Source organism: Rhamphochromis sp. 'chilingali' (genome assembly GCF_963969265.1).
Source record: "Rhamphochromis sp. 'chilingali' genome assembly, chromosome: 21".
Taxonomy (NCBI): Eukaryota; Metazoa; Chordata; class Actinopteri; order Cichliformes; family Cichlidae; genus Rhamphochromis; species Rhamphochromis sp. 'chilingali'.
This window is the reverse complement of record NC_137949.1, coordinates 31330419-31402507: the sequence shown is the minus strand read 5'-3', so window position 1 is coordinate 31402507 and position 72089 is coordinate 31330419. Positions and strand designations below refer to the sequence as shown.

Below are 72089 nucleotides of genomic sequence, written 5' to 3'. Positions count from 1 at the left end.
AGTATTTTTTTGTGTTTGGGCAAACCTGAATATTAGAATCAGAGCTGCTAAAATTCTTCCTTTCCGCAGTAACTTTTGGTAAAATCAATGGGAAGAGATGCTGCCATATTTCTCAATATGTCTTTCATGGAAGGTTAACTGAGGACATGTGTGTGTGGCTGACTGCAGACAGCCTTTCCACTGTGGGGTGTAGTGAGGCTACCAGAGTTGTTTTGTAAGACTTTTCTAAAAGGTGAGCAATATATCCTCCCTCTCACTTTTATACACTCTGAGGACAAGGAGGGGATTGCTTCGCTCCTCTCATTCTCCTTCTCTGCTCCTTCGCTTTATTACTTCCGTCAGCCCTAATTTGGGTTGATGGGGTGGCTGTTGCATGACAAGACACATGTCTGGGCCCCTGCGTGAGAAGGCTGGCTGGCTCTTGCTGAGCTTGTTTTCTTTGCGTGACCATGTCCCTCCCTCTGTCACTCCTGGAACCTCCCAGCAAGGCCCCCCCTGACCCTGTTCATGCCCTCGTTAGCTGGCATGTGGCTGGTTTATTTGCTTTGGCCAGCTGCCCGTGTGAAAGGCAAATTTTGACTATGCTCCGGGAGGGGCTATCTTTAGAGCGGAGCAATGGTAGAGGTGTTTGGTGGAGGTGGTGTGTGTATGTGTGTGCAGATAATGCAGGTGGGGTGTCAGGATGAGCAGCAGGAAGAACTCAGCGCTTTGTTTGTGCATAGCAATGTGCAGTTGGTATATTTTAATGTGTGACCTGCGTGCCTGGTCAAAGAGAAATTTGCCCCACTGTAACTGCTTTTGAAGAATGACATGCAAAGACAGGTCACCCAGAGTTTACCGTCCCAGTTGCAGTCCACAGAGGGTGCTGGAGAAAAAAGGAGCACGAGGATCAGGGCAGTGTATGCAAAGTTCACTTGTTCCCACTGATGTAATGTATCGAAATGCTCACGCTAACATGCATGTTTCTGCATATACTCTCTCCTGCCAAACTTCCCCTATAGTTTTCTAACTGGGTGTACAGATTTACATATTGAGCCAGAGAGACAGAAGGATGCAATGAAACCCTTTCAAAGGGTTTCCAAAGCACCGTGTGATCATACAGCTGGGAGTAAAACTTGTGTGAACACTAAAAACAACTTTAACTTTGAGGTCACTTCATCACACTGCAAACACCTGCAAAAGTGGGTCATTTTGGGTATGCTGCTATGAGCAGAACAGCAGCTTTACTTTGAACATCAGCCAGATACAAAACTTTTGTTTTAGAAAGTCTTGTATCATGCAGTCTTTTTGTTGTTTCCTTCTTCCACTTTCAACACGAGGGTAGTGAAATTAATCAAACAAAGCTGAATAATTTGAAATAGTTGGTGTCTGATCTATTTGGAAGTGAGAGAAAAATGACACTGAACCAAACAGTTTTTTGGCTTCTACTAATCTATCTTATTGTGGATTAATTAAATTAGGTTAATTTTATCTTTAGTCATATAGTGCCAAATTACAACAACAGTTGTGTCAAAACACTTGTAGGGTAAAAACCCCTATAAGAATACAGAGGAAACCCCAACAAAGCAAAGTAAAAGTACATCAAAAATTTGACTTCAACCACTTGTTACGCTACCAAAACCCACCCAGCCTCCAAATGCAAGCTTCCACACCTCCGAATTTAAGCAGTTAAGCTACAGTAGCCAAAGAATGACTAGTGTGTACCTTTGTGACCTTTGAATTTTGCACTATCTATAGATAAAGATAAGATCCTCGCTGCCTGAATGCATTTCCACTGGTTGTGTTGATTGTACCATTTGTCTATTATAATTTGACAGAGGTTACAGGTTAAAGCACATGTACCCCTATGCAGCTGACATCACTTCCTCCTAATCCTGTAATTCAGTGAAGTGATAGAGTGAACAGCAGCAAGATGACGGACCGTAAATCAGAATACAATGTCAGAAAAGCAGGATAGTACAACCCCACAGAGTCACAAGTATGTTCCAGATTAACCTCTGCCGCCCCGTCACTCAATACCTCTGCTGGGATGGAATCACTTGAAGCCGTCTAGGTCTGCACGCTGGAAGTTATGCTTTGGCTGTAAACACAATACAATAGGAAGGAGACATCACAGCTCCCTATAACTTGCAGAGAGTTGTGAAATTTTCATTTGAAGATTTTTAAACATGTTATTAGTAATTACTGCATCAAATATATTTAATAGACAAAATCAAAGTGGTGTGGGAAGAAAATTTATTTGCTCCAAATGAACGTTCATCAAGCCTACATTTTGTGGTTTGTCCAATACCATTTTGTGCAAGAGCTGGACCACATACTGGGGCAATACACAAATTACTTTGAAGACCCACATCCTTATGTTCTGAGACTCATAAATGACAAACAAGACACATTAAGAATGCGCCATGGAGAAAATGAAGAAAAAAAAGCTTCCACTGCTGTTCCAGGAAACAAACTTTTCTGGTGGTCCTTCACATTAAACTGCCACTAACCCAAATGCAAACACACAGATACAAACAACATTTGATTAGGACTGGCACAAAAGTGGATGCTTTCCGAATTTGTCTCCTCATGTGATCTTAGCTCATTTATTTACACAGAAGAATATATACTTACTCTTGGATGTCTTGTGGGTAAGATGATTAGGAGCTCCCTACGGAATTAGACACAGGAAGTAGAATTTATAATGCTAAAGCAAGAATGTGGCTAAGCTAAAATCAGATCCACATTTACCAAGATACATATGTACATATTGATAGCAAAAGTATTTACTGCATGCTGTGTAATACTAGAGGGCAGTACATAGGAAGTACATGCAAATCTGTGAACTTTGAAAGAAGGTAGAATTTCCAGCTTTAAGATTGATTTAGAGTTCTTTGGGAAAGCTGTCTTAAGTTATGATGTAATCTTTAACTCTATGCCGTAACTTTCCACTTAACCTGATGTGTACTAAGGTTGGGCGATTTGTAAACATTTTCCAACCAACAATCATCAGTACAATAACCGATGATGGCGATATATTTGCACATGTGCAGACTTTTTGATGGGCGGAGCAATGTAATCATGCACGGATTGATTTGCGCGTTTACAACACAGAAGTCCGAACATGGATGAACTAGTTGCCAAAAAAATATAAAGTCGCCAATTTGGGATTTCTTTGGCTTTAAACCGGATGAAAAAGGTAAACCTAAGGATGTAACCAAAGCAGTGTGCCGCTTGTGCAGATGTAGAAGTGCGAGCAAAAGACTCAAACATGACTAACTTGCATGAGCATCCAAATGTCTTTTCCTGAACATAAGCTACTGGCTTTCTTTCTTTCTTTCTTTCTTTCTTTCTGTCATGAGTTTGAGTAAATGAATCGCTGCATTTGGGCACACACTGAGGAGGTGCATTTGTTCACAGATGAAAGAGGGTGTTGTTAAAACTGCTAAGACTGCTTCTATTCGCTGCATCATTATTAACAAACTTACTCATAGGCTGAGCCTGTTGTCTATTCGCCCAACCCTAATGTGTACTACATGTCAGGTCAACACAGCCTGGAACAGTTGCGTTGAGTCCACTTGGAGGATGTGTCCACACTTGGTGCATTGCATTGTACAGGGAGTGCAGAATTATTAGGCAAATGAGTATTTTGTCCACATCATCCTCTTCATGCATGTTGTCTTACTCCAAGCTGTATAGGCTCGAAAGCCTACTACCAATTAAGCATATTAGGTGATGTGCATCTCTGTAATGAGAAGGGGTGTGGTCTAATGACATCAACACCCTATATCAGGTGTGCATAATTATTAGGCAACGTCCTTTCCTTTGGCAAAATGGGTCAAAAGAAGGACTTGACAGGCTCAGAAAAGTCAAAAATAGTGAGATATCTTGCAGAGGGATGCAGCAGTCTCAAAATTGCAAAGCTTCTGAAGCGTGATCATCGAACAATCAAGCGTTTCATTCAAAATAGTCAACAGGGTCGCAAGAAGCGTGTGGAAAAACCAAGGCGCCAAATAACTGCCCATGAACTGAGAAAAGTCAAGCGTACATCTGCCAAGATGCCACTTGCCACCAGTTTGGCCATATTTCAGAGCTGCAACATCACTGGAGTGCCCAAAAGCACAAGGTGTGCAATACTCAGAGACATGGCCAAGGTAAGAAAGGCTGAAAGACGACCACCACTGAACAAGACACACAAGCTGAAACGTCAAGACTGGGCCAAGAAATATCTCAAGACTGGTTTTTCTAAGGTTTTATGGACTGATGAAATGAGAGTGAGTCTTGATGGGCCAGATGGATGGGCCCGTGGCTGGATTGGTAAAGGGCAGAGAGCTCCAGTCCCACTCTGACGCCAGCAAGGTGGAGGTGGAGTACTGGTTTGGGCTGGTATCATCAAAGATGAGCTTGTGGGGCCTTTTCGGGTTGAGGATGGAGTCAAGCTCAACTCCCAGTCCTACTGCCAGTTTCTGGAAGACACCTTCTTCAAGCAGTGGTACAGGAAGAAGTCTGCATCCTTCAAGAAAAACATGATTTTCATGCAGGACAATGCTCCATCACACGCGTCCAAGTACTCCACAGCGTGGCTGGCAAGAAAGGGTATAAAAGAAGAAAAACTAATGACATGGCCTCCTTGTTCACCTGATCTGAACCCCATTGAGAACCTGTGGTCCATCATCAAATGTGAGATTTACAAGGAGGGAAAACAGTACACCTCTCTGAACAGTGTCTGGGAGGCTGTGGTTGCTGCTGCACGCAATGTTGATGGTGAACAGATCAAAACACTGACAGAACCCATGGATGGCAGGCTTTTGAGTGTCCTTGCAAAGAAAGGTGGCTATATTGGTCGCTGATTTGTTTTTGTTTTGTTTTTGAATGTCAGAAATGTATATTTGTTGTGTATTTTGGGTTACAACAGGATCCGTAGTGGGCATGCCCCGATGCATTATGGGAAATGATGCTTTTCGGCTGTTGCTCGGGCTAGCTCCATGTTAAGTTGCTCCGTTATAATAAATACCGCAAGTTACGTTGTGGTCCGAGTATCATTGTTATACTAGTAACCCGGAGTGAAGATATAACAAAAGTGGCGACGAGGACGTCTGGACCGACGCTGCAGTCCGCTTTGGAGTTTTACATTTTTTTTTCCTGCTGATGCCTCGCGCTAACCTGGTGTTAGACAGCGCCGGAGGTAGGACGACGCTACCGGTGTGCGAAGGTGGATGCCGTTTTTTTTTTCTCAGCGAAACGGGGAGGAATGTACAGCGGACAGGACGACGAAGGCAGACTCCGTAAGTGACGTTAACCAAAACATAAACGGATAAAAGAGACGTTACGAAAAGGAACAGTTGTGAGGGGAAGAGTGCCATTCAACCAGGAGCCGAGTAATGGCTGGAGTTACTGGCCCTATCGGTCCCTTCGACGAAAGCACGGAGCAATGGAGCTCATATACGGAGCGTTTTGGATATTTCGTTGCGGCTAACGACATACAGGATGCTAAACTGGTGCCCATTTTTTTGAGTGTGATAGGCCCAAAGACTTTTACCCTGCTAAGGAGCCTGCTACAGCCAGCAAAGCCAGGCAGTAAAAGTTTCACAGAGATCGTGGACACACTGACCAAACACTTCTCGCCCAAGCCCCTCGTGATCGCTGAACGGTTCAAGTTTCACAAGCGAAACCAAGAAGAGGGTGAGTCTGTCACAATGTTCGTTGCATCGTTACGCAAATTAGCTGAACACTGTGAGTTTAAAGATGTTTTAAATGACACATTAAGAGACAGACTCGTGTGTGGTTTAAGAAATGAAGCTGCACAGAAGAAATTGCTCACGGAAAGTGATTTGACTCTTGAGAAGGCAATTAATATCAGTGTGACCATGGAAATGGCATCAAAAGAAGTCCATGCGCTACATGCTACAGACAGAGTACACAAACTAGACAATGGTAAAGCAAATGCACAGGGACCATGCTTCCGCTGTGGCAAGTTAGGACACCTTGCTAGTGATTGCTGGTGCAAAGAAATGGATTGCAACAACTGTGGAAAAAAAGGTCATGTAGCACGGGCATGCAGGAACAAAAGGTGCAAGGATAAGGGCTCAAAGCCTGGGAATAAAAGAGGCACTGCAAGATTCAAAAAAGAAAGACATGTTCACACAGTTAAGCTTCATGAGGATAGAGCAAATGACTCCTCAGATGAAGAAGTGTTGTCTGCAATAAATACTGTGCGAATACTGAAGGTGGACGAAACCTCAGACGGCTTTTGGGTCACGCCCAAACTGGAGGGACATGTTGTAAAAATGCAGATTGACACTGGGTCAAAAGCATCACTAGTGTCATATAATGTCTATAGGACATGTCTGAAGCACCTTCCACTCAAACCCTCCGACACAGTATTTAAAGGATATACTGGACATCGAGTGCCTATGAAAGGAATGGCAGAGGTGACTGTTCAATACAATGGCCAAACTGCTAAGCTGCCTGTGTATGTTACGCAGAAGAACTGCCCTGCTATAATGGGACGTGTGTGGCTCAAAACAATCAGACTCAACTGACAAGAGGTGAGAAAGCTGTCGCATGGTTCCTCTCAGCTACAGGCCATACTGGGAAAACACCAGGAGGTTTTTCGTGAGGAACTGGGCAGCATGAAAAAAATTACAGTGAAGCTGCATCTCAAGCCTGACTCCAAGCCAGTCTTTATGAAGGCTAGACCTGTGCCGTACGCCATTCGGCCCAAGGTGGAGTCTAATTTAGACGCATTGGTCAAGAATGGTGTTCTGGAGCCGGTTACGACCAGCGAGTGGGCCACGCCCATCGTTCCAGTTCCCAAAAAGGACGGCGGAATCCGGATCTGCGGAGACTTCAAGGTATCCGTGAATCCTGTATTAACAGCAGAGCAGTATCCCCTTCCACTGATTGATGACTTATTTGCTGGTCTGAGTGGAGGACAAAAGTTCAGCAAAATAGATCTCAACCAAGCTTACCTGCAAATGCACGTTGAAGAGCAGTCACGTGACATGTTGACTATTAACACACATAAGGGACTTTTCAGATTTTGCAGGTTGCCTTTTGGCATCACATCAGCTCCAGCATTGTTTCAACGAGCGATTGATCAAATCCTGAGCGGATTACCTGGTGTGCAATGCTATCTGGATGATATCCTGTGTACAGGAGCAGATGATGAAGAGCATCTGCGCAACTTGGATGCGACCCTTCAGAGGCTGAAGGAATACGGATTGAGAGTCCGTAAGGAGAAATGTGACTTTTTCCAGTCATCTGTGGAATATCTAGGGCACGTGATTGATGCAAATGGACTTCACACTGCACCTTCGAAGATCACAGCAATCGTGGATGCACCCCCACCACGAAATGTCAGTTAGTTAAAGTCTTTCTTAGGGCTGTTGAACTACTACGGACGGTTCATACCCAACTTGGCATCACTCCTGAAACCACTGCACAACCTGCTACGCAAGGAAGAAGCATGGGAGTGGACAGCAAGCTGCCAAGACGCCTTTCAAAAGGCAAAGGATTCACTGACTGCATCTGAGGTGCTAACCCACTTCAATCCCAAGTTCCCAATTCAGCTTGCTTGTGATGCTTCTCCCTATGGGGTGGGGGCAGTGATTTCCCACATTCTCCCAAATGGCGAAGAAAGGCCAATTGCATTCGCATCAAGGACATTAAACACAGCAGAGTCCAACCATGCTCAGCTGGAACGAGAGGCGCTGAGCATTGTATTCGGTGTTCGGAAATTCCACCAGTACCTGTACGGTAGGAAGTTTACACTGTTTACTGACCATAGGCCTCTCACAACCATCCTGGGACCCTATACAGGGATTCCATCTCTTGCTGCTTCACGTCTCCAGAGGTGGGCGTTGATATTGTCAGGACATTCTTATGACATCAAGTATCGCAAATCGGAGTCTCATTGCAATGCAGATGGGTTGTCCAGGTTACCCCTTCCTGTTAAAAAACCCCGTCTCTGACACAGTTGAGATCCTCTACTTCAGGGAGGTAGAGACAGCACCTGTTTCGGCTGTGCAGGTGAAAAAGGCGTCCAGAAATGACCCTGTGTTGGCAGCAGTGCTGGACTGGATCATTAAGGGTCTGCCTGCAAGTAAGGGTGTAGACCTGAAGGCTTTCCTGGGAAAGCGGGTGGAGCTTTCTGTTCAGGCGGGATGTTTGCTGTGGGGGAGGAGAGTCATCATTCCCATGTCACTGCGACCAAAACTGTTGAAGCAACTGCATGCAGGACATAGTGGAATAGTGAGAATGAAGGAAATAGCGAGAAGCTATTTTTGGTGGCCAAATATGGACAAACAGATCGAGGAGATTGCTAAGAACTGCTCTTCGTGTCAGATGGTCCGGAACAACCCACCACTTGCTCCTCTTCATCCCTGGGAGTTCCCACAGGAGCCATGGCATCGGGTACACATTGACTTTGCAGGTCCATACGAGGACAAAATGTTTCTTGTAGCTGTTGATGCACACAGTAAATGGCCTGAAGTGACCATCATGAAATCAGCCACCACTGAAAAGACCATAGAAGCTCTAGGAGAAATGTGCAGTAGGTTTGGATCTCCTACTCAGATAGTCTCTGACAATGGACCTCAACTGGTTTCACAGGAAATGGAGGCTTTCCTACAGGCTAATGGAGTGCAGCACATTACGTCAGCTCCATACCATCCTGCAACGAATGGTCTTGCAGAAAGGTTTGTTCAGACAATGAAACATGCACTGAAAACATCACAAGGCCAAGGAACACTGCATCAGAGACTGCACAAGTTTCTGCTTAACTACCGGAATAGTCCACATGCGACCACAAGGACATCTCCTGCCAACGCAATGTTCAAAAGAGATCTGCGCACTACCTTTGATCTTTTGAAACCCTCAACTGTGAAGGACACTGTACAAAAACAACAAGAGAAACAAATCATGTACAGGGGTCAAAAGGTCAAGGGCAGAGTCTTCAGCACCGGCGAGTCAGTGCAGGCCAGGAACTACCGAGGAGTACACAAGTGGGTTCCTGCAACTGTCATTGCTCAAACTGGTCCAGTTTCATATACAGTTCAGGTGGCCGATGGAGTCTGGAGAAGACACGTGGATCAGCTACTCCGGTCCGCACCAGTGTCTGCAGAAGGGTCTTGCGGAGATCTTGAAAATGCACTCATCGACTCGTCAGCCCCTTCACACACACAAGTAGAGAACTCCACCACATCAGGAACAGTGGTTCCACCTGTAAAGGAGACTGTAAGAGAGACTGAGACATCTTCGGTGTCAGGAACAAAGGCTCCACAAGAGAGCACACAGACTGACGTTACCACAGACCGCCGATACCCCAATAGAGAGCGGCGGCCTCCTGTTCGTCTGAGTTATTAGATGGCACCTGACCCAAATGAACGGGGCAGAATAATCCCCATGGGTCATGGGGGAGGTTGAGGTAGTCCACCCTCACTCCCCAAGATAGCAATTAAAAGAGTTGGTGTTGTAACCTTACAGTTAATAAGAGGTGAAATGTTTGTGAGGCTATTACTGTCATGTGCCAGTGAAGACTGAAGTTTGTGAGTAGATCACCTGTTTATTTCATAGTACATCCTTTGTAAGAGGGGAGGAGATGTTGTGTATTTTGGGTTATAACAGGATCCGTAGTGGGCATGCCCCGATGCATTATGGGAAATGATGCTTTTCGGCTGTTGCTCGGGCTAGCTCCATGTTAAGTTGCTCCGTTATAATAAATACCGCAAGTTACGTCGTGGTCCGAGTATCATTGTTATACTAGTAACCCGGAGTGAAGATATAACAATATTTGTGAATGTGGAGATGTTATATTGGTTTCACTGGTAAAAATAAATAATTGAAATGGGTATATATTTGTTTTTTGTTAAGTTGCCTAATAATTATGCACAGTAATAGTCACCTGCACACACAGATATCCCCCTAAAATAGCTAAAACTACAAACAAACTAAAAACTACTTCCAAAAACATTCAGCTTTGATATTAATGAGTTTTTTGGGTTCATTGAGAACATGGTTGTTGTTCAATAATAACATTATTCCTCAAAAATACAACTTGCCTAATAATTCTGCACTCCCTGTATGTCTTTTTGGTGAATAAGAAGAAAGGCTGCTCAGTACTTAACACTGTGTGGTAAGGTTTTACTCCACTAGCCCCATTGAGCTCAAGCCTTTCTTCTTCTTTATGAAAAAATAAATAAAATCTTGTCCCTCCCAAGTTGAAGGAAGTTGTTTTTTGTAAAAAGAAGTGGTGTCATCTGCATAGACGTTTATAACTAAGTTTGCATGAACTTGTGCAAATAAGCTGAAACCAAAACATTTTTACCCCCAACTTTGCAAAACATCACTCATTTGCATTCACAGCATTATCATGGGGTCATTTTTCTGTGTTCATCTGGCAGCAGGGTTTTTTTGTTTGTTTGTGGGTACAGTAAGTGTGTACATAATATGCTATAAAGCTTAGTGATGCAGGGAAATACTTGTTTGGTGAGAATCCTATGCAAATTCTTTTCTATTTGTAATACAAGCATACTGGGGAACTCAGCTAAAAAGTAATTTCTTATCTGCAGCTGCAATAGTCTGCAATAGTGTCCTTAAAAACGTAGAACCTGTTTAGCAACTAAAGTCTGCCTTTTATAAAGGTTTTTAAGTGTGCAGCATTAAACCAGGAAGTTAGTCCCTGTAGTAAAGGATTTGTGTGAAGCAAAATACCACAACTTCAACAAGTGTGAATTTTAAAGGCCCAAGCAGCAGCCAAGTCAATAGCAAGCAAACCAGGCATGAGCGAACCCAGAAGACTTTAGAGTCTTAACCATAGTTTTTTATGTTGGTAAAATGTGGTACCCAACTGGTGCTTATGAGGTCTGTTAAAACCCTGGTTTAATGAGGGAATTCTTCAGAGTGAGATGCTGGAAGCTGCTTTTAATGAAGGATGGTAAGGGTCAAAAAGTGGAAATCTAATGCAAGAATTATTATGGAATTATTATTGATTAATCGCATTTTCTATGCTGTTCCCCGTTATTTAACCTGCTTTAAAGTTTCTACAAGAACTGAAACACAACTTTTACAGCTGCCACTTTAACTTCCTTTGCTTGGAGTTTCACTCAAACATTCTATGTACGGTAGTAAGAAACAATACATTTCCACCTGTTTTCAGTTATTATTTGTCTGCTTTCATAGCTCACAAAAACATATCACAAAATTCCTTTTGCACTTTTTCATGCAAAATGTGCACAAAAAAACCTCAGACTTCAAGTGTCAACTGAATGATTGAGTAATTTTGATGAAGAGTGACATTTGATAGACAGATCAGAACATTCGAGGGTTTTTCAGTTCTCCAACTTTTCAGGCCTTGTGCATCACTAAGCTGTGAGTGATTGAAGAGACTGATGAGGAGTTGCTAAGGTCGTGGGGGGATAGGGGGAACCACGTTACGTGACATTAAAGGCAATGAACCTTCCTGGTGTTGCACATAACGTGAGAAGAGTGGACAGGAAAATATAGGGAGGAGAACCTTCAAATTTAGAGGTCAAGCATTCAATCTGAATGTTTCAAAAGGTTGCGCCCCTTAGACACCCCTCCCTTTTTTCTTCTCCTCTTTCATGACCCCTCCACTTTCTCCATTCTCCCCGCAGCTGATGAAAGACGCTGATGAACAGCAAAGACAGCACTTAAACTGATTTCCAGGACTCGGGAAAGGCAGTTCATCTCAGTCAAATCCTCTGTGTGTGCGTGCGTCTGAAGCCATCTGGCCACCCCACCTGAATTATGGAAGGCAGTGTTCTATTTGGAAAGTTTTCCAAGTCATTGTCAGTAACCTGAAAGCACCTTTAATATTCCCCCTGCTCTCTCCCTGTTTTCCTGTAGGAAGAGGCCTCATTTTGTGCTCCCTGCAAAAAGTAACACAAATTCTCTGACACACCCATAATAAATCTGTACACTTAACTATGGGCATAAGTGCTTAGAGTCACACAGAAGTGGGGGTGCTCACAGGTGCCCCTCCACTAAGACTTATGGCTAGTCCTCCCCCACTCTGCAGTCACGCAAGCGCTGCCCTGCTCCTGGACCTCAGCCTGATTTTACTGCAGCCTGCGGAGAAACCAGACACTACAAAGGCCCTGGGTCCACATCAATTTCATGAGCAAAGTTACCAGGAAATAAATCATTTTCAGGATTCTTTTAAAAAGCAAGGAAAGGAGAAAGGGTCCTAGCTAGCGCGCTACCCAGACCCATTGAAAACAACATAGCAGGGTATGGGGCGCCGTTTGTAAAGTGAAACATGCTGAAATTAACGGCAACATTTTTCCACATTTAGCTCAAAACCTTACAAAAACATGTTTTTTCGAGTAATTTTTTACAACATTTAGTAAAATATTTGTAACTTTTCATCAAATGTTAAATATTAAATCTAAATGTTAAATCTAAATGTTAAATATTAAATCTAAATGTTAAATGTTAAATATTAAACCAAAATAAAAGCTTCCCGAAAACCTCCGGTGCAAAATTGTGTCTGTTCTCCTCACTTCTCCCCGCCATGTGCTGCTTCACTTCTTGCCTACGAGCGTGCTGCAGCGATTGTGAAGTGGAGACTGCAGCTGCTAAGAGTGCACTACTGCTGAACCTTTGGATGGCCGACAAAACGGATCTTCCGATGTTTTCAGCTAAATCTCCTAAAACAGTCAGTGATCACTGTTGACCTCCCTCGGCTTTTATTACCGCTAATCATTTATTTAAGCTCAGTTTTTAAAACCTTAGGATGTAACTACAGCCCAGCCCATGCAGCAGTATATGAATGACTAACCTCGTATTGTGGATGGATTATCTCAGTTGTTCTCTGGCTGAAGTTTGGTCCGTTTACAGCATCCTGCCATGCGATTACATTTGTTCCTGACCACCGAGAACACTCACGTTAACTTTTATCGAGTGGAAAAAAAGTTAGCTTGTTTATATTATGCTAACATAGCTGTGTCGCTAGCTGTCACGTAGCACATCATTATATACCAGCTAGCCCAACTTCAGTAACCCTACAAACGTCACTGCTGTTTAGTTTTCTGTCTTCATTTATGCTGGAAGTGATAACAGAGCTGTACGTTTGAATTTGTTTCCAAAACCCCGCAGTCAGGACATGCTATATTGTATTTAGATAGAAGCTAGCGAGCTAACTCCCTGCTAACTTCTAACTCCGTTAAATGTCATAAATTCCGTTTTCATGGATGCCTGGATGTTAAACTCAATTGTTACACCTGGTAGAGCAGAACGCTGATCATTTTATTAAAGATGAAAGACTTTAGAAAGTTTTTCAACTCTCAGTAATGCCATAGTGATCGTTTGATATATGGACTTGCAGCGGCGTTTAGGCCCAGACACGGCTAGTGACGTCAGACTGAACAATCGGATAGACGTTCCAGCCCTAAACCTAACCTTATCCCTAACTATAACCTTATTCTTAACCTTTACTAGCAGTTAAATGACGTAAAACAGTGTTTTCCAAAGTAGAAAATGAACGAACATGTGTAGATTGAGTCCAAACGGTTCTCATGTGCTCTCCTTTTCCCGATGCCGTCATTTATTTATTTATTTTGTGCCTGTCCCGTTTGGCTCTTTTGCATCAGAATTGTTGTCTAAAGGCAAAGAAAGATGCCCAACGGATTTACTTTACCAAATTGACCATCCCAGCCTTGCCGTAATGGTCCATTTGATTCACCTTTTATTGTTTATTTTATTTTCACTTACTGAATACGGGACAGACTTGACTGGGGGAAAGAAGGGGAGAAAGAAAGAGGGAAAGAGAAACAGCTGAGAAGAGGGACGGGGGAGAAGGGCAAAAGACAAAAACCAATAGAACGGGCAGAGAAAAAAAAACATCTATCGATCACCTTGATCACCTGTTGAGAAAGAAAAAAGAAAACAAGCAGAAGAGAACAAGAGTAATAGAATAAACAACATCACAATGATATATGGGAATATAACAGTAAATACTAAATATTAAACATTATTGTGCAGCACATAAGATCAACAGAATACAGTGTGCTTTGAGGTAGGAGCCAAAAAGGGTGTAGTTTGTGGGTGCGATCACCCGTGTGTACACCTGTGAGCATGGACGCGCTTGTTTTTAAAAGGTTCCTTCATGTAATGATCTGCTAGAGGGTGTGGGGGGGCCACAGCCCCGTCCTCCAGGGCATGAAGCAGGTATGGAGGAGATCAAAACTCCAGACATCCAGAGGCCCCCAGAACACAAGAGACCAAGGAAGACCAACAGAGGGGCAGCTGCGCCACTGTCCCAGAAAGAGCTGAGGAGAGTCCCAGATGAGGGCTCACTCAGCAGCCGCGGAGCAGAAGCCAGGGGGAGTTGCAGTGACGCGCCCGTGAGCTCCGCCGGCAGCCAGCCGTGCCTGAGTGACCGAGCCCCAGGCCGAGAGGCCGGGGGCACCCCACCTCCGAAGTGGCCCGAGCGAGCCCCAGGCTCCAGGCCCCGATAAGCGGCCGCCAAGGAGTGAGCCGGTGTGTACCTGGACGCCCATCCCCGGACACAAAGAACCACCAACGCACCGATGTCTGAGGGAGTCCGCCACCGGTAGGGGAAGTGGTGGTGCCGTTATTTAGGAACGTGTTGGGTACCCAAAAGCATAAAATGTTGACAATTTGTCACCTAGTGAAAATTATTACGCTTAGGGAGTGAGAACGTGTCTGACCACTACCGGCACACTTTTGCACCGGAGGTTTTCGGAAAGCTTTTATTTTGGTATTTCCGCTGATCCGTGCAATAAATTTGCATGTTAGCCTAAACATTTAGATTTAACATTTAGATTTAACATTTAGATTTAAATATAATATTTAGATTTAACATTTAGATTTAAATATAATATTTAGATTTAACATTTAGATTTAACATTTAGATTTAAATATAATATTTAGATTTAACATTTAAAATTCTGTTTTAAATATCAAAAGTTACAAATATTTTACTAAATGTTGTAAAAAATGACTTGTTTTGAGCTAAATGTGGAAAAATGTTGCCGTTAATTTCAGCACGTTTCACTTTACAAACGGCGCCCCATAGCAGGGGAGCAGAAAATGAAGTCGACCGTACGTTTCTAAGAGTCAACTTTGCTTTGTCACACATTTGCTAGCAAATAGAATTGATGTTGTGTCATCTCAAATTTGATAAAAGCCAGTGTTAACCAGTAACCGGGCAAATAAAAGATAATAATTTTTCCCTCTTTACACGCAAGTCTCCGGGAACAAGACCTCGGGTTTTATAGGTCATTTGAGATTGAAAATTTTGCTTTTACAGGCCAGGATTCAGTCTAGACTCCCTATAATAAAATGCATAAAAGCTCCTGCACACAGATTGTGGTAATAATGCATCCAGTCAGTCTGGTGATTGGAAACTTTAACTATTCTTATTCCACAGAAACTGAGGTTAGGACGACCTTTCTGGAGCAGATTTTGTATTTTATGCACTTTTTTCTGCCTATATTTCGATATAGAACCAAAATGTTTTCCAACTTTAACGTGCATGTTGATGCTAATGTCTTTCTCTGAGCCACTACTGTACATGTGGTATGACACTGAGAGCAATTAAAAAGCACTTTCTTAGTTCCCATCTACTAAGTGAAACACATTAACACGTGTTAAAATTTTATTTGGTTTTTCACTCTGGTAAGGGTTTTGTTGAATAGCGTGAAAATGTAACATTCCCTGTCATTTTCATTATGAAATCATCTAGACTGACGCACAAAACAACAATCTTCCCAGAACATTTCTCAGAGATGCCTTGATTTATGTTTTTAGGAAAGCAGTAAAACTCTGTTCCAAATCTGTGCGGGGACTTTTACATACTTTTGATTTAGTAAGTTAATGAATCAAAAGCAGTTGTTTTTTTCACCCTCACATTCTGGCCTATCAAATCTTTTGCTATTGAGATTAATGTTCACAACTGCTTACCACAGAGCTATGAGTTGTGATCCTGCATCTTAGCCTCTGCTTTTTAATTTTGCATGTTCTAACATAAGGACACACACAGGTATACCACAGAAGCCTGCTGTGCTTTGCGTAAAAGCCCTTCTTTTGGAGCAACACAAATCAGACATGCATGGCAGTAATTACCCCAGTTTTTGTCTGGCACGCTGTGGTCATTTAGGAGATTAATCAGTCGTAGATAAATAAACAGTCCTTCCTTTCTCAATGTCACTCATCGAGGCTCAAGTTCTGAATAAGGAAAAACTTTATTATTCATTTAAACAGCTCAGACTTTTATTTCAAGACTATGTTGTGTACATACAACAGTTTCTTTCACAAGACAATTTGCTTCTATGTATGAAAATCATATTTTGTCCTGATAAAATACAAAAAAAGTTATTACGACATTTTAGTCAAATCATTTATTTTGTCAAATAAAAGCTTGACAAACTTCATATGATATAGAGTACATGCAAAGATTTGACTTTAAGGCTACTTTAATAAAACTGAGAAAAGCAAATCAGGTTCCCTCTAAATGAAAAAATAATATGATATTTTTTAAGGTAGTATAATAAAAATAAGTACTAACGAAATCCACAATTCCCAAAAACCACTAAACAAACAAAACAGTTTGCCAAGATACACTGCACTTATATATATGCTAGTGAAATACAGTAAACTTTAGAGAATAGTTTCAACATTCAAATACCCTCAGGGAGCTTATCACTATAGGTAGTCATGAGCTCATTTCTTGTTTGCCAGTTAAGCTTCCCGCACAGTGGATACTGGTCTCTCTGGACTCAGAGTAATTATCTGAAGGCACGCAACACACTAACTGGCGAGTTCAGCCCCGACACTGTGTAGGATATGTGAGACAAGCCTTCCTTTCACCTTGATTCTGCTATTTTTAATCACATTGAGAAGCACATCAGTCAAAAAAAATAAATGTTTAATTTCTTAAACGTTTAAACTCTGCATTCCACTCTATGACTGATTCAAGAGGTCTGTAATACAACCTTAGTCAATGATTTACAAAACCCATATTTTATTTACAATAGACCACAGAAAACATTTTTAAGTTTACTGGTAAACGTGAAAAATCTGCTTTTTAGCAACAAACTAAACAAATGACAGATTTGTCATAGAACCATTTAATGTGACAGTTACAGTGTCAGGATTGTTTTTGCTATGGGAGAAGCATGAAGCAAATTTCAATGGATAATATATACATATTTTTAAATGTTTAAATTCAGACTTTCTACTGTTTCATGAAAAATAACACTCGTTTTGAATTTGATGGCAGCAACATTGCTCAAAAGAAGTTGGAGGCAAGAAAAGGCTAGAGAAGTAAGTAGTACTGAAAAGAAACAGCTGGGGGAACATTTTTTAAATAGTTAGGTTAACTAGCAACAGTTCAATAACGGGACTGGATATTAAAGATAGGCAGAGGTTCACCAATCTGTCATTGTGTTCACACAGTTCACAGTGCCATCCAAAAATGGAGGTTAATGCTTTATCATGCAAAGAAGAAGCCATATGTGAGAATTATCTAGAAAAGTTGCTGTCTTCTATGGACCAAAGCCCATTTAAAATGAACACAGCCAAAGGGGAAACTGTTATTTGGTCAGACAATTCAAAATTTTAAGATTCTGCTTGGAAAAAATGGATGAGGATGGAAGAGAAGGAAAATCCAGCTTACCAAAATTCAATGACTATACATCTCTGATGGTATTGGGCTGTGGAATTGGAAGCCTGGGCATCTGGAAAGGCACCATCATTGCTCAGAGGTATATGCAGGTTTTGGATCAACATATTTTCCCATGCAGATAAAGTCTTGTTCAAGGAGTTGCTTGGATTTTTCAACAAGAGAATGCTGAACTGCACAGTGCATTCATTACAGCAGCTTGGCTTAATAGTGGAAGAGTCAGGTGCTGAAATGGCCAACCATATCACCAAATAAAAACGTTTGATGCATCATGATAATAACTCAGAAGACAACCCAGCTAGGATCCTATATCCAACAAGATGGAATGTTCTTCTACCAAACGTCCAGCAGCTCATCCCAGCAGATGTTTATGGATTTCTGTTTAAAGGAAGACAGGTGCTACACAGTTGTCAACATGTCCCTGTCCCAACTTTATGAGAGGTGTTACTGCCATCAAATTGAAAATGTCCTTATGTCTTTGACATGTTTCACTTTCCCACTTTAACATTTTACACCTTAACATCCTGACATGTTTACAATTGTGGTTGCGTATTCTGACTGAATCACAGCCTTCTATGAATTATTTGGCGTGAGTAAGACAAGTTTGTCTGTTAAAATATAAAAGCATGGGAACAAACATAGAGTCGTGCTCTGAAATGACTTCCAGAGTACTGACTCGAGCTCTAGTCCACATGAGTATTTGCGTCAAAGAAGGTAATCTGGGTTAGTGCTTTCATGTCAGAAAAGCCATTCAGCGGAGAGCACATGGGAAGAATGACCAAGTTGTTTCTACACAGAGCAACCTGCTGGAACTATATGAAATAAAATGCTGCCCTCTTGTGTCAAAATATGGTAAAACAGCAAGCCTTATGCATAAGGAGACGTTACAGCTGTGTTTGATGTAGCTGTGCTGCTACTTTGTGTGTGGATTTTGCCGTCTCCAATAATCTTGCTGGATTTATAATAGTAGATGAACAGGAAGAAACCTATACAAATAAAGAAGAAGGTTAAGGACTTTTAATCCAATAAAGAATGAAGTCAGCTCACTGTGACAGTTTTAGATTTACCTTGAAAGGAGTTGAGGATGGTAAAGATGTAGTAGGAAGCGATGAGCAAAGGTCCGTAGCTGAAGAAAGCAAAAGCCCAGGTGATGCCAAGAAGGAGGAACAGGCTCAGAATGGTGGAAGTGTTGCTCTTAATGGAACTATTGTCTTGGGCCTTTCCTGCTTTTGGCATTAGAACGATTTGCCTTACAGTTAGAATGAATACACTCAGAGTGAAGACGAACACTACAGCATAATAACCAATGTTGACCCCCTGGTGGATACCAGCATCAGAGATCCAGCACCTGAAAAAGGGAGTACAACGTGATCCTCTGATGAAGATGTTTGTGTTTTATCCAAGAAATCTATTATCAGATTTACAGACTTACATTGTTGCTGCTTTCCCCTCATTTGTATTAATATTAATAGAATTATATTTCTGGGAGGCAAGAAGAGCGATCACCACCACAGCCGGTATGACTAAAGAGAAGATTAGGAATATAAATTCTCCTGTGATTATTATTCATAATATGAGAGCATAAGTATCATTTTTGGCTCAGGTCTCTTACCCCATCCTGTGATGCAAATCTTCAGCATGTAATGTTTCACTTCAGTGCAGATTCGACGTAGACTGAGGTACAAGTGTAAAGCCTGCATGAAGAACCAGGTAAAAGTGGCCAACATCCCGTAGTGCAGAACTGCTGCTATTGCCACACATGCACCTTTGATACCCAGATTTGAAATGCTCTCATTGGTCAAGAAGGACAAGTTCAGGATCAACATGGCGACAAAGAGGTTCATCAGAATCTTTGTTGCTTCGCTTGCTTTCCTCTTTCTGTGGAGCAAATTAGTGTGCGTAAGAAAAAGGACTTTACTGAGGTAAAAATCCAAACTGCCTCGGATCTCTTACCTGACGAGAACGTGCATGAAGAGACCGACGATCAAGAAAAACAGCGACAGTCCACAACCGATTGAAGTGATGTAGGTCAGAGTATTAACATCAGAAGTGCTAATGTTTGCAGGTGTAGGTGACTAGGTTCAAATAGTTATGTGTCAGTATGTGCTGTAAAAAAAATAATTTCTTATTTCCTATACAGCTGTCTTACCATGAGTATGGCAAAAAAGGTTAGATGTGTGCACTGGCAGGTGATGCTGTTATTGGTCTCCACTGTTTGACAGCCATCTGTGATCCAGAGTGATTTCCCTGTTGGACAGCAGTAATACAAAGAAGTAACTGTTAAAGACAGACTTTATCACAGTAATCAGCGTGTGTGCAAAATGTGAGTGAACACTTCAAAGGTCTTTAATTCCTGTGGTTTTCATATTAAAATTAGATATATATATAGAGAGATCTATTTGGGGTTTTTACCGTTTGCATCTGTGCTGTTTCCATCCCAAGACATGCAAGAAGCATTCGCTCCTTTCTTTATCAAAATAGAAAATGAAAATCAGAATAAGTTTTCCTCTGAACTTAAATTGATCATTATTTCTGTTATGACATCACACTTACCTTGTCCACATTACTGTACTGAATCTCGATGGGTTGTGAAAGGTTTTGTATTTTTGCCCCCATTTCTATTCCCACTATCTCACTGTTTAAATAGTATTTACTGCTGTCATCCTGTTAAGATTAAAAGATTGTTAATAGATCAGGTTTGGTCAATATGTTTATACATATGAAAAGTAAGTTTTTAGTTGAGCTGTACTATTACCACATGCTGCTGTGGAAACAACAGAATTCCAAGAAATGATCCATTTCCCTCCACCGCCATTTTACTGGCCTCTTTAGGAATTTTCATTAAACGAAATGGGCCTGTAAAATTGCTGTTTTCTCCTTTAACAATCTTTCAAAATGAGAAATGTTTATCAGCAAAAACAATTATAAAATAATGATGTCATGCATATGTATTATACAAATTAAAACTAATATATGCAAATGAGCATTAAAGTATCTTTTGTATTTCATCAGAATGTTCAATAACCAGAGTAATTTTCACTGAACTCAGAAATATGATTTTTCTGGCAATTATTCCATGCCTCAGACATTAGAGAGTGAGTAATCCACAGTCTTAAAATTGTGTCACGCTCTTTTATCAAACACCTTACCTTCACGCCAGCGTTTTCTGTGAAGGCAAAGTTCATGTTGGCTTGATTTTTCTGGGAGAGTTTGGCAATCACTCCTGTGATGTTGCCCATCTTGATTGTTGCTGTGCCAAAATTACCCATCATTTCAAGGACAAAGGATAGATTTTTCATGACGTCTCTGTAACACGGAGACACAGTTAGTTTCTTAAAGTAGATTTCAAAAGTGCACAATATTGCAAAAATATTTCTATGAAAACTGAGATATCTACACTGGGTTAGGAATGGTATGGTTGATGGAAATGTCAATAGTGTCATTGTCATTGCTGGTGGTTGTTGTGGAAGATTCGCTGGAAGAATTGATGCTGGTGGTTGTTGTGGATGGGTTGCATGACACAGTCCATGTGTCATTATCACTCACGACATATTCTGTTTTATGTAAATGTACACAAAGTATGCAAACACACACACACAAACACAAGCGGGCTGTTGTTACACTTGCTAACATTAAATATTTGTTTTTAACTGATTTGATAAACAAATAATTATACCTGTGAGGTTTTCACGAAAGCTCCCTTTGCTCAGTTTCATATTCATACTCATATTCTTCATACCTTGAACACATAAAAGTATGAAATTAGAACTTGTGCACTGTCACTGCTGTCACATTGTTTCATGTAGAAATTAAGAGGAAAAGGTTTGTGAATTTACTTTCACTCAAGCAGCGGTTGATGTTACAAAAAAAACCTGCAACAAGATGGAAAGTGCATCAGATCATTGGTTGGAAACCTTTTCAAACTGATCAAATAAACTGAAAATTTGACCACTGTGCACTAACTCACTTCTTAGAGGCTTACCAGGGCTGCTTTTGTTGTAGAGCTGGGATGGCATACATGAATAATTATGCTCTGGATCCTTCATCACCACAATATCTTGCTTGGATAAAATCTCTTCAGTTAAATTTAGCCTGTATTTACCTTGACTATCTATTTTTACTTCAATATTGCAGTTGAAATCCGTGTCGTTACAACACTCTAAGAAAAATTTAAAGCACAAACACATTTAGCAAATAACCAAGACAAATGTTTTTCCCCAACAGCTTGAAAGCAAAAAAAAAAAAAAGAAAAGCTAAAAATTAGATAACTGTACCTGCACGTGTATTATTTGGTTGGATGTTGAAACAGAGTTTAGTTCCATTGTCCTCTTGGTAGATAGTTTCTAAATTAAAATATAAAACCCCAGATTACTAAGTTTGTCCTTTAACCTAATGATGATTTTTTCCTGTATTGTTTTTAACTTACTTGATGGAAAATATGAATCAGCTAGTGTTTTGGGACTGATAAAGAGGGTATTATTGGGTTTACTGTCTCCATTTGTGCCTAAAAAATTTCAACGTAAAAATATGAGAAAAATATTTTGAGAAATACTGGTTTCTTTTAAGCTAGATTTTGTTACTTACCTGTGCTGTAATGGTAAATGGTAAATGGCCTGTATTTATATAGCGCTTTTACTAGTCCCTAAGGACCCCAAAGCGCTTTACATATCCAGTCATCCACCCATTCACGCACACATTCACACACTGGTGATGGCAGGCTACATAGTAGCCACAGCCACCCTGGGGCGCACTGACAGAGGCGAGGCTGCCGGACACTGGCGCCACCGGGCCCTCTGACCACCACCAGAGTGGAGCTAATGCTTCTGTACAACAGAAGCATTAGCTCCACGGCAAACATCAGGCAATGGTTTACAGCCAATGGTAACATTATCCTAAGGAGAAAAGGGAGCCTGCAAATGAAAATGGAGCAAGCTTACTTATCACAACCTAAAACTTAATAAGTTCCAGCTTCTATTTCCCAAATGAGAATATGTTCTGCGTTGTTGAGTTTCACAGCAACTTGAACTTACAGTCATTATTTTTGCTGACAAATATACCTTTGATATCTTCCTCTTTACTTTGACTTGCAAATAAACTGGTCCCTCTTTTTAAATTATATGTTTCCTCAGAAAAAACACTGCCAGAATGCTACTCCCCCCCCCATGGGCTGGACTGTAGGTCTGAACATAAATGCTCCAGTAATACTTTATCCCTTGTACTGATATGAAATCTAAAGAATGTGCAGTTTTTAAAATGTATCTGTGCTCATTTCAGGTTGGATGGAAAACAGGAAGTCATCACTCTGATTGTGCTAAAACCTTCTAGGTATCCGCAGGTTTCTAAAGATGTGCAGTGTATAGGATTATTTACAGTTGTAGTCAGATGTTTACATACGTTCATCATGGGCTTGAATGTTTATGCAACAGACATCTTACTTTAAAATATAAGATTTGAGTGCACAAATTATGATTTTATTTTGGATTTTTTTCTAATCCACAAAATGTCAAAAGTATACATACATTCTAATATATGTACGTACGCCCAGTAATATTTGGTTTAATGTGACGTGGCAAGTTGCACCTCAGTGGCATGCTTTTGGTACCCATTAACCAACATTCTTCTTGGCAGTGTTGGCAGAGTTAGTTTAAATCTGTTGGTTCCCTGGCATGGGCCTGGCTTTTAAGCGTACAATGGTGTGAAAAAGTGTTTGCACTTTCCTGATTTCTTAGTTTTTCACATATTTGTCACACTTACATGTTTCAGATAATGAAACACATTTTAATATTAGACAAAGGTAAATAAATACAAAATGCATTTTTAAAATGATGATTTCATTGATTAAGGGAGAAAAGTTATACAAACCCATCCATCCATCCATCTTCATCCGTTTTATCCGAGGCCGGGTCGCGGGGGCAGCAGCCTAAGCAAAGAGGCCCAGACCTCCCTCTCCCCAGCCACCTCCTCCAGCTTATCCGGGGGAATACCAAGGCGTTCCCAGGCCAGCCGAGAGATATAATCTCTCCAGCGTGTCCTGGGTCTGCCCCAGGGCCTCCTCCCGGTGGGACATGCCTGGAACACCTCACCCAGGAGGCGCCCAGGGGGCATCCTTGTCAGGGGTCGCCACTTCAGCACGCAGTCAAGTTCTATACTCTTGCTAATGACCTACTAATTGTATTCAGGTGTGTTGCACCAGGGACACATGGAAAAGTTTCATGACACTGGCCCTTGAGGACTGGAGTTTGAGACCCCTGTCATATGGAATTTGACAGGTGTGGTTGAACTGCATGAAGACTCTGAAGTTTCTCTTCTCTTCTGGCAGGACAGGAATGTGGCCTTGTCCTGTGAGCTACAGTAAGGATGTACTTAGAGTAGAACTGGACTGTCACCGGCCTCAGGCTCTTCACCCTTTTCAAAGACAAAGCAGTCATTTAGATAAAATATTAGATATTGTTTACCTGTAAATGCACAAAGAGAATTTAGAAATGTTATTATTGTCAAGAGTGAACAAGCACTGATAGTGTAATCTACAGCTGTGGCCAAACGTTTAGAGAATGAGAAGTGTTGTTTGCTTATTTACAAAGTTTGCTGTTTCAGTGATAGTTGTATATCATATTATATCACTTCAAACAGAGGTGATCCAGTAATGCTGCACAAATGAATTAGACTAACTATTCACTTTAGCTAAAGTTATTAAGTTAGCTAAAGAGTTGGGATGCTGTGTAAGATATAAATAAAGCTAAAATACAAAGGTTTGGACAGTTTTGCATGTTTCCCTACTGTAGGGGTCTCTGCAAGCATACAGAGGGGCACTCTGAGAGGGTCCAAGATGACAACTTTGGAATTCTACTAGAAACAGTCGATCATATTTGTTGTCAAAGCTGAATTCAGGGCAAACTACGCTAAATTAGCGTTTTAGCTAACAGCTACAATAAGCATAAAAGTTACTTCCCGTCAGTAACACTTTCGGTCCGCTAGTAAAACGTAGTTCTATTAATCTGCACTTGAACCGGAACTGGATGTAAGTTCCAAAAAACTGAATTTTGGAACTGAAATTGAATTGTAGAACTGAAACTGAATGGTGAGAAGTGAAACTGAAATTATTCGAGAGCTAAATTTTTAAAGGATAAAATGCAGTTTCAAAGCAAATCAATTCATTTTCAAAATATAAAATTCAATTTCAATTTAGTTATGATCATTTTCAAACCAATAAATTGAATTTCAAATTAGACTAATTCAAATTCAGTTTTTAAAAGCATTTATTCAAGTTACAATTCAGATTCAAGCCTAGCAATTCAAATTCAAATTTAACTTATTCAAATTCAGTTTCAGATGGCACAGATTTCTGCCCATAAATGTCACCGAGCAGTGACTCAGTTTGTGGTCAAAGGCTTGCACCCATTTACCACAGCAGATGCCCCCAATTTTCGGTAAGTGAATGTGTTTAATTGTAGGCAGGGACATTACTGGATATTCTTGTGTAATTGCTACAGAATAGTTTATGTTCCATCCATCCATTCGCTTCCGCTTATCCTTCTCAGGGTCGCGGGGGGCGCTGGAGCCTATCCCAGCTGTCATAGGGCGAGAGGCGGGGTACACCCTGGACAGGTCGCCAGTCTGTCGCAGGGCCAACACACAGGGACAGACAACCATTCGCACTCACTTTCATTCACACCTAGTGACAATTTGGATTATTCAATTAACCTATCCCCACAAGCTGCATGTCTTTGGACGGTGGGAGGAAGCCGGAGTACCCGGAGGGAACCCACGCAAACACGGGGAGAACATGCAAACTCCACACAGAAAGACCCCGGCCTGATGGTGGAATTGAACTCAGGACCTTCTTGCTGTGCGGCAACAGTGCTAACCACCGTGCCACCGTGCTGCCTATAGTAGTTTATGTTATACTTTGTTATTGCTACAGAAGAATATTTATTTAATTATTATACATTTACAATTTTTTTTCCTGGGGTCCCTGTGACACCCCATTGAAGAGCCGTAGGCTGGATCTCTTAAGATCTCACTGTTGGGTTTGTAAGGCCATGTTACTCCTAAATTTCTATCTTGTTCAAAGAGAAGATATAAAACAAAGTTCTAACAAACAAAGTTAGTGTTCTCCTTTTTAAAAAGAATCGATAAGAGAATCGATAAAGAATTGAATCGTTAAACAGAATCGAAAATGGAATCGGAATCGTGAAAATCTTATCAATACCCATCCCTACATGCATCTATTTGAAAGAGTGAGCGTAAACACAAAAACCTATTTTATTTTATGTGCTGGAATGTGCAGAAAATAGGTTTAAAAGTAAATTAATTCTTCCAGTCAGAGAATGTTGCATATAATAAATTTTTTGCTTGATGCATAAAGTTAAAAGCTTAAAACTAATAAAACAAGTTTTAAAAAGAGACTTTTCCATCTGATTACATTTTGTATGATGGATTATGCAGAAAAAGTAGAATTGGGCTGAAAGATCTATCGCTTTATCACCTATTCAGGTTGTAAATCGTGTTTTTAAAAAGTAACTAAGTAATTAATTACTTTTGAAAATAAGTAATCAGTAAAGTAACGGGATTACTTTTGGGGGGAAGTAATCAGTAATTAGTTACTGATTACTTTTTTCAAGTAACTTGACCAACACTGATTATGACTGAGTTACAGCAACTGCTTGATTGCAGTTGTTGCTGCTAAGAGAGGCCCAACCATTTATTAGGTTTAGGGGCAATCACTTTTTCACGCAAGGCCATGTAGGTTTGGATTTTTTCCCCCTTAATAATAAACACCTTCATTTAGAAACTGCATTTTGTGTTTACTTGTGTTGTCTTTGTCTAATATTTGAATTTGTCTGATGATCTGAAACATTTAAGTGTGACAAACATTAAAAATAACTTTTTCCCACCACCAACTATATGTCGAATAGTGTTGAGGTCAGGGCTTTAGAAAGGCTGTTCCAGAAGCTCAATGTTAGCCTGCTTTATTTATTCCAAAACCAGATTTGATGTGTTTGAGATCATTGTCCGGTTTGAACACCCAGTTGTGTTTAAGTTTTATGCTGCTGAGTTGAGGTGAAGTTGAAGACTTTAGAGGTAGTCCTCCTTCATTATTCTATCCACTTTGCGCAGTCTAACAGTGTTCTGAAGGCAGGACTGTGATGCAGCTTTCTGCCTCGCCACTAGAGGGCGCGGCCGTTTTGTGAGTAATGTTTGACTGGGATGGAAAATGGTGTTCATGAAGGCAGTGTGAATCACAAGTTATGCTCGGGAGCAGTTTATGTGGGTTCAGTGAGAGTGTGCGTCCATAAGACTGGTGAGTTACAGGATATTTCTTGTGTAAGAAGGATAGCCTGTATGTTTTCTTGCTCTGGACGTCCTCTGTTTGTACATTTTCTATAAGCTAAATTATCGCTAAGCTAAGCGGGCTAAGCTAAGCTAAGTTCGCCTAGGCCAAACTGAGTTCAGTTTGAGTTGGTGATTTGTTATGTGTATTTGCCTTCTTTAGTTGGCATCATAAGTGAGTGGGGCACAAGAGTTAAGTGATGGGAAGATGTTTATTATTTAGGTGTGCTGAGAGAAAATGGAAAAAGGACAAGCTGCACATTTCTTTTAATATCCTCAGAGACTCTCTTTTAACCTATCAGAAAGCCGTTAAAGAGGCCAAGTCCTCCTACATATCAAACCTGGTTAGCAGTAGTGTCCATAAACCTCAGACTCTGTTTCGTGTTTTAAATTCCATTGTTAATCCTTGCATATCCACCAGCCTCACACCTTCTGCCACCCTCTGTAATGACTTTCTAAAGTTCTTTGTAAACAAGATTTCCTCCCTGCAGTCTGTCATTCCATCTCCACCTTCCAATCCCTGTGTTTTTTCTTTGTGCCATTCTGCCTTTAATCAGTTCGAACCAATCTCTCTCTCTCAGCTGCATGAAATAGTCTGCAAGGTTAAGACTACCAACTGTTCCACCGATGCTATCCCCTGTCGGCTTCTGAAGCAGGTTCTGGACTCAGTCGGACCTTTCCTTCTGGTCCTGATCAATGCCTGCCTCAGTTCTGGTTGCTTTCCAACACCCTTCAAGCACGCTGTTGTTCAACCTCTCCTTAAAAAGCCTAATCTAGATCCATCCCTACTCTCTAACTATAGGCCCATTTCCAACCTCCCTTTTCTGTCCAAAGTACTGGAACGAGCCGCCCTCACGCAGCTCCAGCTATTTCTTGACAACAACAATCTCTATGAGAAGTTCCAGTCTGGTTTTAGAGCTCGGCATAGCACAGAAACCGCCCTACTGAGAGTTTTTAATGATTTGCTTTTAACTGTTGACTCTGGTTGTGCTGCTGTCTTAGTAACCTTGGACCTGACAGCAGCCTTCGACACTGTAGATCACAACATACTGCTAGCCCGCCTTCAACATTGTGTCGGTTTAAAGGGCACTGTCTTAAAGTTTTTCCAGTCCTATTTGAATAATAGGAGTTTTTCTGTTCACCTTGGTGAACTGTCATCTCCCAGAGCTCCTTTAACCTGTGGCGTACCTCAGGGGTCCATACTAGGCCCCCTGTTGTTTATTCTGTACTTGCTCCCTCTGGGCGATGTGCTCCGTAAACATAATGTGTCCTTCCACATCTTTGCCGATGATATTCAGATCTACCTCCCTCTGAGGTTGAACTGCAATGTTTCTTTGCAGCCGCTACTCTCCTGCTTGTCTGACATTAAGACTTGGATGACTCTTAACTTCTTACACCTTAATGAAAGCAAAACTGAAGTCATTGTGTTTGGGCTTCCTAAAGATCCCAACTTCTCTCTTGACTTTTTGGGACCCCTAACCTCCGATTGCACTTCTTCCATTAAGAGTCTTGGAGTTATTTTTGACAATGCTTTTAAACTTGATAAACAAATCAGCTCTGTAGTTAAGGGATCTTTTTATCATTTACGGATTTTAGCCAAAGTCAAGTCTTACCTTTGCAGGAACGATCTAGAAAGAGTGGTCCATGCTTTTATTACTTCACAGCTGGACTACTGTAATTCCCTCTATGCTGGCCTAGATCGTTCCTGTCTACATCGCCTTCAACTGGTGCAGAACGCTGCCGCTCGCCTGTTGACCGGTTCAAAAAAAAGAGACCACATCACTCCGGTTCTCTGCTCTCTCCACTGGCTCCCAGTTGCTTTTAGGATTGATTTTAAAATCTTACTGCTGGCTTTTAAGGTTTTAAATGGCACTGCACCTTCTTACCTGTCAGAACTCCTTAGTACTTATCGCCCCAGGAGATCTTTGAGGTCAGCCGACCTGATGCTTTTAGATGTTCCCAGGTATAAATTAAAGACAAAGGGAGAGAGGGCGTTTGCTGTGGCTGCACCCAGACTGTGGAACAGTTTACCTCCTCACGTCAGATTCTCCAAAAGCCTAGAAACTTTTAAAACTGCTCTTAAAACTCACCTCTTTTCATTGGCTTTTAGAAAGGTTTAATTTATTTGTTTATTTATTTTTTATTTGATCAACGAGGTGTTTTACGAAATTGTGTTCTATTGTATTTTTATCTGTATTTACTGTACAGCACTTTGGTCAGCCTTGGTTGTTTTTAAATGTGCTCTATAAATAAACTTGACTTGACTTGACTTATTTTCTTTGTTGCCAAATATGGTTCAGACTATAAGTAAAAGCCGCCAGCTTAGTATTAGGGCCTATAAGACAAGTATGTGGCTGTAATATGTTATATGGTGATTATTGTTGTCTATAATTTGATTGTAATTTGTGTTCTATTTTCCATTCTGTTTGTAGAACCACACACATACCCACACCCACGCTAAATCTGCCATTAAAGAGCTGAACGGTCATCCCCTGTCCTCGTTATTGTCTGGAGGGTCATAGTGGCACTTGACCTGTGCACACCCTGCGATCATCACCGTAGAACTGAACCTCATATCAGAAATCATCATAACAAACAGCACTGTGCCAGAGAATGATGCTCATCCTACAGGATGCATCATCGTGTTTGACAGCTGGTACTCCCCTATACTCCTCTAAATGTGCTTCTCTTCATTGTGACCAAATAGCTCAGTATTTGTCTAGTCTGACCATAAAACCCTTCTCCAGAATGCATTTGGCTTGTCCATGTGCACTGCTGCAACTTTCAGTTATTTTATAAAATCACTCTAGATATGTGCGGTACAATCATTACACACTGTAAAAAGAGTAGTTTGAAGAAATCATTAATAACCAAAATTTAAAGAAAAGCATAATCTTTTATTTTAAGACTTTATTGTGTATACACATCATTTTTTCCCACAATACTTTACTTATATGTATGAAATATTGTGTCCTGATCAAATAGAAAAAAAGTTATTACAACATTTCCATTTACTACTACAATAAAACCACAAAAATGAGAACTAAAAAAGCCAATCAGAAGATTTCTGAATGAAAAATATATTAACATAGTAAAAAGTCATTGAACAAATCAGACCTTAATTTACCTAAATATGGTAAATTTTAAAGAATTGCTATAATTTTTATTTCAAAAAAGCTATTTTATAAATAAATACTAATGATTAACTTGACAAAAAAATCTACCACAAGCAAAGGAGTTTGTCAAAATACACACACTCTTTATTGTCATTGCACAGTTGTACTTTGTATATATGGGTACAACAAAATTGTCCCACTGTGATACTAAAATAAGGCAGGCAAAACACAATAAATAAGTAACATATATACAAAATAAAATATGTAGTGCAGAGAAAGAAAAAGGGAGATAATCCTATCCATATGCTCATAAAATGTGGTACATTTTAAAGAATAGTTTCAACATCCGAATAACTTCAGGGATCTTATCACTATAGGTAGTGTTGAGCTCATGTCTTGTTTGCCAGTTGAGCTTTCCCCACCGTGGATGCTGTTGTCTTCAAATTGTGGGACAATTTCAGAATAGTGAATAAAGAATAATGATCCTCACCATAAATTTAATGCCTAGCTTTTACATCTGAAAAGGCACCATCAATCCTGAGAGGTACTGTATGTAAAGGTTTTATATCAACATGTTCTCCCATGCAGACATCTTTTTCGAGGAATTGCTTGGATATTTCAACAAGAGAATGCTAAGATTATTAAATAGCATTTTTCTACTCTCCCGGGGTACTCAAAGCACTCAATGCAACATGCACCATTCACACAAGCACTATCTTCTATGCTTTAATCTCTGCAGGAGTTTGCTTCATTCTTTATGGCCACTGTTTACATTCTGCCAGATGCAGATTTGCATGCAGCTCAGTGTGCCCTCGACGAGCAGGTACTGCACATGGATCAGGCATACCCGGACACTGTCATTATGGCTCTTGGGGACTTTAACAAAGCCAATCTAAGCCAGGAACTTCCCAAATATAAACCGTATATTAAATGCCCGACCAGAGAGGAGAGGACACTGGACCAGTGTTACCCTGCACTGCACTCGAACTTTCTGACCACGTCATGATCCATCTGATCCCTACGTACAGACAGAGGCTGAAGCTCTCCAAACCTGTCATGAGGACTAAAAAACTGTGGAGCAATGAGGCTGTGGAGGAGCTTCGCACGTGTTTGGAGTCTACAGACTGGGACACAATGAAGGCTGTTTCTAACAGCTTGGATGAGTTTATGGACACTGTCACCTCCTATATCCACTTCTGCAAGGACAGCATTGTGCCATCACGCACCAGGGTGAGTTATAACAATGACAAACCCTGTTTTACTCCTAAACCCAAAAAGCTGTGGCTGGAAAAGAGAAAGGCGTTCAGAAGCGGAGACAGGGACTGCTACAGAGAGGCCAAGTACAGGTTCACTAAAGAAGTGGACATTGCTAAACATCAGCACTCTGAGAAGATGCAGCAGCAGATCTCAGAGAATGACTCGGCCCCTGAGTGGAAAAGTTTTAGGAATATCACTTGTAGTGATGGGTCGGCCGCGAACGAAATGGCTCTTAGAGCCGTATCTTTGAAGTGAACAATGCGAGCCGGCTCCTTATTGGGAGCCGTGGGGGTTTTTTTTCTTTCTCTTGCCCTCTCTTTCACTTTATGCTGCAAGTCACCCTTGTGTTTGCGCTGAGCAGAGACGGCAAACAAAGCCTTGTGTTTGCGCCCCTCCCTGAGCTGAGGGGGCGGGGGCGGTAGTTACACTCGCAACAGCAGTAGCACCAGTGTTGCCAACTTAGTGACTTTGTCGCTATATTTAGCGAGTTTTCAGACCCCCTTAGCGACTCTTTTTCTAAAAAGCAACTAGCGACAAATCTGGCGACTTTTTCTGGTGTTATTGGAGACTTATTTATGACGACTTTTTGACTTGAAAGCGGGTTGTCAACATGTCCCTGTCCCAACTTTTTGAGAGGTGTTACTGCCATCAAATTGAAAATGTCCTTATGTCTTTGACATGTTTCACTTTCCCACTTTAACATTTTACACCTTAACATCCTGACATGTTTACAATTGTGGTTGCGTATTCTGACTGAATCACAGCCTTCTATGAATTATTTGGCGTGAGTAAGACAAGTTTGTCTGTTAAAATATAAAAGCATGGGAACAAACATAGAGTCGTGCTCTGAAATGACTTCCAGAGTACTGACTCGAGCTCTAGTCCACATGAGTATTTGCGTCAAAGAAGGTAATCTGGGTTAGTGCTTTCATGTCAGAAAAGCCATTCAGCGGAGAGCACATGGGAAGAATGACCAAGTTGTTTCTACACAGAGCAACCTGCTGGAACTATATGAAATAAAATGCTGCCCTCTTGTGTCAAAATATGGTAAAACAGCAAGCCTTATGCATAAGGAGACGTTACAGCTGTGTTTGATGTAGCTGTGCTGCTACTTTGTGTGTGGATTTTGCCGTCTCCAATAATCTTGCTGGATTTATAATAGTAGATGAACAGGAAGAAACCTATACAAATAAAGAAGAAGGTTAAGGACTTTTAATCCAATAAAGAATGAAGTCAGCTCACTGTGACAGTTTTAGATTTACCTTGAAAGGAGTTGAGGATGGTAAAGATGTAGTAGGAAGCGATGAGCAAAGGTCCGTAGCTGAAGAAAGCAAAAGCCCAGGTGATGCCAAGAAGGAGGAACAGGCTCAGAATGGTGGAAGTGTTGCTCTTAATGGAACTATTGTCTTGGGCCTTTCCTGCTTTTGGCATTAGAACGATTTGCCTTACAGTTAGAATGAATACACTCAGAGTGAAGACGAACACTACAGCATAATAACCAATGTTGACCCCCTGGTGGATACCAGCATCAGAGATCCAGCACCTGAAAAAGGGAGTACAACGTGATCCTCTGATGAAGATGTTTGTGTTTTATCCAAGAAATCTATTATCAGATTTACAGACTTACATTGTTGCTGCTTTCCCCTCATTTGTATTAATATTAATAGAATTATATTTCTGGGAGGCAAGAAGAGCGATCACCACCACAGCCGGTATGACTAAAGAGAAGATTAGGAATATAAATTCTCCTGTGATTATTATTCATAATATGAGAGCATAAGTATCATTTTTGGCTCAGGTCTCTTACCCCATCCTGTGATGCAAATCTTCAGCATGTAATGTTTCACTTCAGTGCAGATTCGACGTAGACTGAGGTACAAGTGTAAAGCCTGCATGAAGAACCAGGTAAAAGTGGCCAACATCCCGTAGTGCAGAACTGCTGCTATTGCCACACATGCACCTTTGATACCCAGATTTGAAATGCTCTCATTGGTCAAGAAGGACAAGTTCAGGATCAACATGGCGACAAAGAGGTTCATCAGAATCTTTGTTGCTTCGCTTGCTTTCCTCTTTCTGTGGAGCAAATTAGTGTGCGTAAGAAAAAGGACTTTACTGAGGTAAAAATCCAAACTGCCTCGGATCTCTTACCTGACGAGAATGTGCATGAAGAGACCGACGATCAAGAAAAACAGCGACAGTCCACAACCGATTGAAGTGATGTAGGTCAGAGTATTAACATCAGAAGTGCTAATGTTTGCAGGTGTAGGTGACTAGGTTCAAATAGTTATGTGTCAGTATGTGCTGTAAAAAAAATAATTTCTTATTTCCTATACAGCTGTCTTACCATGAGTATGGCAAAAAAGGTTAGATGTGTGCACTGGCAGGTGATGCTGTTATTGGTCTCCACTGTTTGACAGCCATCTGTGATCCAGAGTGATTTCCCTGTTGGACAGCAGTAATACAAAGAAGTAACTGTTAAAGACAGACTTTATCACAGTAATCAGCGTGTGTGCAAAATGTGAGTGAACACTTCAAAGGTCTTTAATTCCTGTGGTTTTCATATTAAAATTAGATATATATATAGAGAGATCTATTTGGGGGTTTTTACCGTTTGCATCTGTGCTGTTTCCATCCCAAGACATGCAAGAAGCATTCGCTCCTTTCTTTATCAAAATAGAAAATGAAAATCAGAATAAGTTTTCCTCTGAACTTAAATTGATCATTATTTCTGTTATGACATCACACTTACCTTGTCCACATTACTGTACTGAATCTCGATGGGTTGTGAAAGGTTTTGTATTTTTGCCCCCATTTCTATTCCCACTATCTCACTGTTTAAATAGTATTTACTGCTGTCATCCTGTTAAGATTAAAAGATTGTTAATAGATCAGGTTTGGTCAATATGTTTATACATTTTATAAAGATCATGAGTAATTAGTTCAGCTGTACTATTACCGCATGCATTTCTGGAAAGAGCAGAATCCCAAGAAATGATCCATTTCTCTCCACCGCCATTTTACTGGCCTTTTTAGGAATTTTCATTAAACGAAATGGGCCCGTCAAAGAATTGCTGTTTTCTTCTTCAACAGACTTTTAAAAATATTAGTAAAACAAAAAAAATAACAAAAGAAGAACAAAATAATATTATTAATTGAAGGTCATAAAATTGTGTTGCACAAACACCTTACATTTACTCCAGAGTTTTTTGTGAAGACAAAGTTCATGTTGGTTTGGTTTTCCTGGGGCAGTTTGGCAATCAGTCCTGTAATGTTGCCCATTTTCACTGCTGCTGTGCTGGCGTTACCCAGCTCTTTAAACAAGCATGATAGAACATTCATGGCATCTCTGTAAGACACACCGTTAATGTTTTAGAGCAGATTTCAAAAGCGTGTATTTATTTTTATTTGCTGTTATTGTTCTGTAGAAAACTGAGATATTTACTTTGCTTTGTCTGGGCTGGTAGGAATTTTCTCCAGGGTATAATTAATCTCTTTGTCTAGACTTTTCAAGACTGGTTTCTTACATAACACACATGTTTTATTGTCAAAGATAACGTAGTGTGTTTCTGTTACATCTGCATAGCACAGGCACATACAAACATTCATGGAAAAAAGCAGGAATTAAATTTTCAACCCCGTGCTCTCTTATTATCACAGTACTTACTAAAATGTTGTTTTTTTAATGATCCTGTTAAATAAACAACATAATACCTTTGCAAGCCACTCTGGTATTGCTTTCATTATCTAAACAACTGTCAGCATTCACTCTAATGCTTTTGGAACCTTCAACACATAAAAGTATGAAATTAGAACTTGTGCACTGTCACTGCTGTCACGTTGTTTCATGTAGAAATTAAGAGGAAAAGGTTTGTGAATTTACTTTCATTCAAGCAGCGGTTGATGTTATAAAGAAAACCTGCAACAAAGTAAGAAGTGCGTCAGATCACTGGTTGGAAACCTTTTCAAATAAACTGAAAATTATGACCATTGTGTGCAAAGTCTCATGTCTTAGAGGCTTACCAGGGCTGCTTTTGCTGTAGACCTGTGATGGCATACACGAATAATCATACTGTGGCTTCTTCATCACCACAATATCTTGCTTAGATAAAATCTCTTCAGTTGCATTTAGGATGTATTTGCCTGGTCCGTCTCCTTTTACTTTAAGGCTACAGGTGAAATTGTTTTCGCTACAACAATCTAAGACAAATACAGAAACAATCAAACACTTTTAGCAAATACCCAAGACGACTTTTTTCACCAACAGTCCGAAATATAAAAAACAAAAATTAGATAACTGTACCTGCAAGGCTATTGTTTGGCTGGATGTTGAAACAGAGTTTAGGTCCGTTGACCTCTCGGTAGATAGTTTCTAAAATATAACAATTATTTATTATATGTATTCTTATTTATTTAATAATCATTTCTAAAAACACAGGGTACTATTGTTTTCTTTGAACCTTTCAAAGACTATTATTTTTTCCTTCATTATTTTTGAACTTACGTGATGGAAAATATTGTTGAGTTAGTGTTTCATTACTGATAAAGAGGGTATTCTTGGGTGTGCAGTCTCCATTTGGACCTGTGAAAACTGACAACATGAAAAATCTGATTATGAGTTGATATTGAGAAATCTTTTAAGCTACATTTTGTTGAACTTACCACCCTCACTTATGTGGTTGCTGAGGAATATCCCATAAAACAGAAGCTTCGCAGCAAGCGTCCGGCGATGATTTACATCCATTGGTAACATTTTCCTAAAGAGAAATGGGAATCTTCAAATGAATCTTAGCTTATCACAGCCTGAGAGTTTAAGTACCTTCCGGCTTCTATTTCCCAAATGAGAATACGTTCTGCATTGTCGAATTTCACAGCAACTCACGTCCAGCTTACAGACATCACATGTTACTGACAAATATACCTTTCATATCTGCTTCCCTGCTTTGACTTGCAAATAAACTGGGCCCACGTCTCAAAGTTTATGTTTCCACAGCTGGCAGAATGGCACCTATTGTCATGGGCTGGAACAAAATGTACACTGTAGGCGTGAACACAGATGCTCCTGTAATGTTATCCTGTATTTTGTCCCCAGTAACTCGTGTATTCATATATTTTAAAAAAGGAATAAAGTGTGTGTGTGTGTGTGTGTGTGTGTGTGTGTGTGTGTGTGTGTGTGTGTGTGTGTGTGTGTGTGTGTGTGTGTGTGTGTGTGTGTGAGTGTGACTATATGCATTGAATTGAGGTTGAATGAGAAATAGATGGTTGTAATTGTGATAGTGCCTCAGGGATGCATATTAAAACCTTTACTTTATATCCGCTCCTCATGGGCTTGACATGGTAATTTGTGGTTTATAATAATTTCGTCAATACATACATCTTTAATGACTACGAAACAAGAATTGGGTGCTCAAGTTTGAATATTTTTTGTATTTTCTACAGTGTTCTTAAGTTCAAAAGCCTCACCTTTACTCCTCCACAAGGCTACATCTACACTAGCCCAGATAAATTTAAAAACTGCACCTTTCTTGGCTGCTACTTCAAAGCACATTGTGCGCTGTCGGTCCTGCGTGCTGCACAACAACATTGAATATTTAGTATTTACTGCTGTTTACACTTAGCTCGATTAATGCGATGGTTTTGTGTTTAGTATGGTTTTTTTTGCTTGTTTCTCTTCTTTTTCTCTCAACAGGTGATCCAGGAGATATTTTTCTCTTCTTTCTCTTTTTAAGTGCCCTTTCTCAATAAAATAAGATATAAAATAAAATAAAATAAATAATAACAACAAAGGTCAATCAAATGGACCAGTACGGCAATGCCACAATGATCCATTTGGCAAAGTAAATCCATTGGGTATCCTTGTTGGTTTTCAGACAACAATTCTGATGGCTAATGAACCAAATGGGACAGGCAAAAAAAAGAAAATTAAAGAAAGTCATGTATGCTGTACCATCATTCCATTTTAGAAAAAGAACAGTTCAAAGAAACCATTAATATCCCACAATTACCATGACATCCATGCCCATTCTGACCACAAATGCAGTTTGTGTCAAAGATGGGGCTGTAAGTGGGCACCGATTTAGCTTAGAGGCGACCAGGCGACAGGCCACGTGCTGTGTGGGCAGAAAGCAGCGGCAGTAGCCCCCTGCTGTGTTTCTTCCTGTCTATCTTCACTATCGGTATCCAACAGAGGCAAAATGCTAAAAAAAAGGTTTGGCTACATGAAATACCTAATAACGTTCCAGTCATTTTCCTTTACAGTCGCACTGAACATAGATAACAATAACTGTGTAATCTTTTTTAATTTTGACACCTTAAGGCATAACTAAAAAGCTCAAAGCAACCTTTTGGCTTGCATAATGCAGAATGCAAATCCTGACTATTTATTCCCTATCACAAAGCCACGCTTGTGTCCTGAAGGTTGCATGAGGGAAATAAACAAATTACTTTCACAGCCCGCCAAGCAATGAAAGCAAATTACGAAGGTTACCCAGTTAGGTTTGCATTTCTGTTCTGATACGAACTGAAAGGCTTAATATGTAACTGACCTAACAAACAGCAATACATTTGTGTTGACGTGCAAAACATCATGACATTTCGAAAACCTCATCTAAAAGATTTTCATGAATTCCAATGAATGGCTATAAAGGTATTAGTAAGTACTGTTTTTATACAGTATTTTCTGAATACTGTATTGTACTGCAAATGTGCAAAAAATCTCTCTAACAGTATAAATATATAAAATAAGTTATTCTAATAAACAAACTACTATAAATATGTTAGTTAATCTGCCCGTCTGTCATCCAGTAGGAGCCTGAGCTGTACCACTCGGAGAAAGCAAATAAACAGATGTGAAAATGTTTTGCTTGTGTTTTTTTTTTTAGCACAGTGGAAATCTTTACAGTCATCATCCAAACAGATCCGCTGGCTAAATATGCCGTTGAAGGCATATATTATCATATTTCATGTAGGACTCTCTCGCTTGGAAACTTGTTTATCAAGAAGGTTACCTACTGACTTTTCTAATCCAAAAGTATTATAATTACAATACAGATTCCCCAAATAATTGAATAGGTTTAACAATCTTCTGTGGTAGCAACTTGTGTATTGACATTTGATTGTTTTTATTTAAATGTCAGTAAACAAGTTCCACCAAGTCAGTCCGTCTGGTGGGTGCTACATGGAAAGCTGCTGTCAAGATTCAAACGTCTTGATATGATATTCTCTCAAACAATATTAACCATATTCACAGTGCCAAAAAGTTGATTCTGTTCATCTGGACGTCACGTTTTCAGTGGGGGAAAGGTTTTTCACTAATCCAAGCAACAACAGGACCAGTATCAGCAGTATGTTTGCTCTGGAACTGTGTCTTCATTTCGCATATTTCACACACAAGGGTCAGTATTACAGGCAGGAACATGGGTGTGCCATGGGTTCCCCAGTTTCACCCAATGTGGCAACTTGTACATGGAAGAAGGGGAAAAGAGGGCTCTATTATCCTGTGCTGGAACACCAGATATGTGGATAAAAACTGGGTGAAAATGAAATCTCAGATGCACCAAAATTCACTGATCACATTAACTCGGTGGACTGCCGGGTCGCAGGGGCAGCAGACTAAACAGAGAAGCCCAGACCTCCCTCCCCCCAGCCACCTCCTCCAGCTTATCCGGGGGAACACCAATGGATGGATTAACGCGGTGGACCACACATCAAGTTCACTAGGGAGGATATGAAAAATGACACGTTAGCCTTCTTAGATTGAAGGATTTGCACAAATCTGAATAGTTGATTCTGTTCATCTGGACATAGCGTTTTCAGTGGGGAAAGGTTTAAGGGGCATTTAAAAGTTCATGTGTACCGTAAACCAATGCATACGGATCAGTATTTAAGGTTTGACTCTCATCCTCCACTGGAGCACATACTAGGTGTCATCAGGACGCTACAACACAGAGCGAACACCATCCCCACAGACAGAGCAGCTAGGGAAGAAGAAGAACATCATGCCAAGAAGGCCCTGAGTAAATGTGGTCATCCCAGCTGCACATTTGTCAAAGCTGGGAGGGCGCCTAAAGAAAGCTACACGCGATCCAGGAGAGAAGTACAACTGCTGCCTAAGCGAAATCCATTAGTGATCCTTTATGTGTCCGGATTAGAACAGCTGAGATGCATTTTCTCGAAACACAGCACCTCTTTAGCTTTCAAACCTCAGAGCACATTGCGCCTAAAAACTGGTCCACCCCAAGGGTTCCCCAACACAAACACAGTAATGTAGTGTAGCACTGTGCCAGGAGGATTGCCACCAATACATCGGAGAAATCAAACAACCGGCTAAGCAGATGGCGCAACACAGAAGAGCTAACTCGTCAGGCCAGGACTCCGCAGTCTATTTACACCTACAGACCAGTGGACACTCGTTCAGTGATGAAGATGTACACACCCTGGACAGGGAGGAACGCTGGTTTGAGCAGGAAGTCAGAGAGGCCATTTATGAGAAAAGGGAACGACCATCTCTGAATCGAGTAGGGGGCCTAAAGGTACATCTTTCACCATCTGTGACTGCTGCCATTCCCCAACTCTGTGAATGTTACTCACGGTCATTGATTAATTATCACTGATCAATGCTTTGATCAGTGTTTGTTGATCAAAGGTCATGACAGTTTGCATATTAATGATCAGGAAACTGACCTTACAGCCTATTCGTCAGTGATATTAGCTTCAGTCATTATGCAAATGTACTGTTTATAAAGTCCGGGAAACCTGCAGTGAGCTGAAACTGAACAAGTCACTTGGATTAGTGATGAAATGTTTCTCCCATTGAAAACGCTGAAAACATCCAGATGAACAGAATCAACTTTTTGGCATTTCCTTACCTGAATTACTGAGCATGCATCAAGACATGTTCAGATTGGATGTATCATATTGGATGTACATCTACATGGTATCACTGGGAATTTTTAACAAAACTGTGTTGCATTTTTTGTTTTATGGACATTTTTGTCTGCATTTTCTCCTTCAAGGCCACTTTACATTAACAACCAGGACTGAATGTGAACTTAAGAACTATAACGTGCGCTGATGCTGCCCTCTGGTGAACATTTGAGAGAAAGCATGTTATACAATTAGGTCCACAAGTTTTTAGACAAAGATGCAATCATTAAAAATTTGTTTCTATGTTGCATTTGAATGAATCACCTAATAAACTCACCTAATTTTAAATATAATGATTGTTTTTATTAACTCAGATGAAAATCCTTTGCTGCCGATGACTTCCTACAGTCTAGAGCCCATCACCAAATGCAACCTGCCTAATGCAACCAAATTATCATAGCATAAATAATCCTATTTTGTTTTGATAATGTTTGGCCTTTATTTCAGAAGGGTTAGTTTTTGTGATAGTTTTTCATTTTCTAAGAATATGAAATGTTTTTTGTTTGGGGGGGGGGTTATAGTCTAATGCTACAGAGCTTTATTTTTGTTTCTTCATTTATTTTTACTTGTATGTTACATTTATGTTTGGGGCAATGTAAACCCGATAATTACAATACAATATATTTATTGGGTTCACCTACAGTAACAAGTACTGTGTTGGACCCTCTCATACCTAAAAAACTGTCTTAATCCTTTATGGCAGAGATTCAACAAGGTGCTGGAAATGTTCCTCTGAGATCCTGGTCCTTATCACATAGCTGTTGCAGATTTGGCAGCTGTACATCCATAAGGTACGCTGTTGGATTGAGAACTCGTTACTGGAGGCTGTTTGAGTAAAATTAACTCATTTTCATGTTTAAGAAACCAGTTTGAGACGATTTGAGTTTTGTGACTTGGTTTGTTGTCCTGAAAGAAGAGGCTTTTCGAAGACCCTTACACTGTGGTCATAAAGAGATTGACAAGGTCAAGAACAATATTCAGGTAGGCTGTGCATCTTGTGTATCACAGCCAGCGTCTAAATAATAAGGGAAATCCCATTCAAAAACATGAAAGACCTAGCCAAACAGCACTCTAGATAAACTCCACTGCAACTCACCGCACACTGATGGATGACAGAGCCTTTAGAGAAACGTCTCGAGCTCCTCTGTGGTTGTTAACGGTCTGATAATGTAATTACAGCCAGCCTGCGAGGATCCTAAGCAAATTAGCGCCCCACCAGCAGCACTAAACACATTTTAAACCCGGTCACAGCTCTGAATAGGCCTGGTTGGATTCATTGATGGAGTTTTTATTGACAGCTTGGAGTCAACTCAAGTTATTGGACCATGTGGTCAGTCTGGTGATGTCATTGTTATGCTCATTGAGTGCTTTATGGACATTAGTTGACATTGCTGCACAATGTGGACCAGGTGAGAAAACAAACGTCCCTTTGAACAGGAACAATTTTATGATTGAAGCTTATTGTGAAGATTAGGCAGCCATTCACTTAATGACGGTGGTAGTTAGTATGTTACAGTATTGCCTTTGTTTCTGCCACTGTTCATCAATAAATAAATAGGTGTTGCCTGGTGAGAAGTCCAAGATAATTAGGGGCTTTCCTTTACGTTCTCTTCACAGCATTGTTGTTGTTTTCAGGACAGGTTTTCCTGGTGGATTTTCACACTGCAGGGTAGAAATAAGGGCTCAGTGCCGTATGGCAGATTAATATTTGATGGCCCTTAATGGAGCCTTTGCCGTCATGGCATAGCTGCACTGTTCCCTCCGCTTACACTCCGCTCCACTGTAGTGGAGCCGTGTGGCCGGCATCCATTTTGGAAAGCTTCCCTGGTGGATTTGGTTGCCTGACTTGCTGCACACAACAGCTGCAGAGATTTCATCATACTGGTTGGTTTGCTAACTATGAAAATCATAAAGCAGACAACTGGCAGCGATGCTGATGCTCTGTAGGATACAGTGTATAAGATATCCACATCCGTGCACGCAGCACCTCCTCACACGCAGCTGTTACCCTTTGTGCTGCACTGCGTCTATGAGCTCGTCAGTACCAAAGTCAGCAGATCACCTGTCATGTGCGACACAGCGATAGCCTCATGTTACACATCATCCCATATACATCAAGATACGTGTCAATATTTATGCCCTCTGGGTATAAAACATTGTCGGCATCAATCCCGTTTGAGGAGATTAAGATCTTAACTTTGGAGAAATATGACCCCGCTTGTCATTCCAATTAGAAAAGTGACAGTGAGCCAGAGCAGCTATGCATTTGCCTGGTGACCTCATCCTCTATACAGCACAATCCATAACTATCTGACAGAAGAGCTACTCCCACTAATGTTTCACTATTGGCTTGGTGGCATGAGGGGATCAAAGTGTTTGAGAGTCTTAAGAGTTATAGATAGAGGGTGTGAGGGAAAGGACTTGGCCTTGTGTTGGAATGCAGAAGTTCAGATGTTGTGTGTGCATGCTTTAGGCACCTGTTTGTGTTGTTTTTGCATGTCTGAGCCATGCATCCATGCACGTATAAACAAACACGAACAACCATAGGTACCGTTCACATTATCAGTCAGTTATTTCTGCTCAGTAAGTGAGCAGCTTTGGGTGGGTGGAAGGTACAAAGGGTTCAAACAGTGCACTTTCTCTTTTGATAAATTGCAAAAGGAACATTCACAGACATAAGCAGCAGTGACCACAAATCAAAGCTAATCCCTTTGTGGTGTCTTTAAATGTAGAGTGCAGCATCACTGAGTCTTGATTCATCTTACTGGCTGTCTGCCACCACTCACAGCTTTAACCGATGTGGCGGAGCGCTGAGCACTCTGATCGCTCTACAGCCTCAGTCTAAAACCTTATCAGCTTGCAATTAAAATATTTCACAGTGCAGACGTAATTCAGTTTTAATGCAGTTTGGCTGGCTGCAGCTGAAGCTCCACTTTTGTTTCCTTTTTGCACAATAAGTATCATGTAAAAGAATGTGAAAGCAAAATATCGAGTAAATATAATGAATTGCAGACATACTAAATAGAGCAAGAAAAGCAGGTGGCTGAATTTCTCCCATTAATTTTTCATCACTTCTCTTTTACAAGGTCACCAGTGGCGGTGCTCGGCCTCCCTGGACCTCCAACAGCCAACAAAATAAACAAAAACACGGTTGGATGAATACTGCAAATATCAGATGGGAAACATCTTTGTGGTTTACAGACATGTTTGCTAATTCATGATTACCTCGGGTCTGTGTCGGGACTTTTCCGATTTAAGAGCTTCACTGCTTTTGGTTGCCGTGCCAACTATGACAACAGGAACCAAAATGTTGTTTTTTTAAATAGAAGAGATAAACACAGTGATGGCTGCAGACCAATTGTGAATGACATTCTTTTCATGAAGCGCATCAGATATCATACTGTGCTTGCACTTTTGATCCGATTCATTCATCCTCCTTCGCCCATCCTCCAGATTTCTAACCGTACTATGACATCACCGGTCTGCAGTCTATTACTGAGGCAATTCGCCATGACATCAACGTCTGCGGCCAGTGTCTCTCTCGTTCCCATGACCCAATAACTTACCTCTTCTGGTGTATCAGCGACCCCAGTACAGTAACCTTATCCTGGACCTCATGCTTGAAACTGAAGCAGTCTAATCAGAGGGGGGTAAGAAGGACCAGTGAGGAGTGAAAAGAACCGCAGACTAAACTAGGGTGGAGGTGGGGAGGTGATGTCCAGCTAATCTGCTTTCAGGTGTGGAGCGAGGAGGCCGCACTGAGGTGTGAAGGGCCCGGGAGGGTGCCAGGGGCACCAAAATGACACATTCTTGTGTCACAATAGAGATGTAAACGAGGAGATGAGTCTTGCAAGAGTGTGAAAAAAGCAGGGAATGAAAAGAAAGGAATGCAGTGGTTCAGTTGATGACCTGGTGATGACAGATCATTGGGTGGTCTAGTGCAATTGGCAGGGAGGTGAGAAAGGGGTAAGATATTGGGTGAGGTAAATGACTATTTATTTACATTTTTGAAAGGGTCAACTGTTTACTTGTTCCTTTAAATATCACCCTGCACAGCATGTTAATATATTTAAAAGAAAAAGACATATCAAAAGTGCACTTAACCACCTTTATTCTGTCTCATTGACAGAATTGTCTGAAGGATATATAAAGAAAGGAATGATCTCATTTTGAGAAACGCCCATGGATCCACTTTCATCATGAATTAATAGTTTCATTACCCAAGGGCAGAGTAATGTGCGACCGATATTTCTAGGCAGTTCAATTGAAATAAAGAATAGGTCCTTTGTGGTACGCAGATTCTTTACAAACCCTCTATTCTGAGTACTTTGTGGTTTGTTTCCATCTTTAAAATAGGCGATGCTTTTCCATGTTGTTCTGTTAATAGTAGTAATTCTGACTGCAAAGGAAGGAGACAACATGACATCATTGTCTTTGTGCTCAGGTACTGGGTTGGTGACTGTCTGCTCTGTCTGAAACGCCGCCGGCAGCTTGATTTGTCTGTCTGCCCTGTGTTTGCCAGGATTCCCTGCCTGGCACAGAGCCAGTGGGACAGAAAGGAGGGCTGGTTGCGATCAAGAAGGACGGTTAAACAAATAGCTTTTAAACAAATAGCTTCACATTTTGGGGGAATAAAATATGGTGTCTTGTTAAATGTTAAAGCAGAAAATCAATGCATTTCTTAGACTGCAAGCAGTTTGCTTTGCATGAAGACTTAAATCGAGGGCTTACCTGGTTATACACATCTATAAATAATCTAAATAAAAACATTGAAGCACTTCAGACTGCACGGCATAATTGTGAAGATTCTTTTGTCTTTAGAGAGGACTACATGTTAACACAAAGCAGTTAGTCTCACACAGCTGATAACACACCTAAGACTGTGCACTGTTTGAAGACTCTTTGTGTAAGTTATGGTCATCAAAACATCCAAAGTCATTTATGAGACATCACATTTTTATGCTTTTCTTTGTTTGCGGGCATGTTTTCTGGATGTGTGGCTGCTGCAAAGGCTGTTAAAAAAGATCGTTTTTTGTTTGAATGTAACAGAGACGATGATGGAAAGGACTCACATACTCTCACCACTCATCCTCTCAAGATTGCTGTAAACCAGGTTCCCCTGGCTACTGTCCTTTTGCAAGGAAGAAAATGAGAGTTCCCAGATGGACCTAAAAGAGGTCCCTTTGTTAAGGACCACATATTCAACCCTGGACATTCCCTCAACTGCAGGTGGCCAGAAGCTCCCCGCTGAGAGCCGGAGAATCCCAGAGTCAGCACATTAGCCTCTGAAAAGGAGAAGATTGGGGATTCAGTGACAGCTGCAGTGAGAAGCTCTAGCATGCGCGGAAAGCCACCTGATAACTGCTGTAAGGATTTAAGTTAGCTTTAGCATCTAACACTTCCTCAGATATGTTGTTGTGCATTAGTTACACTGTAACTTTTTTTTGCTCTGTTATTTGTCAAAGATTGTAAAACTTTACATTAATACATTCTCAGACTTCGGGGAATGAAGAGGCTACTTTCATTGACCAGCTGGGTAGAAACAGTCACAACCTTGCTCACACAACCTGTGCAATAACAGAGGTGGGAGGTAAAGTTTGAGGTGTGAGCAGAGTGAAAACTTCACAGTTTATTAGGTCTGGGCTGAGAAATCAATAAAACTGCTTTCATGTGAACTTCACGGGGAAGAACAATCCAGACAGGTTCATTAGTGAATTATACTTGATTCTTTTTCCCCTCACTACAGCAGGGAGGAGACAGCAAGCAGCTGCCTCGGGGCAAAATGAAAGACAAAAAGTTTGTACTTAATGCATGCTATATAGTAGATTTCTTTTCCATATGGGACAGCTAACATAAAATATGTATGTTGATCCATATGTTGATTCTTTTCCTATGAATATTTAAAATTGCAGCTACGTTGAGGGTTACACTGCTCTGTTTTGCATTGTGTAATAAAGCCGCAGGGCTCTTAAATGCAGTGCCAACATCTCTTTTTCTTATCAGAGACATGCTGATCAATAAATCATATCACCTGACAAGCCGCATCAAACAATGTGAATTTCAAAGTCAGGTGGGATAAAGCCAAACCCCCCTAAAAAAACTTTGTTGGCTAGCACAATCAAAACATGAAAGAACAAAGCCACTCTACAGGGAAAAATATTGATCGAGAGCCACGGTGAAGTGTGGAGAGGATCTACGCACCCACAGTTAGGCTGGACAGATGCCGGGGTTACAGGAAGGTGAAGGTTATAAGTTCAAACTGCTGGCAGCTGAGGAATAATGTTGTCCAGAGGTTGCAGAAGGGTTACTTCTTTTGTTGCTGTGCGAATATTGTTTGGAAGCAATCAGGATTTCACGTTTAAACCGCACCAACTGCATGCGATGAAATCTTTGTGTCTGTTAAGTGACTTGAAAGTTATTTTGAAAGGATTTAAATGCCTTGAGGATGTTATTTATAGACAATGGATTCTGTTTGATTTCCACTATCTAAATTCTCTTCCACTTGAAAGGGGACCCTTCCCCTCCATTAATAATTGACATTTTATTACTTATCCTCCACATCGTGGCAGGCGTGCGCTTTGATGTAAGCCATATTCTTTTATCAGCACTGTGTAACGTATTGATTGCCAGGCAGATAGGAGTGCTATCAAAGGGATTCCTCGTGGGGCAGTCAACGCTGGGTCGCCTCATACTCCTGGAATTTGGTAAAGCACGGGTCTCTCTCACTTTTCCATCTCTTTGGGTCCTCTTGCTTCTTCTTTGGTTCATCCTGCATGCGTGCCTGCTGCTTATCTGGGTTACATATTCACAAAGAACAACAAAACTGTTGAAATGACATCATCTAAAGAGGATTGGGTTCATTAGGGGGGCAAGTTGCCAAAGAAGGAGGAAGGGTTTCCACCAAAAGAAACTGGTATTGCTGGGCGGACTGGCTCCCCAACCCCCCACTATCTGTTAAGTCTCGTGCTCTGGCTGATGATTACAACGGACGATCTCATTCATAATGCTCATTGTAGTTTGCTGGAGATGCTTATCGTCAGCTGAGTGACAAACAACAGTGTGTAAATACTGTAGACTTCAGTAGGCTGTGGTGCATCAGACAAACACAGTATAAGGGAAAAACGTGAATAGCTCTCACTTGGGATTCACCCAAACAACACCCAGAAGACAAAGTATAGGAATCGCGTGCGAGCAGTGGGGCAAAATACTCAGTAGCATTGTGAGAAAGATAAGCGCCATCGCTTTACACATGAGACGGATTTACAATTTCAGGAGATTTGTATAATCCATCCATATTGGCAAACACAGAAATCCTTTGTTTATTCTATCAGAAGCTCTCCTATTTAAAGATGTTTCATACATCGGAGTCCCGCGTGCAGATGCAGCTGCTTTAACAGCCAAGCATTGATTGTTATTTGACACTGGCAGGCCAATTGTCAAAAGCACTCACAGCAAAACACAGACAGCAGTCGTCACGAGCCTATCGTATTTAACTCAACAGAAAACACATAGTCCATTTTCACTAGTGAACACTTAGAGACCATTAGCATTAGTAGTGTAAAAGCCCGGCTCCTTTCCATCATCAATATCTCATAATTGAAGGGCTGCATGAGGCCCAGACTGGTGAAATTCTCCCACACCGGCGGTTCTGCTGTTGTCGATGACTTGTCCGCTCTGACTGACTGCACTTTTGTTTTCCGCGGATTAGGCAATCTGACTTCATCGAGGTCCGTGAGGGGGTTCGCGTAACGCTGCCTGGAGGTCACTGCACCCATGTGACCCCCTCCTCCTGCCCCGACGACAGCCCGTCGGCTCTCAAGACTCAGACTGTGAACGTGGTGACCCCACCTTCCTCGAGCACGCGCACACATGCAGACCAATGCTGTCCTCTGCGCAACAAAAAACCCCAAGTGCACGCACGCGAACACGTCCGCGCACGTACTCTCAGACTAGAGCGTAAATTTTTAATGGAATATACATTAAGGAGCATTCATGGACTGATACATGATGTTTCCCCACAGCTAATATTTCAGCAGACCTGTATCGGATCAGGATTGAATGATTGATTTTTCTATCAGGCTGCTTTGCTCGAATGAATAATTCAGGATTATAGCTTGTGACACCTTAAGCATATTGTGTTACTTGCTTTTCATCACAAGGTTGTGTTTGATTTTTTATGTGTTGTCTAATAAAAAAGTTTAAAAGAGTATGGCTCAAATCTGATGAAGGTTCATTGGATTTGCTATAAGGTCACTGCATTTGTTGCCATTGTAGTACAATTATGCATACATGTGTCTGTGCACCAGTACATACATACATATATATGTATTTGAAAATACTCTGGGCACATGAGCGTACGTGCTTGCTGATGACTTTCTCTTGGCCTCCTGTCTGTGATGAGAAATGTCTGAGGTCACACGCTGATTACTTGTCTCCACAAGGGGTCAAATGACTCTTAAATGTTTTGTTTACACTTCTAAAACCATGGCTGGGCTCTGAACCAAGTAGAGCGAACTCTCAGAATTCTACATAACTGAAGCTGAACTCTCCAGATTCGGTGCGGGTGCGTATTAGCCAGTGTGACGAGAGAAAAATGCAAAAATAATTAGAATTTAAATGAATCCAAAACAAATGTTTGTTTGTATTGGTAATTACATTTCTACAAATGACTTTGAACTGTAACTGTGAACTCGCAGTGATTTATTTACACTTAGTGAACTGCTGATTTCTTAAAAATTGCATAATAGCTACAATTTTCTGCCCCAGATTCAAAGAATCGCAAAGTGAGAAAATACATAGCAGTGTGTGTGTTGATTCACAGCTTAAAGAAAGATGATATTTCAGTGTTTTTTGTTTAAAAGCTCCTGCATCTTTCAGGAGCATCTCCTGTTTCAGCTGGCTACAGTCCTAGACCTTGACAAACAAGTGCTGGATAATTATTCGAACCAGTGTTAAATACAAATTGCGCAGACCTGCACTTGAAAGGACTTGCTGATGCACATCAGATACAGTAACTCGCTGGGCTGCGAGGCTTGCGCCCATAGCCTCGCCGAATGCAGCCGATTGAACCAAACGAACACACGGAGCAAAATCACAAAGAAAACTTGACCCCATCATGAAACGAGTGAATCTCATGACTCACTCTACTCTGTTTCACCCCGATGACAATAACGAGGGCAGGTGGCTCCAGCAGTCATATTTGATGTCCCACATCAGACTACTTACACCTGAGGAGTGTGACATCATGATGACTCTAAGCTGATAACCCGGCAACAAACCAGCGGTTGTTGTGAGGATAAAGGATTAGCCTCCGTTTGCTTTTGCTGCTCTTTGAACCAGAAAAAGGCTGAAAAGGCTCGCACATGAAAGGACCATCTTGCTGAGAAAGCACCGAATTGGGGCGCTACCTCTCATCAAAGAGGTTGACTCACTTCAAGCACAGAGAGCTCTTTTCCATTGACTGGGGAAAGAGGGGGGTGACGGCTAATGTGCTGCTTCTATTTGTCTTTGCAGGTGTCAATACGTGTATGTGTAAGATTTTTGTTTGGTGCGTGTGTTGGCCGTGTCTGTCTGCCATATCAGGTGCGGTCTCTGTCTCCTTCCTACATTGTTAGTGGATAATGAGTTGTGATTAAATATGAATGCTAAGTGTTTGGTGGCTGGAGCCCAAAGCTGAAACCGGATCCAGTCAGGCCCACGGGCAGCATAATTAGTAGCTGATGATAGATGCCATTAATGTTGTTTTTGCACACGCTGTTTGCGGGGCTCTAAGCTGGACCTCCTCAAGCAGTAGGCTGCCTTTGAGTCCATCCATAGTTAATTAAGTGGCAAATAAATAAATCCTAAAACAGCCGCGGTTATTCCATGTTGCTGTAAAAACAGATTCTAATCAGCTTTATTTCAATTGTTTAATGAACAACAGCGATTAAATAGTATGCCATTTGAGACTTTTATTTGATCTCCTTTAATATCACCTCTGGGGACTTTGTGTTGAAAGCGTGACGAAAATCCTGTGGAAAACAATATCAGCATTTCAAAGATTTGAAGGACCAGTGTGATGTCTTTAATGATGGAGAAAAGCCCTTTGTGCACGCTTGAAGGGCTGTGTTTGGTTTTGAGTGCTCTTTGGATTGTCATATCCCTGGTGTGAGATTGACTCATTCATAGCGAACAGACTCCCTGTCTTCACGGTAAGCTTCTGGGCCACATCGCAGTGGACACCGCCGCGCTGTCTTCTCTTCCGAGGGAGGCAGAGGCATGTCCACGGCTGTAAGGACTCGTCTGGCTTTGAGGTGCCGTGGCTTTAATGTGTGGAGCAGATTAAACAGCATGGTCTTTGTGAAGTTTAGATAGCTGGTCAGCTCTCCCACACAGCTATCCGCTCTTATCTGTCTGTGTGCATGTTTGTGCATGAGCGTTACGGGCTGGGGCCCTCGCCGTGCACTCTCTCAGATTCTCCGAAGGGCTAGCAGAACAACTCGGCACACCAGTCAGTCTCATTAACTGAAGCTCAGACTTTTCAGGAGGATCCTGCCTATGAGTAGCCAGCAGGCAAAATATTAAGAGAAACGTGAGGGACCAGCTCCTGCATTTCAATTAAATCTTCTCGCTTGACATAAAAGCATCACCTGCAGCCAGTTAACTGCTGGACTTCAGTATGTCTCAGCTGTGATATAAAGTACATCACATCGCCCAGTGAAGTTCAGACAGTAGTCGGTTCAACAAAGGGTCAGAGTATGTGAAAATGTTCCCTGTGCCATTACGCGTCAGATTCCTTCTTCTCCCACAGAGACAAATGAAATAAACGTCTATACGCTTTGGACTGTACAGCCACGTAGTTGCAATAGGTCTGTTGGTTGGTATTATAATTATATCATTTGTTGACAACAAATAGAAATTCATTAGATTAATAAAAAGGTTTTAGACGGAAACTTCTTTCAGAGGCAAAGTGATTGTGTCATCATCCTGAGTCTAGACTCACAAAGTGGGACGTTGCACACTCTGATGCTCTTTTAAAGAATCCTTTAAACCAAACCAATGCCACGAGGAGAACTATGGGATTTCTAGATTTCTCTTTAGTGTCTGTAAGTTTATGTGTGCACCCACGAAAACAAAGGCCTTTTGTATCTGGGTCACCCACGAGAGTGTGAGGTTTGGCCGTCAGTGTGCAAGCCAGACGGGGATGTATGATTACCAGACGGCCCTTACAATAGGTGGCCATTTGTGTCAGCGCTCTCAGTTACGGCGGTCAGATCGGATGTCATTGCTTCATAACTAGCTTCACCTTCACAATTTTTGAAAGCGGCCGGGTTCAAGCACAAAACTACCCCACTCCTCCTCTCCACACCTGCTACATAATTCAATGTGTCTTCACCTGAGAGGACCTGTGAGGGGTTGTAGACTGACAGAAAATAGACTTTGGTTTCTAACAGTGGCGCTGCCTACCAGAACAGAAAAACACAGCTCATACATGGGTAAACACATGTAAGGACATAGGCAGTAAACTGTATATCCTATATACTTTGATTATGTTAAAATACCTGCAAAAACAATCACAATTCATTGTATTTAATTTTGCCTTTGACGATACTTAGATAAACAATTAAAGCAGTAAGAGTGAATTACACCATAAAAAAGCAAAGCTCAGCTCAGTTTAAAATGGTATTTTAAAAATCGATCAAATGAAACAAATAGTATACAGCTAACGCCGTCAAAGTGACTAAGCTTAAGAGTCCAGCTCTTGGATGTGAGGGGGTACGGTGTTCCAAAGTTTGGATACAGTAAAGAGAAAACCCTTGCACCCATAGTTCTCAGATTAATGGGAGGTACAGTAAGCAGACATGCTGATGAAGACCACAGGGAGAAGGAGGGAGTGTGAGTCTGGAGAAGATCAGGGAGATTTGCAGTGCAGAGACTATGTCAAGCTTTAAATGTTAATGGCAATATGCAATATAAATGGTTATTCTCATAGGAAATTTACACATTCATATAAATATAAATGCATGTGTGTGTGTGTGTGTGTGTGTGTGTGTGTGTGTGTGTGTGTGTGTGTGTGTGTGTGTGTGTGTGTGTGTGTGTGTGTGTGTGTCCAAGGATTATTTATGCCGTGGAGAGCTAAGTTTGTTTACTAAGTCGCAGCATGGTCATGTGTCTTTTTTACGAGTTTTCAAAATCCAAAGTATTCTTAAGCAAAGACGTTTTAAGGTTTGTCTTAGGTCAGTTTTATATATTTAACATTATTTATATGTTTTACCGCTTCCAAGGCCAGTGTTATAACTGAGAAATTACCTAATGTGTAATACATGTCTAATTAAAATGTAATTATTCCTGAATATTGGTCGAGAATAAGATTCTTAACCAAAACTTATAAGCCAGTAGCAATAACAGACAACTTATAAGCTCAGATGTTTATGGCCACAAGAGACAACTAGTTGACTTGGAGATTTAAGGGAATGTTTCTCAAAATCAAAAACTATTCCCATTTTGTGCATGCAGCCAAAGAGGTGATATGTTTTAGCTTATCCTTATACTACTACTACTTTGGATGGATGTTCATTTAGGTAGTTTCTTGTGTTAAAGTGACATAGTTCATGTATTTATAAACAATAATTATCATAATTACGTTTTCTCTATTGTAATTACATAAAAGGTTTCACAGATTTTGATTTTAGTAAGTATATGTACAAATATTTTCTGCACTTCTGTTAATCAGATATATATGTTAGATATATGGAATTTAGTGATTTGATTTGCTACATGTAATTTTTATATTACATGTTAGATGTCATATTTTGAACAATATGAACATGTAAAATGAAGACTATATTAAAATATATATTATAACATTAACCCTCGAGTGACCCTAGCGAAAAAAAGGGACCATTTTGGGTACGAAGGGCAAAGGATGGGTATAAATTTTAAGGGATGCTCAAGAGTTAAGTATTTTTTGCCTATTAAAAAACATTCAACTGAAGACTCATTTCACTCACTTATATAAAAACAAATTAAGGTGCAATATGGACATTATGAACCATGCTGGGCATCCTCTGCATCCCCTGCACACGGCCATAAACAACCAGAGGAGTCTGTTCAGTGAGAGGTTGCTTCTCCTAAAGTCAAGGACCAGCAGACTTAAAAAGTCCCACACGCCAACAAACTGTTTAACTCCTCGCTGGAGGGGAGAGGGAGGGGAAACGGGGACAAAGGAGGGGGGAACAAGTAAGCTGTAGCGCCTTTTCACTGTGCAATAGTTTTTGTTAATATCCAACAGTGTAATAGACTCACAATACTTGAAATGTGCCGTTCCCTTGTATTCTTATTCCTATTTATTCTATTTATCCCTTTTGTATTCTCTGTATTTATATATGTGTATATTTGGTATATTTCTGCTCACATTCTGCAACTTCTGTCGGTGCTGTGCTACTGGAAACTGAATTTCCCGGAGGAACCCACCCGAGGGATGAATAAAGTTTCATCTAATCTAATGTAATCTACAGGGCAGTGCAGGGCTTTGTATCTACCACTCCGCTGTGATATAACGAGCGGTCACGGTCACGTGGCTTTCCGTTGCCCTGGAGATCCACCCATTTGTAGTTAGAGCAACAGAAGATGCCTGGGACAGTTCAGCCATAACTTTAAACTTCTCCTGCTCATACATGCTTGGAGCGATCTTGTCACACTGAAGTGGACACGCAACGGGATATCATAGCGTGGCTCAAGCACGTTCATCACAGTTTAAACCGCTTGTTTTGCACAACGGAATACGGCCTCCCGTCTGCAGCTAAACACCCCAATAGCTTTTGTAATAGCTTTAGCCCGGTCGGATTAGGCAGCAAAGGGCTGCTTAAACTCCTCTGCTCCTCCACTTGGACCGCTAGCGCTGGCCATAACTGACCACGCACACCATGCACATACTTTTAATTCTTTTTCGCATCTTCGGATCACGTGCGTACCGAACCGTGGAGTGGGATCGGTCTGGATTTTGGATCAACCGTGATCCGTTGCACCACTACTGAACATACATATACACGGTATAATCGGGGCGACCGTGGCTCAGGGGGTTGGGAATCGTATCTGTAACCGGAAGGTCGCCGGTTCGATCCCCTGGCTCTCTGTCCTGGTCGTTGTGTCCTTGGGCAAGACACTTTACCCTATTTGCCTACTGGTGTTGGCCAGAGGGGCCGATGGCGCGATATGGCAGCCTGGCTTCTGTCAGTCTGCCCCAGGGCAGCTGTGGCTACAACCGTAGCTGCCTCCACCAGTGTGTGAATGCGAGAGTGAATGAATAGTGGCATTGTAAAGCGCTTTGGGTGCCTTGAAAAGCGCTATATACATCCAATCCATTATTATTATTATTTTACTATTATTATTATTACTATTTGGAAATTACATTTTAAAATAGCCAGCAGCACAAAAACTACTTGTTGGCCTGTTTTGAGGAAATTCATATTGAGGTTTGAGTAAATATCAAGGAAATAAATGTAAAACAGTGTAAATCCAAGTCATGAATGATGTGTGTATATGTGTGCGCCTAATATTCCAGCTCCAGATGCTAATTCTATGATCTTGATCGTGTTGTCCAGATAAAATCTTCAGAGGAAAATCTGAAGAATACAAGTCATATTAAACAAACATGAAGGACTACAGGATGAGATTGCTGGGTGTCAAGGAGGCAATCCCTCTTTTGTTTTCAGGTCACCTCTGCCATTGGGTCATGGTCCTGTGCAAGTCTCATCTAACTGGCTTGTAGTCAGGATGTGGTTGCCATGGCACATGTCCAGTTGAAACAAATGAAATCCATCCTTCTTAGTTTCCAGGCAGGATTCACATGCGGAGCATGTTTTGCGAGATGCTCTGTGTGTGTGAGTGTGTGTGTTTGTGATGAATTGCGTGTGCACATTCATATAGAGAATGAGATATCAAGAGGGAGAATGGGCTTTTGAAGTTACAGAGGAAGTAGGGCATGTGATTGTGCAGCCACGTGCATGCTCGTGCGAGAAGGAGTACTACTGTAAGTGTGTGTGGGCGTGCACGCATCGCTCTTCAGAAACAGTTTTCTGATGTAACATGAACCGATGCCCGCCTTCTCTCTCCCAGGCATCTCGGGCGTTTGTGGGAACTTATTTCTGAACACTTGCTTCCACCAACCAAACAGGAGTCAATGACTATCACACCAAAGAGACAATAAGGGCCAAGAGCTGTAGGTGAGCACATCGCTACAGAGCCTTAATCCACATACTGATAGATGCGACTCAGTTAAGTCAACAAGGTCTCCAATTTAAAATGCATGTTTCTAGATGATGGCGAGAGTAGCAGTGAATACATCACTGCGAGTCACTATTTGTGCTTTAGATGCCCGCGTCTGTGTCCCACTGAGAGTTGGCCTATAGCTTCAATGATTGCTGCACTTCTACACTGCACACTAATGTTTATTAATGAATAACTTGGCTTTGTTTTCCAATGATATTTTAATGTCATCAATATGTACTTAGGTTTTTCATTAATAATTAACGCCAGATTCTTTCAAATACTAAACCATTTAAATGCAAGGTTATCTAATATACATGCCTATGTTTCTTTTCCCAGCTGACATGAGAATGTATTGTAGCGCTAGCTTTCATACAGCGTGTACAACAATGACCTGTACTTAACGGGATTCTATAGTAATTACAGGTGTTTTAAGTGTGTGTGTGGTGGTGGTGGGGTCGTCTTTGTTTGGCAAGAGTACAAAAGGAAGCAGCAAATAATGCTCATCTTTGAGCCTTTTGTTGCCGCTCATGCAAGAGGTGATCGAGTTTCCAATATCACTGTGCATGAGGAAACATATCCCCTTTTCATGCATACCCACCCCTTCGAAGAAACTGCAGGTGGGACAAAGGCCAACCTAGCAGTCTATCCAATTAACGCATAACAGAGGAGGCAGAGACCCGTGGCTTCTCACACAGCTCAGTGGTGGGACATGATCACAGCTGAATGACAGTGAGAGGGAGAAAGAGGAGTTGGGGTGGGGTGTGTTACGTGTGAGAGAATGCAGAGGGTCGGCCCCAGCTCCAGCTGTCCCAGGGTTCATTGATCAGTGATTGGAGACAGCTCTGCTGACAAGAGGGGGCAAATTACCAGTATCTGCCCTGCACTTGATAACAATATGCCTACTGGAGACAATTTAGCATAGACCTGGATACTGTATACGGATAATAGTATATAACAAATTCAAGTGTTTTCAGTCCCATCTGCCACGGATGTGTAATATCAAGCACCTAGCCATGCAGTCTGCCTTTAAAAACAATTGTGAAATTATGGGTTGTTCACTGAATTTGAATGTTAGGACGCCACCAACAGGTCGGTTCCAGGATCAACTTTAAGGCCTGATTTAGACTTCTTGGGGGAGTCTTTATAGAGCCTATACATTGCCTCACATCATTGTCAGGATTTGTGTGCATGGTGTATTATGTGTTAATTACTGTGTAATTGTGCCCCAGGGGTTTATATGCAATGCTGTCCAATAGAAACCGGGGTCATTGCTCTTTGTTGCTTTCAGTTTTATTCAGGGACAAACATATTTGTTAACTCCAGTTCTTTGAACATTCCCTCGCATCCATTCCGATAGCTTCAGCATCGTAAGTTAAACATTTTTATGATGTATTTGGATTGCCAATTACTCTGTAATTTGTGCTTTTTCTGAGATGACCTGATTTAAAACCTCTGATAATGTGACAGTTTCAAGAGCTATCATACTGTCCCAGTTAAAGCATCTGTGAAAAGCCTCTGATTGTTGTTTTTGTGATAAAAAACAAAAGTGTGAGTATTCTCTGCAGGTGCCTAATTAAACTGATCAAGATGCAGTCCTCTTCCAGCTGAATCTAGGTCATTTCTACCGACACTGAACAAACACAGGCATAAAAACTTCTGAAATTATAGTCTGTAAATGTAACCTGTACTTTTGTTCAAACACTGTGGCGATCAGAAGTGGAAAACATAATAAATTACACTTGGGCAAAATGTTGACATGAAGCCCACCTTTTGTGGATTTATAGACCCACAATATAGTGTCACATTAACATAGAGGTACATAGACCACAGTTTTAAAGAATACACTTATCAGCAGCATCAACAAAAGCACAAATGACACGGTTGGGAATACACCTACAGTACTGTGCAAAAGTTTTAAACCAAACCTCATTTCTTTATATTTTGCTTCCAATGAGCCAATAATTCTTGTAATTCTGCTTTTGCTCCAAGCCCTCCATCCTGGACCCCCCTCCACCTGCTCGGGCCTGGTGGTCTGCTGTTTTTGGGACTGTCTGGAGCCAGCCCTTAAGAGGGGGTACTGTCATGGTCCTGAGTCAGGGACCCAGTAATTTGTGGACAGTGTCTGAAAGTCAAGTACTTAAGAAAAAGGGGGAAAAATCTAGCAAAGACCTGACACAGGATCAGAGAGATGCATCTGGACCTTAAATGCATCTACTGTTTGCTAAAGCATCATTGGAAATGGCTTCAGTGGAGTGGTGTCTGTAAAGAAGCCATTCTTAGGGAAGGGAAATGGGGAGAAAAGGGCTGAGGTGTCCCAAATTACGCAAGAACGAGACTGAAAATCAGCGATAACAAGTTTTGTGAGGTGAAAATCCAAATTTAAATCCCTATCAATAATGTACAGACGAGGTCAGGAGGTACAACGGTGAATATCTACAGCTGTCTGTAAAACACAGTGGAGGCTCTATCATGTTTTAAAGCCCCACTTCAGTCAATGATTTTGAATATCGCTGCCATCAGATTTCAAACCTGGCTTAATTTTTCAGTTTCCAAACACAATCTGAAACAGGATTGTGCAGTAAATGTATACCTTGGGTAGAAAAACACATCAGTCATGGCTTTGCTGAGCCTGGACCTCAACATCAGTGAACCAGTGTGGCATCATCTTGACAGAGAACAGAACAACAGGCAGACAGCATCCAAAGAAGAGCTCTGAATGTTCTTCAACAAGCCTGGAGAACTATTCCTGTAGACTACTTTACATAAAGAGAGTTCAGGCTGCGGTCAAGAATAAAGATGGTTACACCAAATATTGACAGTCAAGCTTATTAGGATTACAGAACCTCTGTTCTATAATCATAATAAGCTGTGCTTCCACACATGTGTTTGCGTTGCAGTAGATCACTCTACCTATTTCTCATTTTCCTTGCAAAATATAAACAAATGAAAGACGTTTGCACAGTACTTACCATAGAGAAAAACACAGGATGCAGCATACTGTGATATATGCTTCGAGCTGCAATCAACTTTAATTGTGGGCTGAATTATTTCAGCAAATGTCAGGTAAATATATTAATATACAGCTGTCAGGGCAAAGAACGGCTGAAAAACACCACAAGATGACAGCGCTATCTGACCAGAGCAGCCAGATGATCAACGGTAGTAGCGAGAAAGCGGTCTCGTGCTCTGGGGAATTTCCCCTTCCACGTGTCTGATTACACGACCGAGAAGGCCGGGTAACAACAAAGTCGGCTATTGGTTGCAGCACCCATATGTAGCCGGCTCTTAAAGGGATATGCTTTCTTCGCTTGGAAGCAGTGCAAGTGTGCCGGAGGGAAAGCAAGCCTCTTTAAAGAGGGTTTGTTTACTAATTTTTCGCGCCACGCCCCGTTGGCGGAGTCAGCTGACATGCCTGCAAAGACATAGGCTGCTAGCGCTTTTCCTCGCAGAATGGAAGTAGTCGTGGAGGCGACAAGGACTAAAGTCGTTTGACTCAGCGGGATTCTGAACTCTTAGGCTTTTGTTTTCTTTTGTTTTCCGGTTATAGGACAGTCGTTACAGCGAAGCCGATCTGTGTGGTAAGTTCTCGGGAGACACTTTTAAACGCTGTTAAATGTCCTCGTCCAGGGCACACTCTGTCCACCGGAGCGAGCTGATTACATCAGGTAACATGCGCGTCCTTAAAAATAAGAACCGACAGCGCAACGTGCCGCTGCCTTCCATTCGCGTCTGCATTCATTCGCCCTATGTTACTGCACATAACCACCGGGCTTGTCTGCTCATAAACGCGGTTAAATGTGCTGCCTGTCATTCACCCAGCGCAGATTTGAATTACACCGGCTTTCCCGGTTTGCTCAGCCCGGCTTGGTGAATGGACTTCAGACCGCGGGGCGCCGAGTGCGTCCCCGGGTGCTCTGTTAAAACGCAGTAACGACTGTTTTCTTCCTATAATGAAATGAATCAGCGTATTACACATATGCCCACGCTTGTCTTTATTTCACGCCACTCAAGCTGTATTTTTGCATGTCTTTTCGGTCAAATGTCGGTTTAAAACGCGCTCTGCTTTATTTCTATATGTTATAAAAGTGTGGCCGAGCTTGAGCGTGAGAAGGCTTCATTTCTCGGTGTGAGTAATGTTACATAAAGCCGATACTGCGTGGTGGAAGGCTCTTAAAGCCGTTGAATTGAAACTGTGTCAATAACAGAGCTCCCTCGCCACCACCGCATCTTTCCCTCCTTCCCCTTTGTTAATTTGTCTGCAGCAGGGGGAGCTACTGTCTGACACAAACATGCAGCTCACTGCCTGGTCAGTAGAGCAGCACAGACAGCAAGCCTGTGTATCTGGAAGTTGAACCTAAGGTTTTCTCTCACACACACACGCACACGCACATGTTCTTTCGGTGTGTTTGTCAAAACAAAGCATTAAGTGGTTTTACACACAGGGTTTATTGTGAACGCACACAGTATATCGTGAGGTCTGGGCATGCTAGAGCCAGGCCAATCTGCTTATGCTGGGTGAAGAAATGAAAACTCCTTTCTCCGGGAGCTTGGCAGGCTGACAGACCAGGGAAGGGAGAGTGGCGTAGGATTATCCTCAAAGACTGTCATTACCCTTTTGCTGTGGATCCTAATTTGGAAGTGTGGTAGTAGTCTAACCCCGTAATACAACTGCAGTGGTGACTTTGAGTTTTGCCAGTGAGGCCAACTTGAATTTCACCCGTATTTTGATGACTGTTTGACCCACTGTATTATTCAGAGTTGAGTGCAGTCTAGTATTGACTCTGGAGAGTTTGCCAAGTGCTCCTTGAGATTCTTGCCACACTGCGGTAAATTGGGTATGATGAATCATAATGAGGCATTTTATTATTGGCATCAAATATCTGCTCTAATATCTATATAACTTTCATATTTATATACATACGGTGCAGCAGTACTGTTAAAATACCAACTATTAGCAAAGTTAGTAATTATGGGACTGTTATTGAAACCCCCATCCATGTGCTTAGCACAGACAAAAGATAATCTACCTCTTATTTAATCTAGGCAGCAAAGTCCTTTAAATGTATCTGTGGCTCAACTGACTTGCCTAACCACAGTGAATTATGTGGTTTCATCACTGAGTTGAGCAGAGCTATTTGTCTAAATAAGCACTGAGATCTTTGCCACAAATTAAGGCAGACCGTTTGCTCATTTTCTCTTCCCCAACTTATCCACTGTGGTTTTATTGATTTGAGGGCACTCATTATAGGCCAGACAGGTTGTCTATAATGATAATGAATGCTTTGGAGGAAGGAACGACTAATGAATGTGTCTGAGATCATCTCATCAGCTCTTAGTGTGGATTTCTCCAAGGTTGGATTCATTAGCGAAGGGAACTTGGGACGCCGTGCCCCGCTGGAAGATGAACTACACGTGTTCGGCTTTAACCTTTCCTTTGTTCTTTTCCTGTCACGTTACTTTTAAGGCTGCTCGTTTCAAAGCGCACCCCGTATGGACGATGAGGAGGACGATGTGTTTGAGCCAAAAGCCAACTGTTGGCGCACCACATTCAGGGAGATAAAGTGTGAACATCGAGGCACACAGACACCCGGTCCTGCCCTGGTACCAAACAACGGCATGCTGCCCTGTGGAGTCGCAGAGGAGCCCAGACCACTCTTCTACGGTGAGGCTGACAACATACCATATTTCAAAAGAGGGGAGGAAAAGGGAACACTGCCTTGTGCGTGATAACCGGTGTTATAAAACCGACGCACGAGAGCACAATGCGAGACTCACCGTGAGGGATGGTTAACAGCGTTACTGCGCTGATCTCACCTCTGGCGCCTCATAGTCGTCATCACATTCACTTTTATGGTCTGTATGCAGTGTACCCAGCTGCTTTGCTATTCAAAAGGCGCCAGACTGGCATTGTGACTGAAAGGATGTGACAGAAGTGCTCACCTGTGCAGCAACTCTTCAGAGAGCTGATTATCAGTGACAGCAATAACTCTGGTGCCATAAACAAGTAACCATTCCAGAGGAGCTCTATAACTACTAGTCATGTGGGTTTATTTTGTGAAACTATTAAAGGTCATTAAAAAAGACAAAGGAATAATCACAGCTGGGTAAACTGTGGATATATAGCTGAGCAACCTGTTTGCTGAAAGGCGCGTTCGGCAGTACTTCAGGAGACTGATGGATCTCCTTACCTGTGTGTAAAAGACTGGCACGCTCGGCGTCATTGCTGTATTGAGATTATTTTGCTGAGCACGTGTTGTTTACAAAATAATAAGCATGAGTCCTGACACTCGACAGGTAACGCAGGTTTTCGATTGCACTTCCCGGCACGCTTCGAGCTCGTCGGGGATCACAGAGCGAGTCGACAAGGAAGCACGGAGCAGCAAAACAGCATGGAGCGCCTGCCCCACCAGCGACCCGCGGCTCGCAGCGTGGAGGCCTGCATTGGACAGAAACTCCAGCTCATAGGAGACCAGTTTCACTGGGAACGCCTGCAACTGGTGAGGAGGATGGATGCGTTCGGCTGATTGTGCAATACTGGGAGACAAACGGTGGTGCCGAATGGTAGTGAAACAAGCATGCTTTTAGTGCCTCACATTAAGTGTGGAGGGCAACCCGATTCTTTTGACAGTTTTCAAATTTGACTAAATTGCAGATTGCTCCCTGTGCCTGATAACAGGCAAATACACCTATATTGTTTTTTTGTTGTTGTTGTTTTTGTCAGATAGTCTCTATGTGTCCTATCTGAGCCAGTGAGATGAGAGCAGTAAAGCCAGGAAGATACGCCAATGTTCTGTCAACAATATAAGAAACAAAAGACTCCATAAAGCGTAAAGTTAAATTTGCTGCCATCAAACTAGAGACGAAACTTGTGTCCGTGTGCGAATAAGCACCACAGGTTAAGTGTTTATAAAGTCGGAGCAGGGAAAAGTTAAGTCCACACATTAGCCACATCATCCACAAACCTTTTTTTTTGCTCTTTTTAAATCAATATTTGGATCTCATTTTGATCTGACAGAGATTAATTGTGGGTCAAAAGTTTCTTCTCTATTACGGTGCTCGCTTTATATTTGTTTTGGAGAGGCTATACACATGCAGAACTTTACCCCAGTACCTAACCCCCACCCCCTCTGCCCCTCTTTTCCCTCAAGCCAAAGACATTTCAGAACGAGGACAGCCCTTCACCCCCCCCCCCCCCCACACTCCCACCCCACCCCCTTCCCCTGCCTCCTCTTCCTGTTTATTTCTCTCTCTTTTCCCCTGTTTCCTTAATGTGCTCTGAAGGCTGTTGGTGTGGAGGATGCCTGCACTCAAACAACACACGGTGGTCACAGCGACAGTGTCCACTGTATCGGCATATCACTGCTGTTTGGGTGTGCTGTAAAACCTGTGACATGCTTTTATTTCTTTGTCTTTAAATATGCACAAAATATGCACAGACGCCCCCCCCCCCCCCCCCCCCCCCCCCTCCAGGGAGATTTCCTGCAAAGTGCAAGTACTTTTGTTGCACAGGTGGTTAACAGTCTTTACACACATATTTATTTCACACATTTATACACGCACACATGCACGCATGCTGATACATCCAGGAAAAAAAGCAGAAGTGGTAGAAGTAGGTAAACATGTTGTAACCCGAAGCTCCCCACGTGAGCCCAGAGGGGAACAGCTGTGGTTCCAGGGAGTCTCAAGGCAGCCCCTTCCCTTTGCGAGGCGCAGCCACAGGAGACACACGCACACACACACCCAAAAAATAAGTTTTCTCAGTCATAGGCAGACTGCGGAGGTGAGATCCATAATAATGATGGTTTAAGGATGTATATGGGGGGGATGGAGAATGGAAATTGAACTTCACATGATCAAATAACAACTGTCCTAAGCTGTCTTAAAAACTCCCTGTGGGGAAATGGGATGACCCGTGCACATAAAAATATGTACATGTGTATATATATATATAATCTTTTTTTCTTTTTAAATTTAGACTCTAACCTATGAGACAGCTTCTGATTTTTCTCATGCACTTTATCAAGCAGATGTTATTTATACCGCCGCAGCATGACTCATGTATTGTGACACGGGCAGACACACACACAGACGGTCAGACAGGAGGGTTGCTATGTGTGCGACCAGGATCTACTGACGCACATCGGAGGCAGGCCTGGGTCAAGAGATGAGGAAGTGGTTTGTGCTCACTTTGCTGGTTGAGTAAACAGCAGAGAGGACAGTCAGAGTGAAAACCATCCTGTAAAGTCATATCCTGAAGACACATATGCCTAGATAGTGAATATTTGATAAAGGCCAAAAAAAAAAAGTTTTTATTTTCTTTTGTTCTCCGAGCATGGCTGTGCTTCTGCTACTGTGCTAAGTGTCTTCGTGGTTTGCTGTTATTGAGGGATGTTTTTACATGTTTTTACAACTCAAACACTTAAGTGTGGTTTTGGATGCGTGATTCCACTGAAGCCTCTGTAATTACTATTTCTGGTTCTGGTTGTGCAAGTTATTGTATTGTGCATGCATGTGTACATGCTCATGCATGAATACACCCATACTTGTTTTTCTGCTTTCTGCTCTTTTGCCGTCTCTCACTTCTCAGTATCGCACGGTCTGGCAGTTAGCACAAAAAAAAAAGAAAAACTCGCTGGATAATAGCGGTACTGTTTGCCAGGTCTCGTTCCTGTTGCTCCTGTCAGTAGGCGAGTTATTCAGCGCAGACACTTGTCCCAGAGCAATCTAAATGCCTTCGACTGCCATCGTTTTTGATGGATTTTGGTGCAACGTGGCTGCCGGTGCTCTCTCCATGGAAGCCCGTGGCCCCTGGCGAAAGGAGGGATTAGGTGGCGGAGGGAGTGCTGGCGGATGCTGACAGATAAATTGCTCCTCAGTCAGAAAGTGCTGGAGGGGACTCTAAGGTCCCCAGAGGGATGGCTGACATTAGCCGGGCCTGCCATTTGAGACACAGCAATAATGGCATTCACAATGGCAGGAAGACTGCTTCAGCCTGCGCAGGGCAAGGAGCAGAGTTGGGTTTCATCCCCATGTTTTTTTAAGGGAGACGACTCCTGGTGCTTTCGATAGGAGGTGTTGAAAGCAGGGTTGAATATCTCCTCCGTGTGCGCGCCTGCACACTTACACGCAGCGGTTGTCGCTTTATCTCGTCACTGTTCCAGTGAGGGCACGGCACTCTCTCCTTTCAGCACTTGTGGAAGGGGAGGGAGGAAAGTGGTGCTGGGAGCAATGACAAATGGTATTTACTTTTCTTTCATTGTTCTCTGATTATTTGTGTTGACGGGAACGTCTGTTTGTGCTGTTGCCTATTAACTCATGCAACCGCTATGTTCGCATGATACTCGGCCCTTCTCCGCTCGCCGATATGAACAACGCGGGGATTCTCGCTGCAGAGGCTGGCCTGTTTGCTCAAGCGATAAGGCAGAGCTTGCGAGCAGCTGGCTTGACAGACAGCTTGCACTGATAAAGCACATCAGGCTGGTGTCAGCGTGACGACATAGGGAATCTGGCTCCACTCTGCTTCTCTATCGCTGGCTAAATTTAGAGCCTCATTTTGACAGTTGGTGTCGTGACTCATGACTAACTTGCAGCAGGCCTGCACACCTCCTTTTGTCACTCTTGCTGTTTTTTATTCTCTCACTTTCTTTGTGTCTAGCTTGATGGAATGGAGGGTGAAAGGTCACAGGGGGCATTCTGGTTTGGACTGTAAAGACAAATTCGCTTCTCATGGAACTTGACTCATTTTGAGATTTACGCTCTGACAGAAAAATCCTCTGTCGTTAAATATTGACATACAGTATTGATATAATTGCATACCTGCATCCCCCCCCCCCCCCCCCCGCCCCCCTTCCTTTCATGGCAGAGCCGGCCTTGTGTAACTTAATAAACTACAAGACTTCAAGCATGGCGGCTTCCAGCGATGCAACATTTTGTGCTTTCTAATAAATACCCCCTTTGTTTATTCGAAGTAGACATTACACTATTATTATATACTTATCAAAATATCTCCAGGGCAAAATTTAGACATGTCATAATGAAACAAACAGCTTCCTGGTTGTGTTTACCGTAGCGTTTTTACCTCTTTTTTCAGGTGAAAGCAAGTAGAATACAAACATGCTGGCTGGAAACTGCTGAAGCTTATGCAACACCCTGCAAAGTTCACCACAGTGTGATAACGGTATGGAAACCCAGAGGCTTATCACAGTGGCAGTTCTTGACTGTTAACTAGGTCAAGGTTTGGACACTAGTCGTGCAAATATGGCGTATCTAATCGCTGCCTTAGGATATTTTGGCTTTTCTAAACAGTAATACAATGTTATCAAGACAACGTAGTACACTTTCATGCATTGTTTTGAAAAAGTAATCTTAACCCCGCCCCCCAGTTGTTTTCAGTTTACGGCCCTCTTGGTCTGAAAATAGCCTCGGAACTATCAGGTGTAGCGGAGTCTGCCTTCCGTCCGGGGCATGAGATCTTCAACTACTGTAGCCCTCTCGTGCAGACACGTGTGTTTTTCCACAGACTCCCTGCCTCTCATCAAGAGCCCTCTAATCCCATTTGGTGCAATTATCTTATCTCAGCTTCTCAATGGCAGAGATAGCATTATCCTCCTAATCGCACACAATCCAATTGGCTCGCAAACCTGAGAGAGTCTCCTCCTGAGCTGCTGGCTGCTAGTCTGTGCCAGGAAGATTAGAATAAAAAAAAGTGTGACCGTGCGATAAATGTGTTTATGGCTAGGAATGTCTGTAGGGAAAGCCCGGCTCGCGTAAAGGATCCTGCACACAAAGGGAATCCTCTCTGCTAAGCATCGCTGGGAAGCGGAGCGGAGTGCCCTGAAAATATCGGCGTCTCGTTACGTTTTATGCTCGCTGTGAATCGGCGTCGGTCGCCGACAACATAAACACGACGCGAACCCCAAATAATGGCTGCGTCTGGTGCTGTGTTTTGAGTTTCTAACTGTTGTGCGTTTTGTCTTGTTTTTGTTTCAGTATCACCGAAACCAAAGGAACCAGGGGCCGATGTGGTGGCGCCTGGCCGCGGCCATTCTCAGCCTTCTGTTTGATAGGGGGTTCATAGCCGGAGGAGGGGGTGGAGGACGGAGGTGAGGCGACCTTGTCCCCCGTTTTTCATTCATCTCTGTGAGGAACTGGACTCCTACTGGCACTGTCTAATCTAACACGGGTCTGTTTGGGGAGAAAACAATTGAGGTCACCGCGGGACGGAGACAACCAACTTTTATACCAGGTTGTGTTTTGGGGGTTTTTTGTTGTTTTTTTTCCTTCAAAGAAGATGCCATGTTGCTCTGAGATTCCACTAATGGGCAATGTTCTTTCTTTTTTTTTGGCATACCTGTGGTGTAGTGGTTTTGTACAGTACATTGTTCTTGTTCACTTTAATGACCTCTCACAGAACCTGGGAATGCCTTATTCAGTGTCTTCTGCCAGAATGAGTATTGAGCAGTTTTGACAGGCAAGAGAAGATGGTTAGGAAGTGAAAGAAAACGCAGAGGAAGTTTCCCAGGTGACCAGTCAAGTCGATTTTTACTAACTTCCAAAGAGGCGACTTCTCAGAACAAAAGCATTTTGCACCTCACCTCAGTGGAACATTTATGTTTTCTTCATTTTTTTTTTTACTTTCAGTTTGTCTTTTGTCCCTCCTTGGTTTTCTTTGAACACGACCTCTTGGTATTGTTCAGAAATACTGGGAACAGTAGTTTCCGCGCGTGTGAAAGTGAGCGCACGGTGATATGTCATCTTAATATGCAAAGAGAGTCACGCGATACATGTCAGATGTTTGGGTCTGCTGACTCTCTGGGTGGAGTCTGCGCTTCTTAACGTCACCGTCTGGTCAAACAAGCCAGGTGACTGCATGCAAACTTGCCAGACATCAAAAAGAAAGTGAAAAAGGAAAACAAGGCATGTGCACTTGGACATCTTGTGTTGTTATTGTTAAAATCCTTTCACTTAACCTGGGTTTTTACTGGGTTTACTTGTCATTTTAGCCTTTTTCCTGCAACATATCGGGGGGCAAATGACATCTGACATGTAGCGCACGTCAACGTGCCGACTCTTGCACGCATGTAAACAACTATTAGAGGTCTTGCACTATATTAGAACACAAGTCAATCACGTTGTTGCAGATATCGTAACACCTAAACCAGCTGTTTTATTCATTTCACTTGACCCTTGTTCCCAGTGTATTACTCTGATATTCCCTTTTGGGGGGTTTTTCCAATGTTTTTTTTTCATTTGATTGTTTTCAGACCTCCATGCCCTTGAAGTGGAGCTGTGGATCCACTGTTTTTGCACTATACCACCCTTCAAAAGATCCGAATGTTGACAAGCTAACCTCTGTCTCGTATGAAGGTTGATTTTTTTGGTTTGTTTATTTGTTTTTTTCATTTACCACTTGTTTCCTTACCACCGCATTTCACATTTATCCATTCGCATTGTCTTGAGACGTGCTTCAGTGTTGAGGCCTGACTGAACACAATCTGGATGACACTTCTCGAAAGATCGCTCACGCAGTTTTTCAGACCACACTGAAGAGTTGGAGAGAGACACGTTGGCTCGGTTAAAAAGGTTTTGATTTTTTGTTTTGTTTTTTTCACGGCCCCGCTGTATCTTCAGAACATCGAAACAATATGCCGAACCCAGTGCGTAAAACAAAATCTCTCAGGCCACCTTTTATGGGGTATAAATATTGTCGTTGGTGCTGAGATCCAGATTTGGGATGTTTGAGCACATATAATCACCACTGACTCAGCAGACGGGCAGTCTCTGAAATGGACAAAAAACAGAAAAGAAAAAGTGAAAAAGACTGTAATTATTGTTGAAATATGAATATGTTTAAAGACACTGTCAAAGATGCTGTTTGTTGTTTTGTTTTACTCTTCTTTCATTGCTGAACCCAGGCCAACTTTTGGACCCAAGGAGCAGTACATATCAGGGGTCTGTAATTACATGCTCCTTACAATGTGTCAAGTTTATCACTGCATGACGATTAGGTTCTTTCTCTTTTTTGTTGTTGGGCTTTTTTTTGTTTTTTTCTCAAGATGTCTCAGGGACAGACTTTTGTGGGCTACTGGTAACCTTGAGAATCTGTTACATGGTTAGAAGAAGAGCTGTTCTCGCCGATTAATACGTGACGAAACCCCCTCGAGGTGTTGTCGCTTCTCCCATCTCCATTTTAACCTAGATCTCGGCCAACTTTCTCAGCACACGCTTCTTAAAGGTACCGTTCGACTGAGGAGTTTGAGGCTGACTTGCTGGCTGTGGTGGGGACGGAGCTACTGAGCGTAGTAGTCATAGGTGGTGCGAGGTGCACTGAATGTGGTTGTGGTTGTAGTTTCCTGCGGATCGTGAACGCTGAGCCAGTCCGTGTAGCTCCCCGTCTCACCATCAGCTCTTGACTTCCTCTTTGTGCTGCTCCTTCATTACATGGTTGTTGTTCATCGGTTCACTTTCTTTGTAATTTATTTTTCTTTCTTCTTCTTTTATTTATTTCAGTGTATTTGCCCATTTCTACTGTATACACCTGTGTGTGCAATTACTTCATTGTTTTCCTTTTTTCTATTTTGGTCTCCGGACTTGTATACGCTTCGGCTGTTTGGCTCTGTGGAGAGCAGGTTGGCGATCGTTACGCCGTCTTCACCTTTAGAACAACTACTGTAAACGTGTAGTTACGATTACTTTTTAAGTGGCGGCAGGTGTCACTGCTAAGCCAATCATCTAAACCGAGCAAACATAAGTACAGCTGCTGCTCTTCACAAAGAAGAAAACTACAGACTGCAGATGAGTGTTTGATACTCAAAATTCCACCTTCCAAAAATGACGCCTTCCCACACGACCTCTCCCTCATAACAAGTAACGGCAGACATGACATTAGACACAAAAAGGTTGCCTTCTTCCTCAAGTCACAGGGCGTCAGTTTACTCGTATGTGTTCAATTCTTTAATCTTAATCATTGTGTTGTAATCAGTATGCACTGGAAAGTACTTTGTATATGTAAATCCCTTAGGTTTCTTATCTGTTGAGTGTTGATGTATAGTATTTACTCTGATTTGTTCTCCTCAGTTGATCTCGCCACGTGTCAGGCGTGTTCAGTGCAGCGAGCAAGTAGGCTCGGGTGCGATGGCCCGGTTTGATTTATTGGAAAGGGAAACAAGCCACCGTGGTGCCCTGTATAGTTTTGTTAGAATGAGGTTCCCGAGCCTCAAACGGCATACGTGAGCGCAGAAAATCCCAAGAGAGACAGTGAGAAAGAGACATGCGTATTTTATTGAAACCGTCAGTGTCTTGAATTTTGTAGTCCACTTTATATAAATTTGAAGTTTTTTTTTCCTTTGAGGAAAGTTTTGAATTTTTATAAGTAATAACATTTCTTCTTCGTGGTTTTTCTTAACGTTCTTTTTTTAAAATTGTATTTTCTTAAGAAAAGGGGTCTGCTTTTATAAGGACACTTCACGCTTGTAAAATGACTTTTAATACCAGTGTGATCCTTTTTGAAGTCAATGAGATCAAGAGCATTTTGGGTTTTTTGTTTGTTTTTTTTAAAGACAAATGAGCTTGCGACATTCCTTGCACATCTTACTGTCCTGTATACACAAAACCAAATGAATTCATGGTTGCGGTTGATTTTGCTCATGAGCTCGTAACCATGAAACTGTCCTTTCTTTTTACAGAACTGATAAAGTGTAAATGTATTTCTAAAAAAGATTTAAAAAACAAGACAAAAAAAGAAAGAAAGAAAAAACCCTGGAATATGCCTTTAACTGCTCAGTTTCAATGAAGTCTTGATTATCACACACTCTCTGTATACCAAGAAATGAGACCCAGCGAACATGTAGCATTTTTGTAACATTGATTGTGTGTTTTCGAGACTCTACTGTGCACTCATTTTTATGTTTATATACATTTTTTTTCTTTTTTTGGTTGTTGATATAATAATGGAAGTAAAGACAATTTGTTATGTAGTGCAATATGCTGTACATGCGGAGCTTTGCTCTACAAATCCTTTTTTTTTCTTCTGGATTTCTTGTTGCTTATTGGTACTTTTTTCAATAAAATTTTATTGAAGGTGTCTACTCGAGTCACGTTTATGTTTGCAGGTCACCCGCAGCGTCGGAGGCTTAACATCCGCTTGTTTTAAAGGCGAATGTACGGTGGCCTGTGAGGTCAAACGTTCTGCAGCGTAAGAACAGAAAGCAAACAAAAAAAAGTACAAAACACAAAGGAAATCGAGAAAACAAAAGTGTTTTGGGGGAGACAATAAAGTGCAGCTGCAGAAGTGACAAGCTAACAGTAAACAGCTAATAGCAGGTACATTAGTTTTATACGAATCATGCGATTATAACATACATTGTTTTGCATGTTTTTCTTACTCCTAACACCCTCCGTGTCTCTGCGCGATCCTTCGCATATTTTCCGCAGCTGTTCCGTCACATTATTGTCTCCTCAAAGACACTTGTTTTGTTCTATGCGTGATTGTCTTTTAACATTGTGTTTTATTCACACGTTGTGTTTTTGCAGCAGTTTTCTATTTATATTTTCTATATATTTCTGCTTTCTTTTGGGTGTCTGTAGCTCAGGATTTAGAGCAGGTTATCTGCTGATCGTGAGGTTGGTGGTTCAATCCCGGGCTCCCCCCACATATCTGTGGGCAAGATGCAAACCTCAAGTTGCTCTCCAGTGCATCCAGTGGTGGGTGACTGTTAGTTAGAAAGCACTTAAAAGCATAGAAAAAAGTGAATGTTGCATGTTGCAGTTTTCTTGCAGTGCATTTGACCTCTCAGGGCACGTACTAGTGATGTGTCGGTCGGGAACGAAATGGCTCTTAGGGCCGGCTCTTTGACGTGAACGACGCGAGCCGGATCCTTATTGCGAGCGGGGGGGGGGGGCTATATTTCTTTCTCTCACCCTCTCTCTCTCACTTTTTTACCGCGTCACTCCGCACGCGAGCCTTGTGCTTGCGCTGGGCAGGGGGGGGGCGGTAGTTACACTCTCAGTAGCTCAGGAACAGAGCGGGAGGGAGAGAGAGAGAGAGAGCCAGGGACAACAACGTCACATTAGAAAGGTATAGTAAACATCCACAACTATTTTCAGTTGCAGATGATAAAGGACTCAGAAAGTTTATTCATGCAGGTCCATATGACAGAGAATGTGCATCTTCTTTTTGTTTTCATATTATAATTTATATTTAATTGTGTTGTGGTTTGGAGTGTTTTGTGTTGTTTCATTTTTAATTTGTTTAAAAGGAAAAAGCTGAAAATTTGAATAGTTATAAGTTGAACTGGGAATAGTTCGTTTTTGTATTATATGATTTGTTTATTACATTTTATGTGGAGTGAATAAATAAAAGTATATTTACGGTAGCCCCTACAGACAAAGCACGTACAAACTCCAAAACACATAAAAAGACAGCAGACGTGCTCCAGGATGCTGGGCGCAGTGTTGAGCTTTTGTTACCTCGTGGCTACACAAGCCAGCAAGTACCAACGACTGGATTTGGTGTGTGGTAATAACAGGTAAATGAACATTTTTTTAAAATTATTTGAATATATATG

The 72089-nt window shown here is 41.7% G+C and overlaps 3 protein-coding genes across 3 annotated transcripts; 1 reads left to right on the top strand and 2 right to left on the bottom strand.

The window, feature by feature from the left end:
- Window positions 1-18105: 18105 nt before the first annotated feature.
- LOC308390114 (adhesion G-protein coupled receptor G2-like) lies at window positions 18106-20889 on the bottom strand (the record flags this gene model as incomplete). The annotated part of the gene is made up of 9 exons (XM_080871806.1): window positions 18106-18636; window positions 18718-18998; window positions 19083-19173; window positions 19263-19528; window positions 19604-19725; window positions 19800-19897; window positions 20063-20117; window positions 20204-20314; window positions 20800-20889. 9 exons carry the CDS (start codon window positions 20887-20889, stop codon window positions 18518-18520), a joined length of 1233 nt encoding a protein of 410 aa, XP_080727932.1. The 3' UTR covers window positions 18106-18517.
- Window positions 20890-30146: 9257 nt separating this feature from the next.
- LOC308389220 (adhesion G-protein coupled receptor G2-like) lies at window positions 30147-43896 on the bottom strand. Its single transcript, XM_080870445.1, has 18 exons — window positions 43842-43896; window positions 36013-36107; window positions 35855-35941; window positions 35654-35722; window positions 35374-35550; window positions 35234-35269; window positions 35065-35136; window positions 34796-34928; window positions 34543-34699; window positions 34310-34444; window positions 34103-34213; window positions 33962-34016; window positions 33698-33795; window positions 33502-33623; window positions 33161-33426; window positions 32981-33071; window positions 32616-32896; window positions 30147-32534 (listed from the first exon to the last, which is right to left on the bottom strand). Exons 2-18 carry the CDS (start codon window positions 36101-36103, stop codon window positions 32416-32418), a joined length of 2100 nt encoding a protein of 699 aa, XP_080726571.1. The 5' UTR covers window positions 36104-36107; window positions 43842-43896; the 3' UTR covers window positions 30147-32415.
- Window positions 43897-58949: 15053 nt separating this feature from the next.
- On the top strand, window positions 58950-70606 carry bmf1 (BCL2 modifying factor 1). Its single transcript, XM_080871787.1, has 4 exons — window positions 58950-59102; window positions 60989-61186; window positions 61819-62021; window positions 66514-70606. Exons 2-4 carry the CDS (start codon window positions 61015-61017, stop codon window positions 66628-66630), a joined length of 492 nt encoding a protein of 163 aa, XP_080727913.1. The 5' UTR covers window positions 58950-59102; window positions 60989-61014; the 3' UTR covers window positions 66631-70606.
- Window positions 70607-72089: the final 1483 nt, after the last annotated feature.

Bases quoted from the DNA above. Each gene is read 5' to 3' on its own strand.
- LOC308389220 (XM_080870445.1), bottom strand. From the start codon at position 36,103: ATGTTACCAATGGATGTAAATCATCGCCGGACGCTTGCTGCGAAGCTT. The intron at 35,270-35,373 runs GTAAGCCTCTAA...ACTTTGTTGCAG, and splicing joins CTACAGCAAAAGCAGCCCTG to GTTTTCTTTATAACATCAAC. The intron at 33,427-33,501 runs GTAAGAGATCCG...TTTGCTCCACAG, and splicing joins TTCATGCACATTCTCGTCAG to AAAGAGGAAAGCAAGCGAAG.
- bmf1 (XM_080871787.1), top strand. From the start codon at position 61,015: ATGGACGATGAGGAGGACGATGTGTTTGAGCCAAAAGCCAACTGTTGG. The intron at 61,187-61,818 runs GTGAGGCTGACA...GACACTCGACAG, and splicing joins GCCCAGACCACTCTTCTACG to GTAACGCAGGTTTTCGATTG. The intron at 62,022-66,513 runs GTGAGGAGGATG...TTTTTGTTTCAG, and splicing joins ACTGGGAACGCCTGCAACTG to TATCACCGAAACCAAAGGAA.